A 60948-nucleotide genomic window follows, 5' to 3' on the forward strand; every position below is an offset into this window, starting at 1 on the left:
TAGTATTTTGTAGGGATTTTCTCTTCGTTGTTTTTGGTAGATAAGTATTTCTCCATCCAAGCAAACCTGTCCTGGAGCTACTTTAAGAATAGACAACACAGGACGACGAAGTTCAGCAGCGAAAGGAAACACAAATAGAAAACCATCACCTCTTCCCTTTAAAGTCGGTCATCTAAATTCACTTATTGAATTTCCACATGAACTTTGAAGGTAAAATTAAGAATTTATTATTGATGGAAACAGTATATATACTATTTAGTGTAAAAAGATACAAATGGAAGAAAAAAATATCTAAATGATTGCCCTTTGAACTCTTGTTAAAAAATGTAAATAATTGAGAGGAAAATAAAATAGGATTCATATTTACATGCTAAGTCGTTAAAAGTTTTTCTGGATTAACAAGAATCCAAACACCATACCCAGAATATTACAAAATGATTCCCGTTTATTTTGTGCTTTAGAATGTAAATATATCAGATCAAAAAACAAAACAAACCGACCAACAACAAAGAAACAAACAAAAGCAAAAACAAAACAAAACAAAAACACACACAGATCAAACAAACAAAGACAAATGTACTTACAACAACAAAAAATGACAATTTGAGCAAAACAACCCTTTTTTGAATGATCTGTTGTTTGTTTAAACATAAGGAGGCTGGGGAGTCAACGAATAAACCAGATAATAACTACATGTATCTTTTTAAATTTGATATCCTTAGCTGTCAACCATCATTTTGAAAAGAAAAAAGATCATACTTTTTAGTTTTAAATTTCATCACTTTTGTATATCGATGCTCTTTCCCTGAAGGAGATCAATAAAGTCTGAAAATGGCTACAATCACCCAGCCCTCATAAGCCCAAAAAGAAATTTTAACAGCTTAAATGAAAATCTTCTTTGCGTCAATGGCTTTAAGGAATGATTATGTTTTGAGTACTGTATAGCACAATTATATCGCCACACATTATTTTTGCGAGGTATATGTAGATATTCGGAATTTATAAGAGAGATTTATTTGTTGCGCAATGTGGTTTCTTTTGTAAATACTCACTTGTAATCACTTTCAACTTTCTTTTTCCCGTATTTTACGGCTCTATTTGAATTATGTAGAAAATAAAGTATTTTCATGAAAAGCAGTCCCGATACCTATTCTAGACTAAATTTGACACTGTTTTAAAGAAGAGGCCATGAACATACAAATTACCATTTTCTGAAGGACTGTAGGCAATCTTGATACATTTTCTGTCTGATATGGAAAAAAAACTCCCATATTAATATCATGATTGTTTTTCTTAATTTTCCATTAGAAATGACAGTTTAAGAGGCCGTGGGGGTCGCAGCCATTTTTAGACTATAATGATCTCCTTGAAGCTCTATATGAAGATAAACAAAAATTGTCAAATGTTAAAACTAAAATGTGTGAAATTTTTCTTTGCCAAATGATAGTTGACAGCTTAAGATATCATGTGTAAAAAAATAAGTTAAATATGATGGTTAATTTTGTTGACCCACAGCCTCCTTAATATAGATTTTTCATCTCGTGTACTTACAAATTATGCCCCGAAACACCTTATTTGACCAAGCTAAAGTTATAAAGCATCATTTAAGGAATTTATTTCTCAATTGTAAAGTTATAAAGCATCATTTAAGGAATTTATTTCTCAATTGTAAAGTTATAAAGCATCATTTAAGGAATTTATTTCTCAATTGTAAAGTTATAAAACATCATTTAAGGAATTTATTTCTCAATTGTAAAATTTTTCAGGAGCAGACAGACTCGCGTTATAAAGCGAAATTAAGATTCTCGCGAATAAAAAGTGATTTACAATATGTACTAATTTACTATAGAAGCCGAAAGTTACACATTTTATTAGATATATGAACTTGTACTAAAAAGACAGGTTTTAATTTCTCTGATATATTACACGTGTATAATTTTGTTATGATGTTAAAGAACAATGTCTTGCATATTAAGGAATCACCTTATTCATATGAATGAATAATTTCTTGGTAACTTTTTGAACAGTATTGAATTCAGAATTTGTTTAAGATATATTGATTTCAGCATATGATATATTATATATAAGCATATGTTTTTCATCTTATGTATTAATTAAATAGAGATTTCTCTATTATCCCTCGGCTTTCATATTCAAAAATAAGCCAGACACCGGAGGTGGAATCGCGTTTGATTTCTTTTTCATAAAATATTCAAAGATAGTCTAAACAATGGGGGACAGTAGTCGTCTGAAGTTTGAAATGTATCATATTGAAAAGATATTATCACTTCATGTCACGCCACTTTAAATAATACATTATATACTGTCTAAAACCACTTTTAATCAGAACAAATAAAAGATTGCTCAAAGTATTAAGTCAGACAAATTTATTCCAAAATAACTTATGAAAAGTTTAACTGGTGTGATATGCGTGTTTATTTCTATCTTTCATTTTAAATGTTAGAATGGAAAAGATCTTTTAACCAATTCTCCAGAATTGAGATTTTGTAGAAACTGTATCTGGTTTGTCATAATAAGTCTGTAAAAAGGTCCGTCCATTTCTCATGAAATAAGGCATTTTTCCGAATCGAAACATTCCTCTTTTAGAAGGAATGGGCTGCTCTTCTGAATTGTTGTCCAGGAGAGAATCCTTCAAACCACCAGTAATAAATCTGTCCGCATTAAAATTTGCCCTTTGTTCCTCGTCAATTAATTCGGGAATATAATCTTGTCCATGCAATGCATCCCCCATTTTATTGACAAAAACATCGTCCATACTTGGCGAATGTCTCACTTGAGATTTACCGATCCGGAAAAATGTACTATATGGTCTTTTTTGCGGGAGGAATTTCTCTGATGTATCATAATAACTCGGTCTTCGATCATCATATACTGGTATGGCAGATACGTTCATGACCAGGAGTACAATTCCTACACACCAGAATCGAAAAACTACCATCATTATTTATCTGAAAGGAAATCAATTTGCTTGCATTAAAGTCCTCAATTATTTTGCAACTGAAAGCAATAAATATCTTGATGAAAATGAATAGAAACTTCACAAACTGGAGAACCTATAGAGATTACTAAATCGCAAGGGATAGGAAAGAGCTGATTTGGTTAAAATTTGTCATATTCCACATGTCCATTGCAGATGTTTTCATAAATGATTTTATAACTATAGATTCCTTATTTTTCGCGAGTACTTATTATGACAAAATGCTTCTTTGACGTCAAATCGCAAAACACAAAAATTCGTGAGTGGACGGTTGATCGAGAGAATTTTCATTGATTTCAGCAACATAAAAATAAAGAAGCGAGTAGTTTTATTTCGCGAGCAGTGCCTCTCGCGAAATTACACGATAAATAATTTTTCTCACATATTCAGGAATCTGCAGTAATTGTTTTAAATCGAGCAATTTGTCGCCCAGAATTCTTATATGCCCCGACCAAAATTTTTCAATTGTAATTTTTAGGAAAAAAAGGATAAATTTGTATTTTATTTACTGTATACTTATATTTACTGTCATCCTATTATTAATGCAACGAAGGCCAAATGGATTTGTATTATTTAAAGTAGGTTTAATTTGTATTTATAGAAATTTAAACTAATTAATTCCTTAACTAGAAATAAAATTACTTGCCAATTGGCAAACAATTTCCCAATACTCCTGCACCCCAGAAAAGCTAAAGAACATTGAACAACTTGAATGAATTTTACAAATATAAATGTATCAAAAATCATATACTTTTTTCAAAAGTGATATTCATTGAATAACTTACTTTGTAATTGAAGTTATTGTCGTATCCAATATTATCTCGCACAGATTTTTATAAAACTTTTAAAGGCAGTATTCACTCCTTCAGTTTACTTAACGTTTGTTGCGTCACTGGCGTAACAATTTTTTTAAGTAACACGCAAAACTTAAAGAGTAGGAACCTCTCGGCACTACTGGTGATGCTGATTGCTAGATGATTATATTGTCTCGCGACAAATTTAATTGTTTGATATAAACATTAATATGACATTTATCTTGGAGAATGAAATATGATCCGAACGTAATCATATGATGTATACGCTGCTTCTATCAATCAAATTGGCCGCCGCTAATCCGTTTTATGAAAGTGTAGAGAGAGTTAAACATATTATAAGCTTTTGATGCCATTTCGGCATGAGTTTCTGAAAAGAAATATCCAAAACTGCAAAAAAATTGTGCTTTTGGAAGAATGATTAAAGATTGTTATAAAGAATTTTTAAAAAAAATTGGGGAGTATCAAAAATCTAATGTTACGAATCTTAATACATGTAGTCGGATAGTCTAATCTGTAGACGAAAAGACATTATATATAAACATTGATGGTTCATAACTATAAATTTGAAGGAATAAATTTGGACAATTCCCTGTTTATTTTTCATGCACATTGATGTGTGGTTCCTGACAAATTGTAATCGTTAGCATAAGGAGCACATGCAGAATAATATACAAGAAAAATGAAGTAAGTGTTTATCTAAAAGGTATTGCAACTTATTATTCGATTTTTTTTATCAAGCATATTAATATTATAATCTCAAAGTATACAAACACGAATTAAATGAATTTTGTGCTGAGCATAATAGATTATAAAACATACCTGACCACCAGCCAGTGTCGAGTCTTCTAAAATAATTAGTTCTTGGTGTGTGTTTTCTGTCGGTTGTAATAATTATGTTTAGCTATAGTTTATGAGTGAATCTGTGGCGCTGATTAGTTTCTTGTAGAGAAAAATGAATGAAAACAGCTCACTTGTTTAGTTGAATTTTAAAGTTGTTTACTCTCAAGAGTTCTTCACGCGGCAAGTCGATAGATCGAATGTTTCATATGAGGGAATAGAATATTCTAATTGCCACTGTTTTTAAAGTCTCCATTCAGTTTAATCATTAAAAATTGAAAAACTTTCATTGCATCTTACAAAACATGATCCAAAAAAGTAGTATTAAATATAACCTGTAAGAAATCAACGAGGTTTAAACACTATTGAATCTCTTCCCGCACTCAGAATGTTATTTGAGATGAAAAATTCTGTTTTTGAACAAACGCAGTATAAAAAAAATATTTTCTATCAATATAGTGGATTCCTCGAAAATCTATATTTACTCTGTACGCCAATTTTATTTTTGTATGATTTTAAAACACAATACAAGGGAATGGTACCCTTTCATTCTAAATTAATTCTGTGAAAGAGTAATTTTTTTAAACAGGACTGGTTTAATAACATTTTCATTTGTACAATAATGTCAATTTCTATGCTTTACTTAATATGCTTTTCATTGACTTTAACAGGAATGATTTAATAACATTTTCGTTTGTACAATAATGTCAATTTCTATAATTTACTTATTGCTTTTTCTTGATTTTAACAGGAATGGTTTAATAACATTGTCTTTTGTACAATAATGTCAATTTCTATGCTTTACTTATGCCTTTCCTTGATTTTAACAGGAATGTTTTAATAACATTTTCGTTTGTACAATTATGTTCATTTCTATGCTTTACTTGTTTGTGCTTTTCCTTGATCAATTCGCTTATATCAGTCTCTAGTCTAAGAAAACATTATTGCATGAGATTGTCCTATAGGTATTCATAGGGAAAACGCTAATAGCCCCTAATTTATTGCATATGCACAAATCCAGTATGGATTTGATCAATCACAATGCTAATCTATTTCCCTATAGCTTTTTTACTAGTTCCGCCTCTTTCCAGATGATGGATCGCTCAGTGTGTATCAGGGTCCAATATTTGTTAAGAGAACAGGTAAACATGACTGCTATTTCGATTACTTTTCATTTGTCTTTCATTGTTTACTGAAACCCTCATTGTGGATAATTACTCCCAATTTTTGTTCTTTGAAGAAAGAAGACAAATTACAACAGTTAATCTATTCATCAGAAGAATGTTTCTAGAGGTTTTAAAGCATCTCGAAAAGGTTAATATTTTAAATTGAAAATATGATGAAAGCCCAGGGGAAATCTTATGATCAATCTTTTGAAGCATAATCTGTTTTAACTATATGTACAAGATTACTTTCTGAGAGAGGGGGAGGGGAAACTAGAGTAGTAGAGTACATGAAATCGTGTTTGGGAATCAGCACAAAAAGTATTGCACATTCATTTCAAGAATGCTACTTAAATGCCTAAGCAAAAAATCGAACATCTTTCATCAAGAAACTTGTCATTTTATCACTGTATGGAAGATGCTGTTCGAAATTCTACTTGATTTTGATCACTAGCTATACTTTGGGTCATTCGAAATTTCTGTCTGCATATTTAGACCAAAAAAAAAAAAATCATTTATGTACGTTTTCTTACACATAATAAAACTGCTTTAACAAACATGAGACTTCTTCTTGTTACATTTAAAATTTACCATATTTCTGTGTCATTTTCCCCTCCTTAACACCGGCAACACGCGTTTTCATGCGTCTGATGGTTGTTTTTAGACCAAACATCCACTGAAATGGACCAATTTTTTGGATCATAGACTTAAGGATCATATCCTGTGTATTTTCAACTGTAGTTTTTGGTTTTCTCTATGAATGTTTTTTAAAGAAACAAAAATAGGATATACATTAATGTGATAAATAAACATTTGCTTACATTTTTAACACGGAGTACCCATTATTTTTTTTTACCATAAAGATGTGAATGAATTTTTTTTTCTTCAATCAATCCTTGTTTACTTGCGTTTACTTTCAATTACAAATTATGCATCAATACATTAGTGGGTGGGTTTGAATAGGGTGTGTGTTTGGAGGGTCAGTGCTATGACTAGCTGCGATGAAGATACTGCTGATTATCCATATTGTAAGCTGCTGGGTAAAATAACAACAGTCAAAGATGCAGATACTTTCTTTTTATCGATGTTTATGGATAATTATTTAAGGAACAAATTTTTAAATCTAAAGCTATCAACCATCATTTGAAAGTCATCATCAAAGAAAATTTTCGTACGTTTTTATTTTAAAATCAAAAGGATTCTACTTTAAAATTCTATTGTACAATCACTGCAAATTCTTAATTTTTGTATATCTTTGTAAGGAGCTCTTCTTCTAAAGGAGATCAATATAGTCTAAAAATGGCCACAACCACCCAGCCCTCAAAAAAATATATCAGAAAGTTGAAAATTTCTGCTTTTTACTCCTTTTTTATGATATATATTTTTTTTCAATTCGCAGTCAAAAGATATTAAACCTTCAGTTCAAACAGTGATAACTTATGACATTTTACTATGTACTTGTATTATTATATCATCTCTTATAATAAATTATTTATATTTTTCACAGTAAAAAATTGCTTCATGGCTTTTGTTTTTCCTTTTTCATATACAGGGGGAGACAGTTCGGCTCTGCTTTTTACTCGACTTCAAGGCTATGCATGAACTTTGTTAAATCAAAGATTGAATTTGAAATAGTGCTTAACTGTGATTTTTCTCTGTTGACCAATATCATATGAATATAGTGCCCTATTGATATGTTGAATAAAGGGTGTTGTTGTTGTGGAATTTGTTGACTGGGTTCATTTACTGAATACCTGGATTAAGTATTCATAATTTATAAAGTATTCTTTTATTTGATGTCTGTTTTGTTTTCTTAAATGACACTTAAAAAGAACTTTTGAAATAGTTTAAAGCTAAAAAGAGGCAAGATGTAATAAAGAAATCATCACTCACATCTACTTTTTTTCTTGTACAATTGTATATTTAAGAAATGCACATTTTTTAAATTATACTTCTTTGGAAGTTAGGTGAGTAGATTTGCATGTCTATCTCGTGAATTGTCGTGTCTGACGTCAGTGGACGGGGACAATTGAAATTGACATGGGAGGCTTCCTGTATTTCAAACGTATAGGACAGCATTTTTATATCTGTATGTACATTTTTTGAGATATAAATTAAATATATGGAATAGCTGTCTAATTTGTTGGGTATGCAAAGGACGTAAACGACAGTTGGAAACTTTGAGCTTTGCCCGTTATGCAAATTATTCCACGTTTCCAACTATGGTTGATGCCCAGGCATCCCAAACAAAATAGACGATGATTCCTTAAATCATCATAGCAAAAACACAAACTTCTTGAAAAGGCGAAGTAAGAGAAGTAAAGATCCTATTGTCAACCTGCACTATTTCAACATGTCACACCGTGCCCCCTACTTTTAACAAAATGATGGAGTACCACGGTAATACATAGTCATATTTAAAATAAATATACAGTGTATAGTGTAAAATATATCAGACAGAATTCCCTGTTGAGTACATGGGACATTAAAGGACAATAAAATTTGCAAAAATCTTACTTTTAATGGGATTGCGGAAATCTTTACAACAACGGTAGCGTGTCTCCCGTCTGAAAAGGCATGACTTTGTTCTATGTTTTTCATTATGAGTCATTGAAATATATCGAGTCGACATATGAATGAAAGGAACTCTGTTAACTGATAATACGTTCAAAATATACCGGGATATCTTGTATCTTACAGCAAGGGTTTGCTTTTTATGAATATTTTTTCCATATAAACTTTGATTTATAGAAGTATTTAAAAGAAATGATTGGCTAATAAAGGTGCACGATTAGTGCCATTGCATTTCCAACAGATGTAATATCCAAAGAGTAAATATTGTCAACCAGGAACTCCATCATCGTTTCAATAGCTTATTATACCCCCCGCTTGAAAAGTGGGGGTATATGGTAATCGGTATTTCCGTCCGTCCGTCCGTCCGTCTGTACGTCCGTCTGTCCGTGTTTACGAGAGTGCATTTATTGGGTATTTTTCATGCCAAGATTGTACTTATTGGGTACTTTTTGCTTATTGGGTATACCCAATAAGAAGTGTCGCTGAATATGCTTAAAACACCCTAATTGGGTATTTGCAGGTTAGTACCCAACAAAACTTGGACACGACGATTTGTCCAAAAAAGTGTCCAAAAAAGTTGCTTTCACGGACGCACCGTGTTTTGTGTTTCAGTTTTACATTCGGAACTCTAAATTCTCGAGAGTTCCGAAAATCAACTTCCGTTGATCCTGATCATAACAACGTTTGTTTTCATGGAAAAAAATATGGCGACTAAGAAACACTCAATGTCAATAAGATTGTCTGAATGACAAGAGAAAAGGTGAGTTTATTCTATTAATATTTATTTATTGCTGGGTTCTTGTTTAAGAAAAATTGATTTTAATGTAATTTTGAAAACAATTGTGCACAAAATTAAAATAGATATATCGGAACAATTAATCCTAAGTTGCGCTTGTATGTATTTTGAATTTTCTCTGTCTTTTTAACTCTCTTGAGGGCGAGAAGTATTTAGTAAATGATCGTATTTTGTTAGATAATCTTTAATAAATCGAAAGTGTTAATTATTTAATTTTATATCATAACCAACTAAGTATGTTCTGACAATGTATATTGGAAAGGGAAATGAAAATTTTAACAATTGTGTGTTCATAAATCAGCTGTAAATTATCGGTTCATGTAGACAGTATTACAATCGCAAAGTGAGCTAAGATGATGATAAATGGGATAATTGACAACAACTAAATAATTGTATGTAAGTTTATCTCATCTGATATGTAAGAGATTCATTGTATTACTGAAAAACGTTCAGTCAAAACAGTGCTTCTTTCTGTCTTTGATTTTGAGTGTCTGCTTTATTTTGATTTTTTTTTTAAATTATTGTTTTTGGCATTTGTTTTAATTAATTTAAAACAATACTGAAATTGATATAGGGCTGCTATAAGTATTTCACATGATGGGTGTGTAATTAGCATCGCGCTACACCCGGGGCTTCCATTTTTGAGGATGGGGCTAGTGGTTTTCTGCACTGAGGAATCCCCTTGTGCTATTAGGAATTTTAAAATACACATGTAATGCATGAAAAGCACAACCGGTATTTTCACTCCTTTTTGCTATTAAATTCCCTATATGGAAATATTCCAGACAGCATGCTCCTATTATCCATAAATCTCCACAACTGCATCCATTTTGCAGTACTACCAGACTGATTTACTTAAAAACATTTTTTTTTCCTAATTTGAATCCCCCCTTTACTTTGTTTAATATAGCAATATTTGCTTGTACATATATGACTCACAGATATCTCATTATTAAATTATATACATTTACTCAATCAGCTCAATGATAAGTGTCATGCAATTATGTTGCGCTTTTTTTATTTAAAGCCATATATGGCGTAACTGATCAAAAAATATATTTTTGAAAAATACGAAATTAAGTAAAGAAATATAGTTAATACATTTAAATTAAAGCTTTTCATACAATTCGGAGCACGGAGAACACCTTGTTTCATCTAATAATACGACTTTATCTTCTCTGTAATGTGTTATTTAAATCTTTTGTATTTCCTTCAAAGTCGGAGAAAATTTCTAGAATCTAAATTAAAATTTGATATCTTTATAACGCAATTGACTTAGGTTTTGTAATTTACGGAAAATTTCTATCTTTATCATGTTTATATAAATTAATGATACAAATAATAAGTTTTTATAATTTCAGTCTAATAATTTTGATTGTACATACGCCACATATGGCTTTAAATGATTCAAGGTGAACACAAAATGATTTTTGCTTCGTTTTAATTAGTTGAACTAGTGAATGACCAGAAAAGGAATATTTAAAATCTTTTTTTCATTTTTTTTAAATCATTAATTTATATATGATTAAATACTAGCGAAAATTAAATTAAACTTTAATTTTAAAAAAGAATCATCTGTAGTTAATACCTTGACTTTTTTCACGATGAACTTTTTTTCAATGTTACTTTTTAATGTTTGCCTCTATATTTGGGCTTGTCACTTTTTACTCGGGGATAGTAACTTTATTGCCACCAAGCTGTGGATTAGTACTTGGTTTCCTTTATTGCACAGCGATGACTATGATTTAATAGCACAAAAAGCTAATGAGTTTACGTAACTATGTGAATTTATATGATTAATGCTTACTTGTGATTTTAGGATAACTGGAGATAATGATTCCTTTTTTCCATTGATATTTAATTCATAAATATTTTCCTAAGTATTATGTTACAATAAATTGGTTTAGATTTTTTTATAAAAGTCATAAATAATTGCAATGGAAATTAAAACCATAATCATATTCATTGAGGATTTTCAATATGTAACAGGTCAAACAGGAACTTCAATTGTGAACATTGCAGAGGACACACTCGTCAGAAGATGACCCTTAGAAATAGGACAATTGTAAGTAATCAGTAAAATGATCAGGAATACTTCATGCCAACCATAAGATTTTTAGAGACATTTTCGCTTCTTAAATTAGAAGAAATAAAGGAAAAAACTTGTACATACTACATAATTATTAGGCAACCAACCTTTAACGGCAGGAAAGCTTTTGGTATGTGCAATACAGCTACATAAAACCTCCTTAGTATTCATGTTGAGTTTGAGAAAGTACCTTAGTATTTTTTCTAGTGTTTGCCAACATTTTCATGCACACTGTTTGCTTGTTTGTAATATCATTTTATTTTATATTCTTCAGATGCCCTTTACCTTTGCCAGTTTTGAATCATTTGTTTTTAGGGCATCTGAGGGTTGGTTCCAGAACTTAATTAATTGTAAAGTAAATACCGTGGTACTATTCGGTCATAGGTTATGTTAATACATGTATAACATTTTGTTCTGATAGAGGTGGCATACAGGAAAAGAAACAATACTAGATATCACTTCAAAGGAATAAAATAGCTTCATCTTGTAGGTGTATTTTATTTAAGGATCACTACTTCATATTTTTCATATTTTCAACTTCTATCCAGCTTAGTCAATTTTAATTAAAGGAGTTTTCCACTTAAGTATTTCTAATTAACATTTTGTACAATCATTATTTATAACTTCGAATATCACGAAATACAAGCCGATTTTCAACACCTACTGAACACACAAATTCCGGAACGTTTTCTTTCGAACAGAGTACGGTTCCTCTATTACATACAAATTAGCGGAGACATTTAAATTAGGTATTATATATAAAGGAAGAAACCGATGAATTGTAGCGTGAGATAAGAAATAATAAACAATATACGATGGGTTATAATAATCTTCAATACGTTTGAATTTTATTTTGCATCATTCGTATTCTTCTTAACTTGGGGTAGGTAGGAGTCTTTTTTAGTTCTTGTGGTATTTTTGTCGGGGTTTTGAAAATCCCCCTAATCGCAATAATTTTTAAAAATCTATCATTGTTGAATAAAATGTCAAGATATTTTACCCACTACAATAGTTTTCTTTTATATGATTGTTTGAAAAGCACAAGCGATTGCATAATAATTAACAGTAAATACAGACAGACATACACTACCATTCTTTTGTAAAAGGGGGGGGGGGCTGAGAAAAAGAAAACAAGAAACATGAATTTTATAAATTTGATAAAACGATTAATGTAGAATTAGGAGTTAAAAAGATACTCATTTTTTATTTAAAAAATTAAACTTCAAAATTAATGTGTGTTTATTCATATTGGAGCAGCGTAAAGGGTGGGGGTGGGGTGAAGAACTCAAGATTTATCCCTGAAAAGAATGGGTCACCTGTCCCCCAGATACTACCTGCCTGACATGTATATATATTTCTTAACTTCGCTGTAAATTCCGCAATGAATATTCCGATTTACTTATCGATTATAAATACATTCGAAGTTTTTTTTTCCGAGTTTATATAAAATTTTATATGCATGCAGCTAGCATCCAAATACGTGACAAGAGTATAAAGTTGCTTTGAATATTGAAGTGGTCAGTATGCGAGTTTATTTGTTTAGACATTGATTAAATGTGAAGAAATTATTACGTCCTTGGTATTTTCTGCTTGTAATATTTTGTTTCTTTTTCGCAAGAAATTGATCAAATGTGTATTTATGTACATCTACGCGTGTGCTTTAATTTTCGCAATGAACAGGAATATTGCGATTTAAAACGTGCATGAGAATTACAAAATGTCCCGGAAAATCGTCAAAGTTTAACATATTAGTGATATTCATCGAAGTCTTTAGAGACTTTTTTTTAATTTAAAAAAATGAAAACTGGTGTCTGCACTTTTCAAATACGAGCTACCAGATTGTGTCGCTTTCTATAGTAAACACGTTTTCCAAAGGTATTCACCTGTGGCGGAATGGAATCACGTGACATATTCTCTATTCTTAGCAGGTCAGCAAGAGGTTAATCCTATGTAAATGTACTCACTGAACAGATTGAAAATTATGATACTTTGAAGTAGAAGACATAGAGCGCATTGTTGTTCAACAAAGATATTTCACACAATCTGTATAAATATAATATACACATTATATTTTGATGTCGACTTTGAACAAATCTGCGCTCGATGTTTACGAAAGCTCTTAAGTGGGTACCTGTCACAAATTTCTTTTGATATTCATGAAAATCAAAGGACCCCACCTTTAAAACACAGCTTCGCGTGTTCTTTTTTTGCAATTATTTGAAATTTTTAAACATTGGAGCATATACTACAGACGTAAGAGAACAATGTAATTTACTTCTTAAGCTTTTTAATGAAAGTTTAAAATTTGACGAGAAACCGGGGACCACAGATAATGGCTTATTGAGACTTCTTCTTTTGTGCAAAGCATACCCCAGGAAGGGGGATGGAGTGTCAAGTGTGTCTCTGTCCCTGTCAGTATAATTTCAAAGCAGTTAGTAAGGTTTGGGTCAATTTTAAATCCTCTTTAGCAGAACCATTGGGCTAAAAACAATACTAATGTGAAAGCTTTATCACTAAGTGTAGAGATGTTTTTGAAGATTATGTACCCCTAATGTACTGATAGTGTTACATTAGAAGTCTTAAATTTGCAAGGAATAGGTGTAAAATCTTTTTAAAATCTCCTTCTTAACAACCAGAAACTAACATACTGTCTAATTAATATGCAACATCGTTTTGTGTGTTGAATGATGATTCCATTTTGATAAAATTATGGCGGATAGGGGGGTAGGATGAAAATGCAGTTAGACATAGAAGAAACAAAAAAGAGTTGACAGAATTTAGTTTTTCTTCCATTTTATTTATCAATACATATTTCTGAATAAGAAATATAATTCTACTTCTTGGTTGGGTTTGATCAACATAAAGGGCTATCTTACTGTAGTCAAGAAAAACTTGTTTTATACGGCAAAGAAATGCCTTTATCTAATTGCAGAATGAATAAAAAGGACAGAGGCAGATTTGAAGGAGATGCATGAAATGAGGAATATTTCAAAGATTGCCTGAGCATAACCACTGCTACTGGATAAACATATGGCAATATAAAAGAGCAGGGTCAATGGAGGTATCATACAGTATAGGCCATGAGAGACCCTGAAGAAGAAAGAATGGAAGTGATACAAAAATAAAACCATTTTGACATTTATTGAAACATAGGATCAAAGCCTTACATGTAAAATTTGGGCATGTAATGACTTTTCTCTTGCTCTAAGACTTATAACAGTGATGATTTGATATAACATCTTTATCCCGATTTGTCGAAAAGATTTGGACATAGTTCATAAATTATTTTAAAGTTTTGATACAAAGAATTCATTCATTGTACTTGTAACTGAGTTTTCTGGTGCAAAACTGTTTAATCGGCTTCAAAAATAAATTTGTGATTTCCAAACCAGATTAATGAGATACATGTAATATCTTTTAACATCGGTGACTTTTAAATCCATTCTTTTACATCTCAGAAGTATTTTCATTATTACAGGGAAAATATGCATTGTACATGTATCTGTAATAAACAGGATTATAGAAATTTTCCATATAATACAACACAATCTTAGCAACTGAAGGCAAATATTTTATCAAGGGTGTGATCTATTTATCAATATGGTTTTCAGCATCTTGCTCTACCTGTAATGACTTGCTCCAAGTTCCAATATTTAAATTTAAATTTTGCAAACATAGTTATAAAATTCTTTAAAAGCCAAATAGTTTAGGCACAAAATGCTTATATATTCCCTATCATTTGTAAAGTGTACACTGAATGAGATGTGGAATGTTAGAATTAAAGTATTAAATATGTTTTGGACTTATGTATGCTTATGCAGATAAATTTGAATTCAACTAGGGAAGGTAAATGTCATAATTATTGGGTTTGCAGTCTAATGCAAGAGTATACATATCCAAGACAAATTTGACAATTTTAATGAAGGGTATGAGTAACCCAAGAAGAATTGGACAAGTAAACATTACCTGTTGGGTTTTTTATTCTAATGTTGGGATGTAATATCCAATAGGAGTTGAACCAATGTCCAATACCTATTGGGTTTTCTTTCTGATGAAAAAAAAAATTTGAGTAACCCAAGAAGAATGTCCAATACCTTTTAATTTATATACTATTGAAGGGATGAAGATATCCAAGAAGAATTGGACAGGTGTCCATTACATGTTGGGTAGTATTCTTATGAGGAGATTCTCAAGAAACCCAAGAATTAGACAAGTGTCCATTGCCTGTTGGGTGGGATGTAGATATCCAAGAGGAGTTGGACGGATGTCCATTACCTGTTGGGTGTTATTCTGATGAAACAATACAAGAAACCCAAGAAGAATTGGACAAGTGTCCATTACCTGTTGGGTGAGATGTAGATATCCAAGAGGAGCTGGACATGTGTCCATTACTTGTTGGGTGGTATTCTTATGAAACAATTCAAGAAACCCAAGAAGAATTGGACAAGTGTCCAATACCTGTTGGGTGGGATGTAGATATCCAAGAGGAGTTGGACAGATGTCCATTACCTGTTGGGTGGTATTCTGATGAAACAATTCAAGAAACCCAAGAAGAATTGGACAAATGTCCATTACCTGTTGGGTGGTATGTAGATATCCAAGAGGAGTTGGACAGGTGTCCATTACCTGTTGGGTTGTATTTTGATGATGCAATTCAAGAAACCAAAGAATTAGACAAGTGTCCATTGCCTGTTGGGTGGGATGTAGATATCCAAGAAGAGTTGGACAGAAATCATTACCTGTTGGGTGGTATTCTTATGAAACAATTCAAGAAACCCAAGAAGAATTGGACAAATGTCCATTACCTGTTGGGTGGGATGTAGATATCCAAGAGGAGTTGGACAGGTGTCCATTACCTGTTGGGTTGTATTTTGATGAGGAGATTCATGAAACCCAAAAAGAATTGGACAAGTATCCATTGCCTGTTGGGTGGGATGTAGATATCCAAAAGGATTTGGACAGATGTTCATTACCTGTTGGGTGGTATTCTGATGAAGCAATTCAAGAAACCCAAGAAGAATTGGACAAGTGTCCATTACCTGTTGGGTGGGATGTAGATATCCAAGAGGAGTTGGACATGTGTCCATTACCTGTTGGGTTGTATTTTGATGAGGAGATTCACGAAACCCAAATAGAATTGGACAATGTACACATGTTCAATTGTTCTTGGGTAGTTTAATCCCTTCGTCAAAATACAACCCAACAGGTATTGAACACCTGTCCAATGCCTGTTGGATATCTTCATTCTGCCCAACATGTAATGGGCATTTGCTTATTATTGATTAGTCATGACTCAAAAAGGTTCCTCCTTAAATACTTATTTTTGTTATTCAAGAAAGGTTGAACAGAGTCTGAGATGTGTTGATTTGTGTTTGCACAATTCAGTTTTTTTTTTTTTTTTTTTGCACTTAGGTATTCATATATTTTAATATTAGATATTTTGAAATATATTGAAATATACAGGTGTATATCCTTATTGCTAAGAACAAATTAGTTAGGTGTTACAATAAAAGAGCTATATCACAGAAATTGACAAAAATATGGGTTCAAAACCAAAGGTTTTCAGTCTTGTCTGAATTTACCAGCAAATATTTAATATATAATAAATTTGGAATGAATAAAAAACAATAAGAAAAAACCCAATAAAATACGGACACAAGGATTAATATCCAATAAGATTTGAACAGTAACTACCCAAATAATGCTCTCTCGTGTGTACACTTTTTTTGTATCCAATAAGCAGTATCCAATAGGACTTGGACTTGATGTACCCAATATATAACCAAATGTGTGTCCGTCCGTCTGTCCGTCCGTCTGTTACGCTTTGGGGTACCCATCTCTTATCCGCAACTCCTCTCATACCACTGAATGAAATTTGATGAAACTTTCACAGAATCTTTATTACATATTGCCATTGTGCACCTCCTATTTTACTTTTTGATCCGACAGATATTTTGGGTTTCCCGGCCACAGGAAAAGATGGACTATTTCACCAGTTATAACCATATGGGAGGCGGGGGGTATCATTTAGTGAGCTCATCGCTCACAGTACCTCTAGTTTTTTCTGTATTTTTGTAGATGATCAGTGATAAAATATGAACAATAACAAGTTCCATTTTTGTTGAAGAATTTGTCTTTGATGTCAAAAGCCATTTATCTTAAAAATGGTTTGTTAAAAAATTGTGGAAAATCATATGTTTGAAGCCATTGGTATTTGAAAAGTTGCTTTTTTATACTAGTATTCAAAAAGCTCCATGGAGTCTACTTTTAGATTCAATATTTAATTTACACCACTTGTTAAACGTATTGTAGAACATAATGTTAGAATTTCTCATTTACAGTAGTTAATATTTCGAAATGTTATCGGTTTTATTTGGAATATTTTTCCACAAGTCTTTGATTGGAATTCTTTTTTTACAGAATCGATTGTGCAATCAATTCTCAGCCTTCTCTTAAAAAGGGACTGATTGACTAACGATAATCTGTCTTCTTTTTCAAGAATTGTTAGTTTATTTATAGCGCAGTGTTGCACAATATATCATTGAAATCATTGAAATGTTCCTTATACAAACAAAATTTGCAATTCATGTCAAACGTTTATACTGGGATCGGGTAAATATATCTTTAACATATTCATTCACCTGAGTTTTTGATACTTATTTTAAAATTATAAGCACTTATTTTTGAGACAGTATGGTAGATTGATAATTTCATATGATTTGCTCTCCACACAATGAATAAAAGATTATTGGTATCTTTTAATACTTGTAGCACAAAACTTATACAGATGAAAACCATGAAAATAGTCGACTGCGTGGTGCAGTGCTTTGAGCGTCTGCTCTAGAGTCGCGGATTAAGGAACTTTCGTCGCGGGTTCGAATTCACTGTGGGACTTGTAGATAAATCCTTTAGATGAGACAGAATAAACCGAGGGTCCGGTTTGCAATAGATCCTTTACTGCTCAATGGCCGTATTGCTGAGGAAAGGTCTAAAGGACAAGATAGGCTTAAACCCCCCTTTTGGCTCTTGATTTTGGGTGTACATGTCTTTCAGTATGATGCAACAATTTATCCATAAAAACCCGTTGTCACCTCTGCCACAAAAGAGTATGTGTTCTACGTTTTTGAACACATAGGGGTCACAGAGAGGTCAATAAGTAGGTCACTTTTCGAATTTTTATTTATTTTTATCAAATTTTCATCGATTTTACAGAACATTTTGCTTCGGAAAACATAAAGCACAAGCTTGCCTATCTACCAAAGTTAAATATTTTATGCCTAAGTATCACATGAAGTTTATGTGTAATGATTGATTGATTGTATACTGTTTAACGTCTCTCTCCAGAATATTTCACTGATATGGAGAAGTCACCATTGCCGGTGAAGGGCTGCAAATTTTAGACCTATGATCGGCACTTACGGCCTTTCACCAGGGAGGGATCTTTATCATGCCACACCTGCTGTGACACGGGGCCTCGTTTATACGGTCTCATCCGAAGGACCGCCCCATTTAGTCGCCTTTTACGACAAGCAAGGGGGTACTGAGGACCTATTCTAACCCGGATCCCCACGGGACTATGTGTAATGAAGGATATGGAGATAACGAACGGTATTAAAGTCCATAAAACAATACAAAATAAGAGCAGAGCAAACACGGACCTCTATACCTCTAAAACATTAGAGGTGGATCAGGTGCATGGAGCAGTGAGCATTCCTTGCTGACTGGTCACACCTGCCGTGTGCTCCTTGTCATGGTGGGGAAATAACGGAAAAATCCGTCGTCAATTCAGTGTTTAAACAATGGACTAAGAATTAGTATGAAAAACGTCAGTCATCATTTGACTCAATGATAAATTGTATTTGCTGACTAGGTCATTGTATCGACCAAAGAACTTACAAAATGATGACTTTAAACGAGACTGCTGATATTCTTGTTAGATTACCATTAACGTCTTTTTCAAGTAAAATATCCAAGTATGAAACAGATGTGTCAGACTCTAGTATCTTTTATCTCAAGCTCACCAGGATATATCGTATCGACATAGGAATGAAAATTTCCATTGTTAAATGACAATACGTCGTTGATATATCTAAATGTTGAGTTAAAGGCCACAGCAAGTGTTTTCTTCTTTTCACGCATAGGATTTTGGACAAATTCTGCTTCATATGAATACAAAAAGAGGTGTGCTAGTACACTGTAACAGAGCGCTGTAAAAATCTCAGATTGGCAAGCGTATGCTCTATGTTTTCTGAAGAGAAAAGTATCTCAAATATGATGAAATGAAATTCCACCAGAATTAAGGACATTCGGAAAAATATTCTTCTTCTGCATCCTACTGTTTTTCCATGTAAGCTTTGAATCCAAATTATTGATGGTTTTAAAGCAAGCATCATGTTAAGGTTCCGTACTACAAACTATCACAATTTTACCAGATTTCTGATTTTTACATTAAATAAGAGCCCAGTTTTGGCCCTACCTTGTCCTTTGAAGACCTCCATCGGCGAGTGGTACATCATAAGAACTTATTGATCAACTTATTTGTTAGTAACCTGTTTCGCGATTAAAAGTAATTCTACGTTTTTGTGCATTGGGCGACATAATCATCATCTGTGGATGATAATGTTATACTGCTAAATAAATTAGGGACTTTGACGATGAAAGATAGAAATTTTCTCTTATTTGTGTGAGTGAAGAAAAAAAAATTTAAACAAGTAAAATCAAAGAATTGTTGTCCCTCGCTATTAGTGTCTAAGTGTATGACATGCCATATAGCATACTGTGTCAAATATAAACGCCCTATTATATGTCATTCAATAGTAATCACCAAAATTAATTTTTTAAAAGTAGGTCAAACATGAAGTCAAATGTCAAGGCATAAAAAGCATGCTCGAAAATGTCTTGTCACATGTAATGCACATGTCAAATATGAAAGCCATAAGGAAAGATAATATTTTTGAAAAGTAGGTAAAAGTTCATGGTCTATGGGTAAATAATCAAAGTATATACAGAAAGGTCTTGTCACATGTAATGTACATTTGTAATATAAAAGCCTAACCTTTTTTCATTCAAAAGTTTTGTCCACTTTAAAGTAATATAATTTGTTTTTAAAGTAGGTCAAATTTCAAGGTAAAGGTCATTAGGTCACGAAGTCAAAAACCATGGTATATTTAGAAAAGTCTTGTCATCGGTATAGTGTACATGTGAAATATGAAAGTCTCATCTCTTTTCATTCAAAAGTTATAACCAAGGTTAAAGTTTTTGGGACAGACTGACATACGAATGAGATATGTCTCCTCAATTTTGCAAAAGCGGGGGACCAAAAATTTAAGTTAAGAGTCGTTTTAAGTGAACAATAGAAGAAAAGTGAATGATTATCCTTAATTGCAAACAAAGGAGAGTTCAAATAATCCCCATGAGGCAGATGTTGTAAGCAGTGCTAATTGTTCCAATCAGACGAAATTCTTCAATAATTTAGATGACATATCAAACATTGACTTTTCCCACGATATTAACTCCTGATGAGAATGTCAATTTAACATTAATCTAATTAATCATCGTTTGATGCAGGTTTTAAGTCTTGTTAAAAGCAAACATTAGGTTAGTAGGCGTCATTAGAGAACAAATATCTGATGACTGTATCATTGTCTTTTTACCATTACTTTTCTTAAGGACTTTCCATGAAATAGTTACTAAGGTAATATGTTCATTGGTCATACTAAGCAATCGGAATTCTATTAATTTTATTTGTGTATAAAAGATACTTATAATTTTCAGGTTTCATGTAAATCCCCAAAAAATATTGTAATTCAAGGTCACAAATATATCTCAGATTTAAATCGAAGATATGTACACACATGATAATCTCTCATGGTTTATATACTATCAAAAATTAATTGTAAAGAATAATGTTTGAGCACTTTAAAATAAATTGCATCACAGATTGTTGTTTATCTGAAGAAAATTCAAGATGATAAGTTGAAAAAATGTGAAAAAAAAATTAAAAGTACAGCTAAGACATTAATTGTAACACGGTGCACACATACGCACGCTCTCTAAAATTTACTTCCTTTATATAAATCTGCAAAGTCAATGGCTGCACTAGAATATTTTTTTAAAATTTTTTGTGATATCTTAAAATTATACATTTCAATAATTAAATGAAGAGTCGCAACCTGAAAAAAAAGCTGTGTTAATACACTAATGGTAAACGACCATTGTTACACAATGCACGTCTTACTCTTTCATTTTGTCTTTAGACTGAGAGCCACCAGTTCTTCTGAATTTGACAGGTTTGATGATATCCAGATAACACAACAAAATATTTTCGCTTCTCCATGTACTTCTTATTGGGTTTATCTTAATTAGATCCACTTTTGGGAATGGAAATACCGGAATATATTGTTTAATAGGAATTCTATTGAACTCTCAAGCATAGGGTTTATTTCTATAACTATTGATACAGTAAGTGTTTTTGTTTATGTTAGACATTTGGGTATTTTTAATTAAAATATATTTGAAATTGCTAACCGAATATGTTTTCAACATAGGAATTGAATTGATGGGACAAATTACAATTATTTATATTTTTGAAAACATAATTTTTACATATATAAGCAATTAAAGTATACAATTAAAATAGGTGGTCGATATTTAACCTGGCTATTGAATTCTTTTTAATATTTTCAAAAAGTTGTTCCAAATTAACGAAAGATCAAAGAGTTGTTACTCCAACTTTACAACATTCAGAGTTCAATTAGCTTTATTGTGAATCGAATAAGTATTTTTGTTGAAAACGTTCACAGCGATTCCAATACCTACAACACAATACAATAATCAATTCAAAAAAACCATAATAAAAAGCAAAGAACCAGGTTCTCAAAAAATGCATATATGCTTTTATTTGAGAGCATTTACTTTATAATTAACAATTTCAAAAAGCAATTTTTATCAAAATATAACCGTCTGTACAAACATTGGTAAAATAAAATTCTATCACACATTATTGATTGCATCAGCAATGATGCAGAAAGAATTTCACTAGGTTATCACTTATCATCATTATTGCAACATGCCGAGATTTATTGACTGTATCATCACAATGTGTAATTTATAAATAATAATGTTAAATTAACTTTTAATATAAAGAAAAATATGACTACAAAGAGATGCTGGTTTTTCTTAATAATGACTTTTTCCATAAAATAGAAATACAGTAAAGCTTGTCAAATCCGGATTTCAATGGTTACCAAAAAAAAAAAACAAAAAAGAAAAAAAAAAACTGGATAAGAAAATATTCCAGATAAAAAACAAAAACATGTTAATTAATGAAATTTACTGAAAGGGGGTTCAATTTTAGATCTTATTACACAAGATTTCGGAATACGAAACATCCTGATTAGATAAGTTTCACTGTATTCTACAAATATAGAAATAATGACAAGAAAAGGTCTCATTTTTATGCAGAAATTAAGCCTATTTTAAATCCATTATATGTTTGACTTCTTGCATGTCTACAAAGCAGATCAAGCAATCAACTGGCATCACAAATTTTGAAAATTGTTTGACAAAAATAACCAAAATTAAACGTTTTGTCGAATTTGTTAAAATACATCATTAACTTATTTATCCTATATAGTGAATTGTTGACTCAAATTAAAAAAGTAATCAATTTTGTTCACATTAACCTAAACATTCTTTCTTTATTGTAACTTGAAGAAATGCTTATAATTCTCAAGATCTTAGCCAAAATGCTAATAGATTAAAATGATCTTGTTCCCTTTTTACTTTAAAAATTCTGCATTTTTTTCTTTTTTCATAAATCTTTTTTCGTTGTTATAAAATACTTCACAGAATGTCGTCACTATTTGCTGACAGCTGTTCTCTTTCCAAGTCATCGTTCCTCACGCTCCTTTTCCCGATCCTCATAAAGGAGCTCTGTTGAATCCTTCCATTTCTATAAAATGGATCACTAACCAGAGACTGTAGAAAATGTTGACGACCGATTCTCATGAAGGCTGAGGCAGGCACCTTGCCTATCCTAATGTATCCTCGCTTGTTTTCTTGTGGAAACATTTGTTCGTATGCTGAAACATCGTCACCGGAACTTCTCTTTGTAATTCTACCGTGGGCTCGTTTCCCAATTCTAAAGAATCGCCCCGCTCTCTTTTCTTTGTTCTGTTGATCAGGGTTTTGGGTTGAAGACATTGAAGAGATCTGGCTTTCTGAGCTTTCCTCCTCGTTTTTATCGGGATGACTCTTTCCTATACGAAAAAATCTGCCTGCTCTTTTTGAATCCTCGGAACAACTTTTTCCAATTCGAAAAAATCCACTTGCTCTCTTGTCGTTTGCTTGTCCCTGAACACTTTTTCCAATGCGGAAAAACCCACTCGCTTTCTTGTTCATACCTGTTGGATGATCTTTCCCGATCCGGAAAAATCCACTTGCTTTCTTTTCGCCGTCCGTAGGAACAGCTTTACCAATTCGAAAAAATCCTTTGCTTTTACCAATTCTGAAAAATCCCTGTGCTCTTTTGTCATTTACTTTACTTCTACCAATTCTAAAAAATCCAGAAGCTCGTTTTTCATCAATATCGTTTGAGCTTTTTCCTATTCGAAAAAAGCCTCTGGCTCGTTTATCCATGACCTCATCAGGTGTCCTACCAATACGAAAAAATCCGCTTGCTTTTTTGTCTTTTGTATTCTGGTTCTGAGATAACCTTCCAATTCGAAAAAACCCGCTTGCTTTTTTGTGCTTTGTGTCCTGATCTAAAGATTTTCCTATTCTAAAGAAATTTCTTTTTTCTCCGAAATTCCCATTACTTTTTCCGATTCTAAAGAACCCCGAAGCTCTTTTTTCCTCCTCAGTTGGATTGTTGTCATCTTTCGGTGATTCTATTTCAACGGGAACATAAAATCGTGCCCCTGACTCACTCTTTGCAAAGGGGATTAAGCTAATATCTATAGGAACGTATTCACCAACTTCTACTTCATTATCGTCTTCCAATTTATAGTCTTCCTTCGGTTTTTCATCACTCTTTTCCTCTGTTGAGGTACTCTTACCTATACGGAAAAAACCACTGCTTCTTTTATCTGAGGCCTTTATTGAATATGTTGGGTTTTCTCCTTGAATTTTTGTGGCACTTTCAACAGTTTTGACTGGATGAAGAATGGTCTTTTGGTCAATGTCGGCCTTTATGTTGTGAAGATAAAATAATCCTATAATAATTATTTGACCTGGCCGTAGCATGTTTATATCCTGAAACTGAAATAAAACAGAATTGAAAGAGTAGGTTCGCCCATTAAGTATTCTCAAGGACATTATTAAGAGAAATTAATTATTTTATGACATTTAAATAAATTTATTTTTATAATATTTTTTTGGTTTCTTAACTACTAGTGTCAACTCGAGAATATTTTCAACGTGTGTAATTGGACGATAGACAGACTGCCAAAAAGAAATACAGAAATCTGAGTTTTAAGAGACACTATTGTATTCTATCAGATGAGGCCAAAGTAACCAGATATTTGATAAAAAATTGTACAGATTCACTAGTGATAGAATATCCAGATATATATCATTTGAAGGATGACTGAATGTGTAATGTTTTATGTTCGGTATCATTTCAGATTGAGGGACGACTGCGGAGATTCCGAAGCATCCACACATTACGGAGTATTGTTTATGGATTGGTGCTGTTCAGACGGTAATCGGGCGTAGAAGCCGTGTGTTATTATGTGCTACCTTTCCGGTATAACATGTCGCCCCGGAAGCGTTTGTCTAATACCCGATCTTCCAATAATTGTAGACGAGAGTGGGAATAGTAACACGAAGTATGGAAAAAGATCTTACTTTCACCAGGCTAGAATGATATCGGAACACTCTCTTGGGTAGATTAAAGGGTTGGATTCCACAAATTCATCCGGGTTATTTTAATTGTTTATAAGGTGAAAAATTCAGGTATTAAGTGGATCAATAGAACATTAATCTGTGGTGATGATATCTCTGTTCAGTGAGGCTATAGAACGCAGAGGTATTAAAATACAAAAACTATACCATTGATGGTTTTACATATTACGCTGTATCAATGACAACGAAGGAATTCTAAAAATACCGTTTTTCTAGGGATATAATTTGCCTATTTTAATTCTGGTAATTTAGGGTTAATAACTATAAATAACACCCCCCTCAAAAAAGACCCTTTCGTCATTGCGCGATACTGACAAAAAAAAAACTAATTTCTGTTAAATACTTGTTGAAATTATTGAAAGAAAACATCTCTTTAAAAAAATACAATGCGTGTACATGATACGAAATACTTCTTTTGGAATATGAAGCAAATGTATTGAATTTACCAACTGCATAAAATCATTACAATTTGTAACTGATCAATTCCTTTGAAACTTGCTTTGCATTTTATTTCTCATAAACTGTTTTTCATTTTTTTTTTTTTTTAAATCTTTCTTTGTGCTTAAACAATGTCAAGTTGCATATTATTCAATAAATATCTGCAAAACAAGCACCTTTGTTTCTTATAATTTATCTATCAAAAAGTGGCAATTGCTTTTTAAAATCATACTTCAAAGGCAAAGTTCTTGCAATAACATTGCTTTAAGTCCAATTAAAACTTAGACAAAATGTTTAAAACTGGCACTCCAAGGTAAAGATTGGTTTTTAAGTATGTCAACAATTACATACTGTTAAATGCACAAAAAATGCATGCATGTCCTCGGTGTTACACTACAAAGATCTTACACAAACATTTTTTTTTGGAAACCTTTATTACCAATATTAAAGCCAGCTTGAACTATTTCATGGTTGATTCTAAAATGGATAATCGTCAAACGAATTCTCTATTTGATTTAACAATATATCATTTGTTTCAGCGTTGATACAGCAATTGTAATTGCAATCCTTTGACATCCATTAGATTTTCCTACGTATTTAATAAAAATCAAAGAGAATCAACCAAATAAAAACTTTATTTGAATCATTATAGAGAATTTATTTGAATTATGAGAGACAAAAAATATCATCTCTGGTGTATAAATTTTGTTTTAGTTAAATTTTATTCAAAGACAATATATATATATATATATATATATATATATACTTAAAAAATAATATCAATACCTATTTGTCTTTGAATTTCTCGAGAACTTGTATGCTTGATTGAAAGAAAATTACAATGTATTTCAAGAAAAACTGTAAATAACATCAGGAGATTTAAATATACTTACATATTTTAAAGTCTTTAAATTTGTCCTAAGATGTAGTCTCTTTTTGTTGGTCTATCGTGCCTTCCCCGTTTCTCGGATTCAAATGAAAATTTAAGGATATATGTTCCGGTGATAAATCGTGTTGATCACGGCCCTTTGACGTCGGCAGGTATCAGCCTCGAATTAATGCGCCGTGATCGGATTTGGTCCAGCAACTGAACCACAAGCAAAACGCTACAGAGCATTGATGACATCGATCTATTCAATTAAAGGTGTTGCTCACATAGACACTAGGCTTCTTGGGGTTTAATTTGTTATTAATTAAGGAAGGGGTGTTTATGGTACTTACCAAACTCTCTCCAACTGAAGATGACTTCATGTTTGTAAACTGTATTCACTTAGTACATAGTTGATCAAAAAGTAATACACTAAGTCCTGCTTTCAATCTTTAATAATCGAATATTATATATATAAAAAAAATAATATCTAGTTATCCTATATATTTTGATTTTGAACTTTATAAATTTATTTAGTTATATTAAGTACTGACCTGAAAATATTAAGAAGCAAGAATGTTACCGACATCGTTATATGACGTTAATTTTCAGTTTATCCGAAGATCTTTTAAACGTTTTTTTTTTTAATTATGCTTCCAACTTGCTTAAGAGCAACCTATTTGAATTGAAGATTTCTGGATAAAATGAAAAAGGACTTCCAAAGAAAATTGTCATAAAGACGTCATTTTATTCTTGCCATGCGGCAAGACAAAATGTCTCTTTGTGTTTATTTTCATAATTTAAAAATAATTGCATATATCTGACACAAAGTTTGAGGCAGAAATCAAAATGCATAGATATATTTATAGATACATGTAATAGGTTTTGATTTTCTAAAAAATTGTATCAGTTGTGACATACAGGCCCGTTGGAAGCGTTTTCAGTTTGAGGGCACGGGCATAAAATAGAAATGTTTACTGTTGTTTACTTTATATCGGCACAATTATTTAGAAGTTTGTTTGTTTGTATGTATATTGTTTAACATTCCTTTCGAGAATTTTTTATTCATACGGAGACGCCACTAATTGCCGGTGGAGATCTGTAAATTTTGTCCTATTCTCGGCACTCAGGACCATTGAGCAGGGAGGAACATTTTTTTCAAGCCAGCATCTACTGCGTTACGGGACCTCGGTTTATACGGTTTCATCCGAAGGACCGGTCTCCACGTCCAACAGTGGGATTTGAACCCGCGACGTTAGTATCAACTCCTTACTTTGTGAATCTAGAGCAGATGCTCTAACCACTGCGCCGCGTCTAACCACTGCGCCACGCGGGCAAACATTAGGAAATCAGATAGTCACAACCACCATATTTTCCTAAATACGGTTCAAAAGCAAAAAAGAAATCTGAAAAAAAAATTAACTTGAGTTTATTATTGCGAAAGGTCAAGTTTTGCAAGTGGTGGCGTTTCCATATGAGTGAACAATTCTCGAGACAGACGTTTAACAACAAACCAAAAAAAAAAATGATGCGATTGGATGACCAAACATATATGCTGGGCCTTGCATACTGGGATGTTTTGTAAAGAAAAACTATTAAAAGTTTTGCATTTATTACATGGTCAGTTTTTTTTTTATTGTACAGTGAGATACCACCGATACAGAATAAATGAATGTTATTTTATTTATTCAAAACCAAGAAATTGAGGGAAAAGAGTTTTCGAATGTATGTATATATTGCTTTAAAAATAAAACACTTTGAGAAAATCCCTTTGGAACATTGATATGTAGGATTGCTGTTGAAAATGAATTTTCGTGTATTTTCACATAGGAAATTTTATCATGAAAGGGTTTTGACAGCTCAAAACAGCATCAAACGATTAGGAATGGTATCGTTGTTCTCAAAGAGGACAAATTAATGCTTCTAAACATTTTTTTCAAGATTAAAGGAAATGTGATACGTTTAGAACGGATAACTTATGGTATCTTAAAAAATTAACGCAGTGAATTAGACGATTGTCATCGAAACAGAGACGTAAGAGAATGTGATTTCGTATGGTCATGGAATAGGTCATCTCTCTGAGAAATAAAGATGTTTCTTAGCATGAGATCTAGCAGTAATTCTTCGTATCTGCCTAGCGATTAACACCTTATCATAGAAAATTCCACCGACAAATCTCAGACGCAAACTGCGGAAATGAACATGAATTTGATACAATGGGTTGGCTAGCCATGTCATTATGCCATAAAATTGGCTTTAATCACACACACATATATGCCTTCCAGTGAAAATACAAAATATGTCGAATGGAAAGTCCTACGGGTTTCGGAACTCGTGAACTCTCAGTTTGAGAACAAAAATCATTGTAAAATTACTTTTAAATTCTTACTCTAATGATAAGTTTATATGTTGATAGCACAGCATGATTGAAATTACGTTAAAATCGATAATTTGATTTCCAAGACCTAAAATGCTATATATATATATATATATGCAAGCGCTTTCTTCAAAGGACTGACAACAAAATCAAATATGATTTGTAACGGTTGCTAATTTACTGACAATACCGGAAAGGTTGACACGCAAGAGGAAGATAAATGAACCTACCATACATGCAAAAAGATTTTATATTTTAATTTGTCAACAGTTTTCAGAGAAGTTCTTTATGAACCATGCGTCGATTCTTTCCTTCTTGACGAAGAAAATTAGGTGAAATGCCCTTGTCTATTATTTAGTATTATTATAATTTGTATCGTTTGGTGTATTCTTGTATGTTAATTTTTATTTCTAAAATATGTCAGATATTTTTAGGGGAAAATCATGGAGTGTAACTTAAAACAATAAAATGCTTTCTTTGTTTGTTATTACTGGAATTAACGAAAGCAGCTGTTGCAGAAAAAATACATAACCCGCGTAAGCAGGTTATGTAAATTTTTTCTACAATAGCTGCGACCGTTAATTCCAGTAATAACAAACAAAGAAAGACATTTTATTGTTTATATTTATATCTGTTTAAATAATCATTTAAAGAAGGATAAAAAAGTTTAATTTTTGCATTAATGATGCGAACGTCTTAGTTTATACATTTCATTGATGGAACAGCCACTGATCAAGAAATCTGTACAGGCGACAAGCCTAATGTAGTTCATACAGTGATTAACGCAGTGGGTTTTCTTAAGAAATAAAGGAGAAAATATTCAGTGGATGTAAATATATGCTTTTTAATGAAGTATTTCAATCATCGTATTCCAAAAATGATTATGAAATCAGAATTCAATAAAATGCTAAAAATGACATTAAAAAATTACTTAAAATTTACAAAATAATCATATATTAATTGACACAGTAAATATTAGTAACATTCTCATCTCAAAAGGTTCTAGTAAGTCTTGTATTTCGTCATATTTCAAGTTCAAGGCCACAACTTTTATTTCTTAATAGCAAATATGTACTCATTGACAGCTGCTTTTTTCAATAAAAATGGAACTCGTAAATTTATTCACCTTGTAACTGGTCATTTGCAAAATTATTTTGTTCAAAAAATTCTGATTGTGCACACAAGTACATGTACTCCGAAGATGATATTAAAAAGATGCTTGAATTTCTGATTGACAATATCTGTGTGGCTTTTTAAGACCAGGTTTTCTAACAGTCTGTACCAATTGCGCCCCGTTATTAGCAGACCTATATTTGTATTCATATGAAGCAGAATTTGTCCAAAATCTTGTAGGTGAAAGAAGAATACACTTGCCGTAGCCTTCAACTCGACATTTATATATTGATGACGTATTGTCAATTAAGAGTGGTCATTTTCATTTTTATGTCAATACGATATATACCGTTGAGGTTAAAATAAAAGGTACCACAGAGTCTGACATATCTGTTTCATACGTAGATACTTCACTTGAAAAGACTTTAATGGCCATGATAATCTAACAAACAAGTTTTATGAAAAAACGAGATGACTTTAATTTTTCAATCGTTAACTTCCCTTTCTTATGCAGCAATATATACCTTCATCACCTGCATACGGGGTTTATATCTCTCAACTGATTCGATACGCAACGGCATGCTCTACGTATAATTTTTTTTCAAAACAAGGTAAGTTGTTGACAAACTATAGTTGCTGGAACAAGAATTTCGGCAGTCTCGTTTAAAGTTATCATTTGTAAGTTTTATGGTCGATACAATGACCTTGTCAGCAAATACAATTAATCATTAAATCAAATGCTGACTGGCGTTTTTCATACTAATAATTAGACCATTATATATACACCGAATTGTCGACGGACTTTACGCTATTTCCAGATCATGACAAGGAGCACACGGGTGGGGTGGGGTGGGGGTGGGGGTTGTGACCGTTCGATGGCAGAAGATGCTCACTCCTCCATGGCATCTGATCCCATTTTTGGTGTGTTGGAGGTCTGTGTTTGCTCTGTTCCTATTATTTTATATTGTTTAATGGACCTTTGAGCTTGAATATTGTTCATTATATCCATATATTTCATTCATTGACTATTGCTTATTGCTTTAAAACAGTTTACTAACCATACTTAACACACGTTACAATACAAAGTTCTAATAAATGTTCTACCCCCTTTCTTCACGCCCCACCAAAATATTGTAAGCTTCCTCAGCACCTTGTCAAATGCCAATCAGCTTACAGTGTTTCCATCCCGTGTAAATTCAATCAATTAAATTTTATCAGGACTACTCATGACATTCGTCCACATATAAAAAAAAAGGGGGGGCTTCCTCAGCCCGTCGCATGTATTTAATCACCCTTGATAATTTACTTCACATCCTTGTAAGTTCCATTTCTCGTTTCAAATATTTCATTTAATAAAGACTTCAATGAAACAAGACAGTCAGTACATCTATATGAGTCTAAGTCCTAGCTTAACATCTCTGGCCTGATAAAATACAGTGGATTGCGGTGTCCGTGTGGTGGAGAAATTATACGCTACTTTGTATTAAAGTTTACATTATTTTTATACCTATAAGTCGCTAGTAATTTACAGCTATACAGTCAGTGATGTTGATGACGTAATATGATCTGATCGTTATGATCGTTGTTGTGTAACTGGCGTTCACTGCTCGTATATATAACCTTCTATAATGGTCACGTGATCACAACAACCAATGAATAATTGTCCTTTCTGGAGCCTCTCAGAACTACTTTACATACATTTTGTGTAATACAAAGAAAATAACATCGCTAAAAATGTTCTTTCTACATGTAAGGTGGGAGCTATAAATTCTATTCGATATACATAATAAAATAAGTTCAACAAACAATCTGTAATAAAACGGACACACACAATCCACGGCGAAGTAATACCGAACAATAATGCATACACATAAGTCTTACGCTACACATTCAAGTTCCAAAACATTTTGTCAAATAGAACATAATTAAATGACAATACTGCAATAAAATAACAATTAAGTATCAATTATGAATATTTAAGGACACGGACAGTGTTATTTCGATCTTATCAATTGTAAAACAACAATGTTTATGTCAAATGACTATTTTCTTCGTAAGAAAGATGGCAGGCGCCCAATTTACAACACGTGATAATGCTGAAATAAGTAAGTAAATTACAGTCGTAATATGGTAGATAATGATGAAAAACTGACATATAACATCTTAGTATCACTGTCCCTTACTCTCTGTTCAACAATATCTCGCTAGATCGTCTAGTAATACAAAAACAGCATTTGTTTACATATCAGTATTAAAGTGCAATGTGTATTGCATCAATAATTCAAGTAAACAATAAGATAATGAAATAACATGAACAATAAAACATTTCTAATAAATTTGCAACTGGATGCTACTTTACTTCATAAAAAAACACCCCACCATCAGCCTGTGATTAATATGCAAAATTCTAAAGTCCAACCCCCATGCATATAACACTTCCCCCCACTTAAAAAGTCAAATTCTCCTGAATTTACTGTCTTAATTAAAATGTTCTGCTGGCTTCTTGCTTCCATCATCAATGAAATCTTTAATCTTCCTGCATTCTGCCACTTCCTTCGGTAATTCTCACACATCTGCCTGCTCGTCTAATGCCATTTAAGCTACTTCTTTCTCCATCTCTTTGTCTCTTCTCTCTGCTACTTCTGTCTCCATCTCTTCGTCTCGTCTCTCTGCTACTTCTTTCTCCATCTCTTCATCTCGTCTCTCTGCTACTTCTTTCTCCATCTCTTCTTCTTGTCTCTTTTCTACTTCTGTCTCCATCTCCTCCTCTGGTGGTCTCATGTTGCTGTACAGATATACAAACAGTTATGTTTATAATCCACCATCCACCCCAAGTATACAGGATACAGCTCCCTAGTATAAGATAAGCTAGTACAAGATTGGAAATTCTTGTTAGAATTGAATGTATGTAGTTGATAAAGGTAAGTTCCTACGGGAATCAGTCAGTCAATTAGTCAGGTCTAATATTCTTCATTGTTTTTGTAGATTCCTCCCAGGATCAGGAAGTCACATCAATTATCCATTTATAATTTTATTCCAGCAGTTGATTGAAACCAACAAAAGTATCAGTCCGGCTCAGCCCTAGACAATTGTTTTCCACACACAGTCCGGTCCAGCCCTAGTCAACTGTTTTCCCATCAGTCCAGTCTAGCCCTAGACAACTGATGTCCACCTACAGTCCGGCCCAGCCCTAGACAACTGTTTTTCTAATGTGCAAGTAATGGCCAGTTACTATCTACACATTCTTCTAGTGTGGTATACCACCTAGGGCAACATCCACCTTAGACACGTGTCAATATAATAAAACAAAAAAATCTGGTATCATCACACTACTGTCTGACATCATTTAGTTTTGTGGTATGAACTTCGTGAACCAGGGTGGTAAGTTGATGCCTCAATATGGCATCAATGTACCAAGATGGTAAGCCTTAGCAGGTTGTTTCAAAGATCTCTTTACTAAATAAGTCAATTCATCTAGTTGTCTTGTTACAAGGTCCTTTTCTTTTTGAAGTTAATACAGCACACCCATCCTTTGGTAATTTATCTTTGTGATGTAATTAAGAAGAAAGTCTTGTCCAAGGATCCTATCTTGTGAAATTTTGCAAATTACAAATTTGTGTGGCAATGCTTCTTTCCCAAAAGATACATCCAGTACAATGGTTCCGATGTTCTCTATTAAATTCCCATTTACATCCTGAATGTCAGAGATTGCAGGCTGTATATTAGAGCTAGTTTCCTTTGAGAGTTTAGTAAAATTTTGAACGAAATAATCGATGCAGTAGATCCACTATCCCTGAAAATCTATTGTTTTGTCAAATGTGTTTCCTTTGTAAATCCATTGTCCCATGAGAGAGTTATTCCCCTGTGTGACAGTCAGTCCTAGTATGTTCATTTCTAACAGAAAGACATCCTGCTTGTGCCGACTCCTGACTTACTGATATCTGTTGTTATCTCTTATGTTTCCACTCCCATGTCTTTTATTCAGGTTAGAGGTCGTGGTCATTTGTTGTCCTCTTGTTGTCCGTCGTTCTGGGCAGTCCTTCATGAGATGATATGGTGAACTGCAGATGAAGCAAGTCCAAGAGTTATTGCCCTTCCGTGGTTCCATTCTCTGTGCACTTTCCAGTTTCTCTAATCTATCGATTAGTAACTTGATTGTATGTTCCAAGTCATTTGTTTTTTGCTCTCCAATTGGCTGTTTGACGACTTGTTCTAGATCTTGATCCACATATCTAACATTTATTTTCTTTTTATCCCCATCCCCCATTATTTACTCGTATCTCTCAATGACGTCTACCGCTTCTGAAACAGTGCTACACTCCTTGTCAATACAACGGCATTTCATTTCAACGGGCATAATTTTGTAAAGGTGGTTCAGGGCCAGTGATTCCTGAGCATCAATATCCAAGTTGCTATAAGTTTTTTGTGATAATTGTATATCGTCTGCTACCTCTGCAATACTTTCTCCAGGCATCCGCCTACGCATTTCCAGTTTTGAAAGCCACCTATTTTTGTGTTTTGAGCTACCAAATCTCTGGTTCATACGCTGAACAAGAATTTTAAACGTGCGTCTTTCCTCAGGAGCTAGGCTCTTGTAGAAAATCCTGGCTTGTCCACGTAAGCTAGCGGCTAAGAAAAGAAGTTTTGTCCTGTCGTCCCAGTGGCTTAGTTCAGCGCAGTCTTGAAAGTGAGAAAAGTATTCCTCCCAACTTTCTTTTCCATTGTAGGGTTCGGGTTTGATCATAAGTGTAGAAATGCGATTGTGATCACTATCGTGCGTCGTCAGCTAACTGATCATCAGATCGCCGACGGAAATTATGTCCTACTTCGTCGTCGTCGTCACTGTCATGTCTTTCCAAAGGATTTTCATTTGCCATTAAATATTCGTCATCAGTGTTCCTCCCACAGACATCTGTTTCGTCCCCTTGGCCCAACTGAACATTTTCCCTATGTTCATTTATAAATACTTCAGGATCCGGCGAAGTAGCATCCTCCATTTTTAACTATAAAAACAGTAACAAGAACATATATACATCGCTATTTTCAAAATAGATTTTTTATTCTCCACCACACGACAGTCCGCAATCCACTCTACTTCAGTACTTGACAGGTATTAAAGTACGGGTTCGTATCCTAGATGTCCTTGTATATGGCAGGACATCCCACTTCTGACACAAAAAATTGTAAGCTTCCTCAGCACCCTGTCAAATGCCAATCAGCTTACAGTGTTTCCATCCCGTGTAAATTCAATCAATTAAATTTTATCAGGATACTCATGACATTCGTCCACATATAAAAAAAGGGGGGGGGGCATCCTCAGCCCGTCGCATGTATTTAAACACCCTTGATAATTTACTTCACATCCTTGTAAATCATAACCAAGTTCCATTTCTCGTTTCAAATATTTCATTTAATAAAGACTTCAATGAAACAAGACAGTCAGTACATCTATATGAGTCTAAGTCCTAGCTTAATATCTCTGGCCTAATAAAATACAGTGGATTGCGGTGTACGTGTGGTGGAGAAATTATACGCTACTTTGTATTAAAGTTTACATTATTTTTATACCTAAGTCGCTAGTAATTTACAGCTATACAGTCAGTGATGTTAAGGACGTAATATGATCTGATCGTTATGATCGTTGTTGTGTAACTGGCGTTCGCTGCTCGTATATATAACCTTCTATAATGGTCACGTGATCACAACAACCAGTGAATAATTGTCCTTTCTGGAGCCTCTCAGAACTACTTTTACATACATTTTGTGTAATACAAAGAAAATAACATCGCTAAAAATGTCCTTTCTACATGTAAGGTGGGAGCCATAAAGCTTCACCAAATCAACAGCATCAAGATCTTTCAACACTTACTATAATTCCCCATTAAAATTCGAAATATTAAAATTCACGCCCAGCGATTTATTACAACCGTTGAGATGCATGAAGCATGATAGCACAACAAATAGCTATGAAAGATAAAACTCTCGTTTCCTGAGGAATTACTCAACAGAGCCGCATAGCTTTAGCTAGAATTTGAATTGCCTTTTACTGGCAAGTTGTATCAGTTCTTCCCAACATTTCACGATCCTTTCTCTTTTAAAAGTGTCCTATTGAAGATCTTGTTTCCTTTATATATCTGTTGTCTATGTCTTACCTTTTCCTACTTGTGGCATTGTCCATCTTAGGCCACACCATCCTCTAGTCTTTCTTGTGTCTTTTAGCTTTCCTGTGGTCAAGGGAGATTCAGAGGTGTAGGAAATGGTCATGGACAGTTATCCCTATCATCGGCGATTGAAGAGACCAGACTTGATGCTGGTCTACAGACAGGATCAGGACGCAAGTGTTTGGAGGATACAGCAGTTGACAAAGCCTAACGCATAGTCAAATGGTAAAACATTATCAGCGACACTTGGAAGTTGAAAAAAGAATTGGTATGTCACATTTTGAACAATGGACCAAGACTGTTAAACCCGAGAGGAGGAACGTGGTTCGGGGAGGAGTAAGGAGAGATGAAAGGTGGAGAGGATAAAAATGCCTTAAGATCAGGGGCACCAAAACTCATCAATCATGGGCCTTCGGCTTGGATCAGACTGGAGCTTTTACAACCTATGCAATTTTACTTGTCGGACCTATGGAAGATGAACTACTGAGTAATTCAGAATACTAGTAGGCTTTTCATTGTGATTGGTATATGAGCTCTATTCACCAAATAATCTATAATTGTGGGAGTCACAGAAGATCCTGCATGGATGATGTGCGGAGAAGCTACATGTACGTCGAACTGATGCAAGTCCGATACGGGTAGAGGAATGATTAATTCTTTAAAACACTACTCGTATCTGGAGAGTTGTAGAAGGCTAGGAGAGAATAATCAAGTACGTAGTTAAGCATCGTCAACTTTCTTCAGAGAGGGTGCAAACCTAAGAACAAAAGAGGATGGAATACGTTGGTCCATCATAAAGTAGGAGACTTGGAAATTAAACTGGGAAATAAATTTGAATATGAATGGGGAGCTTTTTATTCTACAAATGAAAGCTACAACATTGAGACATAAGACAAAATGGCGTGTTGCAAACAGGCTAAGCCGCTGGTAGCCACTGAGTTGACAAAGCTTTTTGAGAAGACTGTGAGGAGGCACAACATAGGAAAGAATTAAGCAGATCTGCTCCGGGGCCAAAAAACTTCTAAGATGAGCTCAATGTTGATCTCAGTTTCACTTTTACAAATGGAATACTTAAGGAATCACTGTCTAGTTAGTATAATATGCCAGGGCATCAACGATAGTGGGAAGCATGGGATAATTTGCATAAATATGCCTAATATGCATGCAAATCTCGTGCGCATGTGTCTCTGTGTCTGACGCTAAGGGGGCAAAACATGCAAGTAAAGCCCGTGCGGCTGCATTGTGTTAGACTTCAGTGACCAAGGACTTATGAAATTGGCATGAGAGTCCTCGTGTACTTTAAATCTATGTCTCACATTTTAAAATCTAAATCTACAGTTTCATTTCACAATGAAATGGAAATGCAAGGAATCACTGTCTAGTTAGTATAGTATGCCAAGGACATCAACGATAGTGGGAGACATGGGATAATTTATGCGTAGCGGGCCTCCTTAGCGTCAGACACAGAGACATATGCGCACGAGATTTGCATGCATATTAGGCCTTCTTAGCTCTTGACCTATCGACCTGCCTAATTTACATTCCGGTAGAATTATCAAGAAATCAACTCCGGCAACTTTCAAAAAGTTATCAGAGAGAAAAAAAAAGTAGGAATGGAAATATATGTGTATAATAGAAAAATGAGACTGAGATATATAAATTGAGCTCATCTAAGATTTATGGTCTTTGTGGCAGACTAGGAAGAATATGTGGAAGGATATATTGTTTTAGTGGAGGTCAAATGGGCGGAGGGGGGGGGGGGTGTTCCAGCTTACTTTAACCCAGGTTAAGTTCTTTGTTACACCGGTCCACACCTTAACCTGGGTCTAGGCGGCCTCTGTTTTGGAGGATGGCCAAACTCAATATGGCTGTCTGACTTATTCGCATATAATGTGATTTTTTATTTATAATTGAACTTATCCTTTGATTTCATAGAATTACAAACATTAATTACAAACACCTTGGAAGAGAGAAGAGACGAAACTGCATTAAAATTTTACAAATACGGATTATATGTAAACGATTTTTTTTTATATTCTTTGTTTAGATCTTTTGTATAATTTATTTTCGAAGTAAACACTTTTTCTGCGCTGCTTCATTGCTGTATTTTCTTAATATCATTTTTTTAAAAATCTGTCATATGGAATTACTTCTGTGATTCAGTTTATAGATTTAGACCAGTTTTGTTGTTGAGCTGTGTAGGGAAGATCATGGAAGAGTTGTAAGTATTATTTTAATGATATTGAATTAATTTCTTTTTTAATATCAGACTGTTTTACCACTCATGATGAGGTACACATCAAATAATAATGTGATTAAACAATTACACGTGAGAATACTTTTAGAGGAATTGATGGAAAAAACTTTTGTATGAGATTTTGTAATCTTCAGTAAACATTTAATCGTGTGTTTTGGATAAATTAAAGCTATCTATTTTTTTTACTTATAGCATATAGGACACAGAGCGGGTTCCAGTAAATGTTTATCTATTATTCTATAGCCTCCTTCTTGACTCTTCAATAAGATATTCAGAGCAGAAGGAGAAACTTCAGTAGTACTGTTCACAGTGTATTCGAGAAGTGGTGTTAATCAGATATGGATAAAATCCAAAGGAAGTTGCCAAAATCGAGAACATTAAAATTTACGACTATTCAACTCTGCATACAACCATTCTCCATGTTAAATTAAAGTTTAGGCTTTTTGATACCATTGACAGCTGCCTTTTCAATAAAATGGATCTTTAATTTTACCTTCCTTTTCATTGATCACTTGCAAAAATTATTTTGTTAAAAAAACATTCTTCGTATACGAACAAGTACTCTAAAGATGATATTAAAATGATGCTTGAAATTCTATTGACAAAACATATACATGGCGAGACTGCTGATATTCTTGTTTTATCAACTTGTTTGTCAATAACTCACCTCGTCTTAGAAAGTATTCATACATTCAGACCTGTACGCATACAGTACATGAATGCGTACATATACTTGACTAGCGGTAAGAATAGAGCATCCTTTCATAGAAAGACACTAAGTATCATACATGAATGTTTACGGACGGGATAATCCCATTTTTGAAAAAATATGGTCTGCAACTTTTTTTCTTTGTTGATGTGGAGGGGGCACACTTGGTTTGTCTCCGTGTAAAAATAGGTCTATGCTGATTACTAATGAAAAAGGTATAAAAAGATAAGTAAAAAAACCTACTTATAACATCCAAAAGATACAATAAATGATCAGATTTTATATGAACAGAAAGCACTGGTTGACGTTATAAATCCGGATATAATTCTTCCCATCTTATCACTCTGTTTTTAGTTATTAATTAGCACGTTCTACTTTCAATTTCATGTGTACCAACTTATCGGCATGGATAAACGGTATCCTGAGGTACCTATTTTTTCATATCATAAGCTACTTTGCCTTTGACAATATTATGATCATATTCCTGATTAATGTACTATTCTTGCTATGAATGAATCGAGATAGAAGCACGTTATGTTAAAGTAGAAGTTGCAAACCAAAGTTTGCCAAAGCTTATACACAGACGAAATCTGATATATTAAATAACTTAATTTGCTTCATAAGTACTAGTACAATGCCTTATTAAAACGATGTAACGGATAGATTTTTCTAATTGCTAGATTTAACAGACTGTTTATATCTCCTGTGTCAGAAACATAATTATTTCGTTGAACATGTCGAATGCATTGCTATTTTTTCAGGAACATCCGCGGAATCTTATCCCAGCTCTCCTGCGGCAGTTTTATGATTTAGGCTGGGTAACTGGAACAGGAGGAGGGATCAGCATCAAATATGGGTCAGTTAGTACGGGTATTTTGATTTTTTTTAACCATAGTACAAAAATAACACAAGGCATCTAAACTCCAAGACTTGCAGAGAGCAAATTTTAAAAACCAAAAACATTCTGGGATGGGGTTCTCCGTGTCATTTAGAGTTAGTACCTTGTGCTCTAATTTTATGCTGTAGGTTAAGAAATTCATTACAGAAACAAGTACCAATGGTCTGTAGTTTTCATGAGATATTGGTCAAACTGAGCAGTTACATTGTACCATATAAAGATAGTGACCCCTGCCAGTTAGATAAAATGTTTTGTACCTAAAATAATATTGTCATAGTTTTACTGATAGAATTCTTTCTGATTCATTATAGGTATGAAGCAAATAACTGGGCAAATATTTCTAAATCTATGCTATAGAACAATCCATATAGTTCCAAATTGGCACAGCATGAAAAATTTAAAGCAAGGAAGAAATTTTGAGAATTTTAAATGTGCTGATCAAGGTTTGTTATGATTATTTGGTTGTTATTTTCAGTGCTTCTTCTTTAGAATGCTTCGAAATTGTGTCTCGGCAATTTTCAAGTGCCTCATTGTGCATGATGTGCTACATTGCAACTATTGAGGATGTATTATTATTGTGGTGACATCATCCCTAAACATAATTCAATTATCTTATCTACCTGTCAGTATAATTAAAATATAGATAAAGGTTAAAACCTTTTCTGAGCCTCAAGGTTCCAAAGACTGAAACTTATACACAGTTCTCTATAGCTTAGTGTATGAAGATCATTGATTTCAATTAGTTACCTGTCCAGTGCAGAAATACCCCCAGCGTAGCATGTACTGGTACTCCATCCCTTATATTTTAAAGTTGGTAGGTAGATAAGGTTTTTTTCTTGCTATCCCATAAATTGTTTATTATCATGAAAAACCTACAGACTTTTTTTTTGAGGTTTTCATTATTTTACATTGGACAAGGCAGATCTAGTATTTATCATGTTTATACATGTATTGCTTAAAAAAAACATTCATTGAAAAACTTATTTAAGAAATTATGTATGTTTGAAATGAAACCATGTCTATTTTCCCGGAAACTAAACAAAAAAAAATTCAAAATTCAAATTACTAAAAAAAAATGATTGGGTAAGGGTGATTTTGATTGGTCGGCCATAATATATCAAACAAATCATTTTTAGCTCACCTGAGCTGAAGGCTCAAGTGAGCTTTTCTGATCACTTTTTGTCCGTCGTCCGTCCGTCTGTCTGTCTAGCTGTCCGTCCGTCTGTAAACTTTTCACATTTTCGACTTCTTCTCAAGAACCACTGGGCCAATTTTGACCAAACTTGGTACAAAGCATTCTTGGGTAAAGGGGAATTTAAATTGTAAAAATGAAGGGCCATGTCCCCTCACAAGGGGAGATAATCAAGAAAAGACAAATTAAATAGGGTTGGGTCATTAAAAAATCTTCTTCTCAAGAACCACTGGGCCAGAAAAGCTGAAACTTATGTGGAAGCATCCTGGGGTAGTGAAGATTTTAAATTGTTCAAATCATGACCCCCGGGGGTTGGGCGGGGCCACAATGGGGAATCAAAGTTTTACATAGAAATATAAAGAAAAAATCTTTGAAAATCTTCTCAAGAACCACTGGGCCTGAAAAGCTGAAACTTATGTGGAAGCATACTGGGGTAGTGTAGATTCTAAATTGTTCAAATTATGACCCCCTGGGGTTGGGCGGGGCCACAAGAGGGAATCAAAGTTTTACATAGAAATATAAAGGAAAAATCTTTGAAAATCTTCTCAAGAACCACTGGGCCTGAAAAGCTGAAACTTACGTGGAAGCATACTGGGGTAGTGTAGATTCTAAATTGTTCAAGTTATGACCCCCGGGGGTTGGGCGGGGCCACAATGGGGAATCAAAGTTTTACATAGAAATATAAAGGAAAAATCTTTGAAAATCTTCTCAAGAACCACTGGGCCTGAAAAGCTGAAACTTATGTGGAAGCATCCTGGGGTAGTGTAGATTCTAAATTGTTCAAATCATGACCCCCTGGGGTTGGGCGGGGCCACAATGGGGAATCAAAGTTTTACATAGAAATATATAGAAAAAATCTTTGAAAATCTTCTTTTCAAGAACCACTGGGTCAGAAAAGCTGAAACTTATGTGGAAGCATCCTGGGGTAGTGTAGATTTCAAGTTGTTTAAATTATGATCATTTGGGTAGGGTGGGGTCACAATATGTATTACAAGGGGGAAATCTGGTAAAGAACGGAATGGGCAAAGCTTCTCAGGTGAGCGATGTGGCCCATGGGCCTCTTGTTTATTGTTGGCCTGAGTTACTTGCCAAACATTTAATACTACTGAGCTATGTTCTTCACAAGATTTTTAAATACAAAACATAATTTGAAATTTTTACAATGAAAGAATTTCATTTGTCTTACATGTTATTTTTTGAAATTGATTGTTTGTCATTGAATTCTGAGGAAGTATACTTTAGTTAAGTAATGAAAGATTAATCTTTTACTATTATAATTGTAGAGAAGAGATTTACATAGCTCCTTCAGGTGTCCAGAAAGAGAGAACACAGGTATTTGATGCTTTATATGGTAACTGTTTTATAAAGTCAATTAAAACATTACTATTTTAATTTTTTTTAACAATCATAACATTGAAATGGGTTTTAATTCAAAATGATGTACTAGGGCAAATGTATAAAAAATCAAATACCATACATGTATAATGCCATTATTAGTGATGTTCTCTTCAGTGCTAAAAATATTAAATGTTGTTATGATTGCTTGAAAATGTTATTTTTTTCAGAAAAATGGCTAAATTTTATTAGTCTCTAAAATATTAATCCTTAGTACTTTGATACTATTATACATGTTGCAGAGTTGATTTTTTTATTACTTAAATACTTTCGACATTTCCCTTGATTTACAGCCAGATGACATGTTTGTACAAACGATTGATGATGAAGACATAAGTGCCCCTCCTCCGGCTAAAAAGTTAAAGAAGAGTCAGTGTACACCATTGTTCATGTGCTCCTACAAAATGAGAGGTAGACATTGAAATACATACCTGATATACAGAATGTCACATTAGAAAAATTAATGCGAATAAAGATATCAAAGCAAAAAATACTTTGAGTAAGACTGAAGGCAATTTCCCCCTAAACATTTAAAGTGCAGTATCTAAAGTTTTTTTTTTATGATGTTTAGATGCAGGAGCAGTAATTCACACACATTCCAAAGCAGCTGTCATGGCAACACTTTTGTACCCTGGCACAGAATTCAGAATTACCCACCAAGAAATGATAAAAGGCATCAAAAAGTGCAAATCAGGTTTCAGCAAATCTATTTTCAGCCTTTCTTATAACTTTTTCATCTTTTGTTGAATAAAGAATTAATCCACTGAACACTTAAATAATAGGATGCCACTTAAAATAATGGTATATTTTCTTATAAAAAATTCATGTTTTTAGATCAATACTACAGGTTTGATGAAGAATTGGTTGTTCCCATCATAGAAAATACACCTTTGGAAAAAGATTTAAAGGTACTAGTTCTCATTCAGTACACAGCAAGATCTTCATAATGTGAACAGAAATAAATTTACCTTTCTATTGTCTTATTTGAGTTTAATGTACCATACAAGTGGAAATTTTAGCAAGAAGCAAATTTAGCAACTGCAAAAATTGGTAATACAGGTATATATTTTAGCAAGAAGTAATTTTTAATTGTCAAGAGAGCTCTTGAAGAGAAAAAGCTATAACAACCAATATTGAATGAATTGTTAGCAATATTCAATTGAAGCATCAATCTCAAACTCTTGCTAATAATGCCAAGATTAAATCCTCTTTAAAAAATCTTCTTATGTACAGTAATTGAAAGATAACTTTTTTGGGGGGTCACAAAATCTGTAATAAAGATTGATAATGTAATAGTAGATTGATTGTTCAGAATAGAATGTTGCGATGTACTAAAGAATGTGCACCAGGTAATTGACCGAAAGGTTGCCTATGATCTGGGGATGTATCATGACCAAGAACCAAGGTCTTTTAAAAAAGCAAGGTCTTGATCATAATCATGATAATGATGGGCAGTATGTGAGAAAATTGTCTTTAAACTATAAAATTTACTCTTTTAGATAAGTATATACATAGAGGATATTCAATGTTTTATAGTTGAATATGGAATTTATTTCACGAGTGGGACAGGATTTTTTTTTTTTATTTTCACGAGTGCCAAGCACAAGTGAAAATATTTAAAGAAATCCTGTCTCACGAGTAAAATAAATTGCATAATATTCAACTACAAAACATTGAATTTTCTGTTTATTAGATTTTCTTTGATTTTCCCTTTTCCTCTGTCTTTTTCTAATGCAGTCATAGGCTACATGACGTCATAGTTGAGCGGTTGAGACATCATAGCTAAGTGTTGTGAGATTGAAAATGTAAACAAGGATTTCAACAACATATTGGGGGGATCTTTGGCAGTTTAATTCAATGTCAGAATTGTTTATTTATTTTCTAACAGACCAGGGAGTATTTTTTATGACATTCTTTGTTATTGGAAGGAAAATCAAGTTTTACCGTGCTTCTGATATTTGTCACACTGTGACAGAATATCATTTTTATTCAATGAATAAATTACAGTATTTCATTTTTAAAAATGTAATAAATGTATCTATTAATACTAAATACTAAGACTCAGAGATTTTAGTGAAAATAACTATCTACTAGCAATTAATTTAAATGATAATGTAGGCTATAATTTTTGTTTATAAAACCCTGAATGATTTTTAAAAAATATTTCTATAAATCATTTGAAAGATGTTCTGTATCTGGTTTCAAGTTATTTGAAAAAAATTGTTTATCATTTTAACTTTTATGTAATGAGTAGTGTGTTGTTATTTATTTTTTCATCATGTTTACTTTGAGGATCGAAGGTAAAGTTAAGAAGATTCATAAAGATTATCTAAAATAACTTGCAAGCCAATAACTAATTATCCCATATCCTTTATAATGACCATTATCACCAGTGATTTATAATAATGAAATCCTTTCTGTTGTTATATAAAATAATGTAAAACCACAGAACATTATTTAATGCAGCTTACCGGTATGTCATTCCCATCTGTCAAAATATTTCATAATAGAAAATAAAATGGCTGTATGGGTGGGTTCAATTGGGTGCAGGTATCTGAGAAAACAGTTGTATTAAATAATAGTTGGAAATTTATTTTCAAGCCACCTCAGCTGCTTACTCTCATATGCAAAATGTTCGTGATTAGTCCAGAAGAAAAATAAAGCCAATTTTGTACTTGTTTTAGATTTTTATATTAAATCAAAGTTTTCTGTCCAATGTTTTAAAGAAATAATGAATGGATAAGATTTGGGCCAGAGAAAGGGGTTAGATATGGAAATAAGCAGGAACCTTATTTTTAGGTTAGATAGCCCCAGCTTTCCCCTCCCCTTTATTTTTTTTTCAGCAGAGAATAAAAAAAAGTAGAATTTCAATCCAATGCTTTCTCAGTTTTGTTAAATTGTACCCACCTATTTCATTGTCTATCATCAAATATTTGAATTGTAATAGATGGAAATGACATAAGGTGCATTTAAAGTTATATAATTACAGTAATACTCATTTAGTACAAACACGGATATTGTGAATTGACGGATTTAGCAAAGTTTTGTTAGATCCCCAACTATATAACTTTTACAAATTCCTTTTACAGATGCATTTGTATTATGAATTACAAATATAGCGAAGTAATTTCACGGGTCCCTGATTTGTTATAACCAAATTTTACTGTATTTTTTTTCTTTCGGAATTATTTTATATCTGATTTTAGGAAAGAATGTCATGTGCTATGAAAGATTACCCAGAATCCAGTGCTGTTCTTGTTCGTCGTCATGGTGTTTATGTGTGGGGAGAGTCATGGGAGAAAGCCAAAACAATGTATATTGTTACATAGGAATGATATTTAAACATAATTAATTTACATGAAAGAAATTTTAAACAGGATAAGAAAAAGAAAATCAGTGAATTTTAATATCCTTTTTAGACCTTAGATTTAACATTCTAAGGATATGTGATAAATTTAATGTATGTATGATACTAATGCTTCTAGAGATTGATGTTCAAATTACATGTAATATGCAGAAGTTTCATAGTTTTATGAAATACTTAGTTTCTTTTCGGCTGTGAATGTTATGGCTAAATGTACAATCTGACATATGATATATTTGTTTTCAGGTGTGAGTGTTATGACTACCTGTTTGACATTGCTGTACAGATGAAGTCTGCCGGGCTGGACCCCACGGAAGTCCCTGTCCCCCCTAAAGGAGCTTATTTACAATAGCTGACTAGGAATACTAGACTTCTTTATTAGTTTTATCTACAGTGGACCCTCATTTATCCGGACGCTTTGGTTCCCAGTCAATTTGTCCGGATATGTGAAGCATCCGGATATCTGAATCACCAGTTAAACAAGACAGGATAACATTTTAAAATTTCGTTCCGATGAAAAATCGTCCGGATACTGAAGCATCCGGATATCTGAAGGTCCACTGTATTTACAAAAATGTTATAGCTGACTTGGTTTCTTTTATTACTTAAGTCCAAGACCATGAGAGGTTAGTAATACTGTGAAATCATTAATTTTCATGGGGTTTAATTTCCTTTGTTTTTGAGGTATGGAGAGACCCACGAATTTATGACCACCAGAAGGTATAAAATTTTGTATGCATTACTACTAAACATTTTCCAACCACAAAATCAAAACCCTACAAACCAGTATTCTTTCCTCAAACCTCGATAATTTCACCCCACAAAAATATGTGATTTTACAGTATGTGTTGACTAAGCATCTCATCAGGATTATATCAGATTCTGCTTTGTCTTGGAAAATTAAGTTCAAATACATAGTGGTTGAACAGCAGCATTTCAAACATAAATATTTTGTCAGAATACCATGCATATATGGAAATTAGTTGAAAGTCCCGACCACATTTTGTTTATGTAAGATTTAGTTAGAGATAAGATTTGACTGTAAAAAGCAAATAATCTTACCATTTGTTTTATACCATTTTGTCAGTTTTCATAGAATTTTGTTGACATTGCATAATTACATTCTCCAAAAAAGTGTAATGTTCCTGAAGTAAAATTTGCTGATTTTTGTAAAAAATGATTCAAAACGAAGTAAAGGTACAGTATATGTACATGTATGTAATGCTTTAAGAATAGATTTTGATTGATATGGATCAGACCTATTGTAGGCCTTTCAACTGCCGCTAGGGGTCAGTTTTATGAACGATAACTCATTGTTGAAACGTGTTGAGAGTAGGCTCAGGGTATCTAACTGTTTACTCGCAAGGTAGTTTTTAGCATTTCCCAAGTGTTTCTTTGCTCTCAGTAGAATCCAGTGGTTTTAAAACGTAGCACCATGCAATGTTAAACTTATTTACTGTATAGTTGCGGACACCATTTCACTTCATATAATTAAAAGTTTTAATTAAAATAAAAAGTGAAATCTACCCTCCTTCTTAGTTCTAACCTAATTAAATTTTTATACTCGGTCGTTCCCCTTCGTGCTTAGTAACACAAGTAAGATGATCAATTGCTGCATTTACTTGTAAAAATATATTATATTTATATAGGAAGCGAAAACACGCGAAAACAAAAAACACGGCATGAAATTTTCTTTTTCTTCTTCATAATAATCGTCAAAGAGAGTTAAAAATATTGAATATAGTCTGTTCCCGATCTATTTGACCCTGTTATTTCAGGTAGAGTGAAGGCATTCTCTTTCTCATGGTCAACACTTTTGTGTACAAAACAATGTAAGGAACCCTTTTGTGTACATAACAATACCAATGCTGAAGCAGCCTATATGTCATTCCTATAAACGATAACTCATAAATGGGCACTAAGTTGGTCATTTTTCACACCTGAGTTACCTATCCTTAAAACACAACATCGGAAAAGTAAATTATAAATAATTAAACTTTTTTATGATGTAATTAAATGTATGCATAAGTTATTATCTTTTTTGATAATTTCATGTACCTATAAATCTATCTATGCAATGTTTTTTACCATATGTGCAACTTGAAAAATTAGTTGAAAGGCCTACCTATTGAATTCAAGCGTTTTAACTTCAAAAAAGAAATGTTACAAGCCAATGTATGCCCCCTCAATCTTTCAGGTGGAAACCAATTCCTTTACATCTTATCAGGGACTTTTTGGACTTTTAATCATTTATGTTTGATTATAATCAATGATGTTAATTGATTTTGGTCATTATTTGTTGAATATTTTAAATTTGTTTTTAAAAAAAGGAATGTTTCTGCTTTTGAGTTATTTATTTTGTTCACTGTTAATTAATAGCATACATTACTGAAATTAAGATATGTATTAAATGTGGAAAGCTTTTATCTTAATCCCATGGTTGTTTTGAAGAGTATTAAGTGGGAACAAGCTTAAATTAAGTAAATACCAATTCTTCCCAATCACACATACTTTTTGTCTCTGACAGCTAATTTTCCTTTGGTCATGTATAGTTTTAACACTTTTCAAATTGCAAAGAATATAATATATACGTACAAAATCCTTTGGACATGAACATGGTCTAATATTCTCACCAAAAATATCCAAATTGACCAGGAAAACTGAGGTCAATATTGATATTTTTCTGATTAATATTAAACCATCACTATAAGAGTCCATATTAAGATAATTGTTTTATGATGCAGTCTGGATTTGAATAAAGGCGGCATTGAAGGTTGCCTGACGACTCTATTTTATAATTAGCCATGTATTTATCATGTTTATGTCCCGGAAAGATTAATAATATCCAGATATTAACGGACCGACAGACAGATGGACCAGTATAACAACAATATACCTGAACAGTCTGTAGGTAGAACAGGCGCGGATCCAGAAATTTTTCAAAGGGGGGGGGGTTGAAGGCGAAAACAGTTTAAACGTACGTTGTACACATACATATAGTTAAATAACTCAATAGAATATCGATACAGGGTGGAGTATGGTTTTTGAAAGTGGGACGTTTATCAATCTGGGAAAAAGTACTTGTATACATTACCAGAAAGTTTTTGAAAAAGAAAGGAAAATAAATCTCCGAACCCGAAAATCCTATTTTGTAAAGGGATGGGGTTTTATTTTGTTTTTACAACCGAATTTCTTTATATATTACAACATTAGCCTTTCACCTTACATTTTCTATAGTAAAAACACAACAAAAAATTGGAACTTTCTTATTTTTCTTTCTTTTTTGCAAATCCAAAGGGGGGGGGGGGGGTTGCAATGATCCGCCACTGTAGAAAGTGTGAGTACTTAACCTGTTTACGGAATGCGTAAAAAGAGAAATAACTCTTACATATACAAAAATCGTTGACATACATGTAGGAATTTCTGTGAACAAAAAGGAATATTTTTTTTTAGAATATGGAAACAAGAGTAATTGTAACACCATACAAAATAAATTGAACTAGGCAAACTTCATTTTTATCTAAAACAAGATGTGTTTTTTGAAAGATTGATTCCCCCGTATGGCAGCTTATGGCAAATTCAAAGTTAAAATTTCTCAAACACAAGTCAAATTCCAAGGTCAAGAGATAAAACATATTGTTACCCAAATAAACTTATTGGTCTCAATGAATACTAGTATCTATGAAATATGAAAGGTCAAGCACTGACTAATCGTTTTAAAGTTTTGGCCTAGGTTCGAGGTTTTTTTTTAAGTAGGTAAAACTCCAAGGTCAAGGTAAAATGATAAAAATGAATGGTAAAAAAATTGGGTCTTTATTAAGGGAAGGTCTTGTCACAAGATATAAAATCCTTTGCATCAACTGCTCAAGAGCTGTAGCCAAAGATTAGTAATTTATTTCAGAAGTGGGTCAAACTCAAAAGTCAAGGTTAATATTGTTAGTATCTAACGGAAGGTCTTGTCACAAGGAAAATACCTTTGAAATATAAAGCACTAAAATCAACTATTCAAAAGTTGTAACTAGGGATGGAGTTTTTATGAAAGTTGCAATTGGTCAAACTCCAAAGATCAAAGGGAAAAAAATCACACCTTAAAAAAGCCAAATCTCCAACCAATAGGAACTTAAAAGCTATGGACAAAGTTCTTCTATACTAGATTCGATTACGGGGGCATAAACATCTGAACAAGTACAAAACAATGTTGATGAATCAAATAAACTATAGTTTCTATTTTACAACATATATTGATTGCTAAAAAATTTTCACTAATGAGACTTGACAAACTTCATTTCAAAACGTCACTGGTTCGAATTCTCTCTTTCCATCTGAAAATAGAAAGATTTAAGTAGAAATTAATTAAAGAAACTGGGTAGATAAGCCGAAATATAAGCCTAGACATAACGTACGACAATTAAAAAATCAATTTAAAATATATTTCCATACATAGGATGCTATAACTACATTTTTTTTTCAATAGAGAGGATCATAGCTACATTTTTCAGAAGAAATAATGAAAGACAATGGAAAGATATTTCTTTTTCTACTTGCAAAAGTTTTGTAAGAAGAAGCACTTAAAATTACGTTCCCTTACTTAAATTTTCACCGGAGTCTTAACAAAACTGTCGACATGCACATTCTTAAAGTCCGAATACTCTTGCTAAATGTGCGTAGAATATGTATTGAGGAAAGTGCTCGAAGCATGCTTTGACGCTATGATTTTTTTTTTTAATTTTTATTTTGCCATAGGCCTGTAATTAATTTGAAATGTTGCTAGAGCTAGGATTGAAACATTTCTTTCACGGAAAATTATCATTTAAATGCAACACTGAACCCTGTAAATCACTTGAAATTGCTGAAAACCGGGACAGACTACAGAGAGATAAATTGATTTTTAGCTCACCTGAGCCGTCTGTCTGTCCGTCCGTCTGTAAACTTTTCACATTTCCGACTTCTTCTCAAGAACCACTGGGCCAATTTTGACCAAACTTGAAACAAAGCATCCTTGGGTGAAGGGGAATTTAAATTCTTAAAATGAAGGGCCAGATCCCCTCACAAGGGGAGATAATCAAGAAAAGACAAAAATAGGGTGGGGTCATTAGAAAATCTTCTTCTCAATAACCACTGGGCCAGAAAAGCTGAAACTTATCTATAAGCATCCTTGGGTAGTGTAGATTCTAAATTGTTCAAATCATGACCCCCGGGCGTAGGGCGGGGCCACAATGGGGAATCAAAGTTTTACATAGAAATATATAGGAATAATCTTTTAAAATCTTCTTCTCAAGAACCACTGGGCCGGAAAAGATGAAACTTATCTATAAGCATCCTTGGGTAGTGTAGATTCTAAATTGTTCAAATCATGACCCCCGGGGGTAGGGCGGGGCCACAATGGGGAATCAAAGTTTTACATAGAAATATATATAGGAAAAAATCTTAAAATCTTCTTCTCAAGAACTACCTGGCCAGAAAAGCTGAAACTTATCTATAAGCATCCTTGGGTAGTGTAGATTCTAAATTGTTCAAATCATGACCCCCGGGCGTAGGGCGGGGCCACAATGGGGAATCAAAGTTTTACATAGAAATATATATAGGAAAAAATCTTAAAATCTTCTTCTCAAGAACTACCTGGCCAGAAAAGCTGAAACTTATGTGGAAGCATCCTGGGTTAGTGTAGATTCTAAATTGTACAATTCATGACCCCCGGGGGTAGGGCGGTCCCACAATGGGGAATCAAAGTTTTACATAGAAATACATAGGAAAAATGCATGTTTGGAAATTTTTTTCTGAAGAACCACTGGGCCAGAAAAGCTGAAACTTATGTGGAAGCATCCTGGGGTAGTATAGATTCTAAATTGTTCAAACATGGCCCCCGGGGGGTAGGGCGGGGTCACATGGGGAATTAAAGTTTTACATAACTTCTCATGTGAGCGATGTGGCCCATGGCCCTCTTGTTTAAAAAAAATTATATTGAATTTGACTACGGAATGCTCCGTCAATCTGATCAGCTCACGACGAGTGTGACTTGTCGACAGGGGATGCTTGCTCCTCCTAGGCACCCGATCCCACCTCTTGAATTCCCAAGGATCCTTATAAATTATGCCCTCTTCATCGATTTGTTTTGTTTATAGAATTCTCAAATGGGCTTTTGAGAATCAATCCACATATGATATTCAATACTTCTATAATATTCCGCACAACAGTTCGTCTATAAGAACATGTAGAAGTTTATATTTTCATAGAGTATAAAAGATTAGTGTTTATTAGAGCATTTGCTTTACCCTGCACTGTATCTCTCCCGGATTGTATTCATCACCTGCATACGGCGTTTATATATCTCAGTTGCTTCGATACGAAAAAGCATGCTCTACGTATGAACAATTTCTAAAACGAGGTAAACTATTGACAAACAAATTGATGAAACAAGAATATCATCATTTCGTAAGTTCTATGGTCAATACAATGAGTCAATGACCTTGTCAGCAAATACAATTTATCATTGAGTCAAATGCTGACTGACGTTTTTTCATACTAATTGTTAGTTCATTAATATTATTTGTACAATGAATTGACGACCGATTTTCCCGTGTTTTACCGATCATGACAAGGAGCACACGGTGCGCCGGTGTGACTGGTCGGCAGGGGATGCACACTCCTCTTTGGCACCTGATCCAACCTTTGATGTTTTGGAGGTCCATGTTTGCTCTGCTACTATTTTGTATTGTTTTCTGGACTTTTGATCTTGAATTCATTATCTCCATATGTTTCATTTATGAAGTAAAGGAAATCCGTATCCAATATAGCCTAAGTAGGGTAGATCGAACTCACTTAGGTTGGCAAAAATGATTAAGTTTTTAAGATAGAAGTAGGCATAAGATGATCGGTACAAGAGATTTTGTTATGCATGATATAAATGAAAAAAAAATAAATAAAATCCTTTTTGCGCTTCAAAGTTAATTTTTGTATTCGAGAGAAAACACTATTACGGATTTATCCGGCATTGGTTTTAAATGTTACGTAATAAGAACCCGGAAGTCGCCAAGTCGTCTGCATCCTCTGTCTTCAGCTAAACTTTCATTATGCCACGAGGAGGTAAAAAATATAGAAGTGGGAAACTACAAGAAGAAACGTCAGCTAAACATAAACTTGAATTAGATAACGACGAACCTGATTCAGATAACAGTCCTAGCAGCAGTCCCGCAAGAGGTAATACCACGTGAACTTGAAGTTACCGGGGTATTCTGTGTAGGGTAGATATAAAGCCTTCAGATAACAGGTTTTCAAGGAGTTTTCAATAATGGAATGAAAACATGTGGATTAACGTTGAATATTTATAATTCTTTCTTTTGTATTTTACATTGAATGGGTCACTGTGGGATTCCTATTGAGGGGGAAATTTTGATTACTTCAAGTAACCCCAAAGGGACCCGGTTTAATTTGTGTAAAATTCTTAACGAAAAAAAAGCCTTGAGAATTTTTTCCATTTATATAGATTTGGTAATTTTAAGGTAGACTGCAGAAGGCATATAAAAGACCTCAGAAATGTAAGATCAAAGGCGGGTCCAGGGCCGGCGCGCCGGGCGTGCGCCCCCCCCCCCCTCCGTTTGAACTTTTTGAACTTTATATGTCCAATATCCTTAAATCAAGGAAAAACATCTCTTATTTGTAAGAACTTGTCAGCCCTTGCTTTAGACCCATTGGGGGCTTCAGTACAGCTGCCTGACCCTCTGTCTTCTACTGCCCCCCCACCCCCCGTTCTGAAATTTCTGGATCTGCCGATGAAGATGAAATTAATTTCAACTGGTATTTATAAATAGGATCTGTTCAAGTTTCCTATATTGAAACTTATGTGGGGTATTCGAACTGTATCAAGGGCCTTTTGAGACACATTTTATACAATCGATGATTAATCTGATGGGCATGATAGAGTGGCTTAATTTATTTGCTAAAGGCAAACAAAGCCAGGGGAGGGATGGGTAAAATGTATTGTTATGGCTGCATTATAAAGAACAAATTAATTTTCATGATATTGTCTCATTATATTTGTAGAAGAAACCCCACTAATACCAAGACAAGGGAAGAAGAGAGAAAATGAAAACAGTGATGAATTCTCGTAATACATTTTTTTTATTCTTGATGTGTATATTTTTATTTATTTACTTTAGAAGAAGAAACTCAAGTAAGTGAAATACTACTTATCAATTTGATAATACTATTTCTTTTAATTACAGATCAGAAATGCAGAAGATGTTAGAATGTTTTGGAGGTAATTTAAAAATACTGTATTACTACTGGTATTTAATACGTGTGCTTTAAAAATTACAACAATCATTATCCCTTCTAATAGAGACTACATGTACCTGTCATATGTAAGAAAAAAATTTTTTTAGTCTTTACCTGCTTGATTGAATATATTGTGAAAACAGTTGATTTGCCTTGCTCTTCAAATAAATATTAGAAAAGAACTTGAGCTGTATTGATTGTATCTTAAATAATGTATTTCTCCTGCTATAGCTGACATATCAAAGACATTGGTGAACAAGAGGAAGCGCCTAGAACAGTATACTCAGAATTCACTGAAATCTAGCACCAAGAAAGTGGAAGACATCTGGAAGATGCAGCAGGCAGAAAGGTATGACAAAGGAAAGAACCTAATTATAATGTAAATGCTAACCTTGAGTGCTAAAAAGAGAGGAAATGCATATTGCATGGTAAGAAGCTATAAAATACAGAGTACTATACTGTCTATACATATCCTTCCTCACATCACATAGAAGATGAGGAAACAGAAGCAAACACTAAATGTCATATACATAAAGTCTGGATTCCTATAATGCCTAAGGTTGGATGATTTTTATGGTTCTACCATTTCCAAAAATGGAATCCAAAAATATTTAATATCCTATCATTATAACTGTTATATGCAAAATGTTCTGTATTATACATGTACATTATAGTATAATATAATTTTTTAAAATTAAATTCTGCCCCTTGCGATCATCTTATCAAATATTTGCAGGCAAAAGTTGCAGGATGAGTATTTAAGACAAGTTGGTACAGTATTTCAGCAATGGGAGTCGGACATTGAGAAAACTAAAGAACAGGAGGAAAAACTGAATGTAAAGGATCTTCTTTAAATTACATTATTTTTATGACTAATTAAGAAGAAAATGTACTTGTGAATATATCACTCATGCAATTATGAATTCTTCCAATTTTTAGCTCTACTGGTCAGAGACCAGAAGAGCTTCTGCGATAGTAATGCGTCTGGCGTCCATCCGTCTGTCCGTCTGTCTGTAAACAATTTTTCAAAATGCTACTCCTCCTACAGTTTTGGTCTGATTTCAATATAACTTGGCATACAAGTAGACTACACTTAGATACATAATTCTGTTTATCGATTTTTGATTTTGACGAATGGTGTTGCCGTGGTTACTAAAAATAGAAATTTCTCTGAAATTCTTTCAAAATGCTACTCCTCCTACAGTTTTGATCTGATTTCAATATAACTTGGCACACAAGTAGACTACACTAAGATACTTAATTCTATGTATCGGTTTTCAACCCTGCGATGAACGGTGTTGCCGTGGTTAGAAAAAAATAGTAATTCTGTGAAATTCTTTTAAAATGCTACTCCTCCTACAGTTTTGGTTTGATTTCAGTATAACTTGGCACACAAGTAGACTACACTTAGATACATAATTCTCTTTATCGATTTTTGATTTTGACGAACGGTGTTGCGGTGGTTACTAAAAATAGAAATTTCTCTGAAATTCTTTCAAAATGCTACTCCTCCTACAGTTTTGATCTGATTTCAATATAACTTGGCACACAAGTAGACTACACTAAGATACTTAATTCTATATATCGGTTTTCGATTTCGATATCGGTTTTCGATTTCGATGAACGGTGTTGCCGTGGTTACTAAAAATAGAAATTCTGTGAAATTCTTTTAAAATGCTACTCCTCCTACAGTTTTGGTTTGATTTCAGTATAACTTGGCACACAAGTAGACTACACTAAGATACATAATTCTGTATATCGGTTTTTGATTTTGATGAACGCTGTTGCTGGTTACTAAAAATAGAAATTTCTGTGAAATTCTTTCAAAATGCTACTCCTCCTACAGTTTTGGTCTGATTTCAATATAACTTGGCACACAAGTAGACTACACTAAGATACATAATTCTGTATATTGGTTTTTGATTTTGATGAACGGTGTTGCCGTGGTTACTAAAAATAGAAATTTCTGTGAAATTCTTTCAAAATGCTACGTCTCCTACAGTTCTGGTCTGATATCAATATAACTTGGTACACAAGTAGACTACACTAAGGTTTATAATTCTATTTATCGATTTTTGATTTTTATGAATATTGTTGCAGTAGTTACTAAAAATAGAAATTTCTGTGAAATACTCTCAAATGCTACTCCATATACACTTTTAGTCTGATTATAATATAATGTGGCATGCAAGTAGACTACACTAAGAACACAAAAAGACTTATAATCAAGGATCATTATTCTATTTATAGCTGTTGTAAAGTTTCAATTCCCAACTCTCTAAGTACTTTTTTCTTCCTTTGCTGTAAGTGCAAACCAGAAGAGCTTCAGTCTCGACAGAGACTTCTGGTTAGTACTTTACAATCATACTCCAAGAATTTTTAGCTCTTCTGAGCCAAAGGCTCAAAGATGCTATGCGGTGTGCGTAAACTTTTTAGAATATGGGCCATAACTCAAGAACCCCTTGGCCAATCAGTACCAAATTTGTCACAGGGTATCCTTGGACCAAGGGCTACCATTTATACTAAAATAAGGGTTGGGACCCTTAAACAAGGGGAGATAATCAGGAAAACAAAACCAAAAGTACTGGTTGTTAAAAAATCTTCTCCATAACCACCAGGCAGATTTTCACCAAACTTACATACAAGGATCAGGATATGTCGAAGATTAAAATTTGCACAGGGAATTACCCTGAGGCAAAGGGCGTGGTCTCAAGGTCACTTCAAAGTTGACCTAAATTTACAATTAATAAAAATCGTGCATATTTTGCTTACTATAAGGACTAGGATCATCAAATCTTGTAAGTTGATGCAACTTAGGACTTCACATCATGATAACTCAAAAGTAGGTCACCTACTTTTTAAATTTTGCGGCCATTTGTTTTCAAATTGATTTGAAGGCATATTTTGGACACTTTAAGGCCTATGATCATCAAACTTTGTCAGTTGATACATCTTGGGTCCTCAAACAATGTCAACTTAAAAGTAGGTCACTGTGACCTACTTTTTTGAACTTTATGACTTATCCTTTCAAAAACATTAAATCCCATTATTTCAGACACTGGGAGGTTTAGAATCATCAAATCTTGTACTTTGATGCATCTTGGGACCTTAAAACATATTTATGAAAAAGTAGGTCACTGTGACCTACTTTTTGAATTTTGCCGACATTTGTTTTCAAATTGTTTAAAACGCATATTTTGATTACCTTCAGACCTACGATCATCAAACTTGGTCAGTAGATGCATCTTAATTGGGTCCTTGAAAAATGTGCCAAAAAGAGAGTCAAATGACCTACTTTGACATTTTATGGCTATATTTAAGTATCTTAGGTATTTATTGGCTTAGAATCATCAAACTTTGTGAGTCCATGCATCTTGGGTTTTCGGAGAGTGACGACCAAAAAGTCAGTCTTCACGAAAACTCACTGGTCCGAAGACCGAGGCCAGTGAATTTTGATGTCGGGTCAGTGAAAATCAAAATTCAAGAAGTCTGATAGGCTTGTTGATTCTAAAATCATACACAGTCAATATATACTAAAAGACTTACTTGCATAAATTTCATTAATATAAAAAATAAAAATAACAAGCACGTGTTGTTGAATCGTATTATGATAACCCTTTTCGAACATGGATGTATTACGTAACAACCGGAACTAGCTAGTAACTATTAACTAGTACGTAAAATGTGCAAAATTCCAACGAACAACTTACCGAAATGCAACAAGGGACGAAAAATTATTTCGAAAGTTGAATATAAACATGTATAAATTTACAGTTATGAAAATGTATTTATTTTATTATTTAATTAAGGGGCCAGTAAAAATTTTGGTGGGCCCGTAAAGTTTGAAAGTTCACTGGTCCGACTGGCCAGTTAGTTTGAAAAGTTTTCGTGAAGACTGAAAAGTAGGTCATGGTGACCTACTTTTGACATTTTGTGACTATAATTAAGTATCTCTGGTATTTATTGACCTAAAATCATCAAACTTTGTCAGTTGATGCATCTTTGATTTTGATGAACGGTGTTGCCAAAAAGTAGGTCACAATGACCTATTTTTGACATTTTATGGCTATGTTTAAGTATCTCAGGCACTTATTGGCTAAGAATCATCAAACTTTGTCCGTTGAGGCATCTTGGGTTTTCGGAAATTGTCGACCAAAAAATAGGTAACAGTGACCTACTTTTGAATATCTCAGGTACGTATAAGCTTAGAATCATCAAACTTTGTCAGTTTAGGCACCTTGAGTTTTCGGAGATCATTGACCAAAAAGTAGGTCACCATGACCTACTTTTGACATTTTATGGCTATATTTAATTATATCTGGTACTTATTGACACACAATTGTCAAACTTTGTCAGTTGAGGCATCTTGGGGTTTCAGAGAATGTTGACCAAAAAAGTAGGTCATGGTGACCTACTTTTGAATATCTCAGGTACTTATTTAATCAGAATCATCAGTCTTTGTCAATTAATGTATCTTGAGTCCTCAGAAAATTTCAATCAGAAGGTAGGTCACTGTGACCTACTTATGTATTTTATAATTATGTTATAATATCTTCAGTCTTAACTGGCTAAATATTATATTAATAATATTAAACTTTGTAAGTTGCTGCATTTTGGGTCTTATGTTTCTAATAGAGTTGGAGGCTTCTAATAGAAGTGATAGATTGTACAATTTATCAGAAGAGCGATTCAAGGCCCTTGGGCCTCTTGTTTTGTTTTATATTTAATGTAAGAATTCTGTATTTTATATCAGTAAAGCGATTATCAATACAAATGAGTCCTTATCATTTTATACATTAAAGTGAGAAAGACTTGCACACTGAGTTGTACATGTCTATTTAAATGTTTGGTAAATATCATTTGCATCACCCTCTCTCAAATTTATTTTCATAAATGAAACAAAATTACAATATATGGTGTATATAATAGTTTTTGGGAGATTCTGTAAATTTATTTTAGAATAAATGCACATTGTCATTTTATTTCCTCCACAGCAAATGTTTAAGCAACAGCAGAAAATGTTTCAACAGGCAAGAGTTGTACAAAGTCAGAGGCTAAAAACTATAAAACAGCTGCATGAACAGTTCACTAAGGTCAGTTTATATGATTGTTCACCCTTGAATCATTATGTTAAGACAAAATAGTACATGTACTGGAGTTATAATCTGATAAATACAATGTCTGTTTGTAATGACAACAGGGAATTGAGGAGCTGGAGAGATGTCACCATAATCAGCAATCATCTGTACAGTCGGAACTGAAGAAAGAAATGTCTCTTCTACAAAAAAAAATACTCATGGACACTGTAAGTCTATAACTGTACATCATAATGTACATTAAATTTATACTAAAAATTCCAAACAAAATAGTTTTATATGAAAAGCAATTCAGTTATGTGTATTGTACGGATTGTACATGTTGCATTAAAGTACTGTAAAGTTACTTATTTGCGTGAGAGAAATATTCGCAAAATTTGTGATCTTCTTTAACTCATGAATATTTATTGTCACAAACAATTTATTTTGCTGTGTATTTGTGAAGAATGTTTTCCACTGAAGTTGTGAAAATTAAACGGATTGATTCCAAACTGATGAATTTCAAACAAAAGAAAGTTTGAATATCTGGTATTGTCTGACAGCTAGTTTATAATATGCTTTAAAATCTTTTTTCAGCAACAGCAAGAAATGGCAAATGTGAGGAAATCCCTGCAAACAATGCTATTCTAGAATGTTTTAATGGTGGTAAAATCTATGATGAGGTTGAATCATGATCGGTTGATGTTTTATTTCTATTTCTTTGTTACTTGTAGACACTATACTTGTTATGTAAATTATGAATTTTAAGTTTGAAATAAAATAAATATTAAAATGGAACACTTTTTTGTTCAGTTCATAAATGTTGAACTTGTTGAAATTTTGAATGTTGAAAAGTTCAGTTTAAACTTGTTGAAGTATTATCAAAGATTAAAAAAGTGACATTAACTATATAGTTTCATTTGAGAAAAAAGGTCATTCCTGTTAAATATGAATTGCATTATTAGCTTGCCAGAGCCAAAACAATTGACTAAATTTTGTCTGGTGCATTTACATAAACATAAACTATTTTTTTAAATTTTCCTTTTCTCCAGAACCAATTGGCCATTTCAAACTAGCAACAAGTTCTTGGACCTTGACAATCCATTTTTATATACAAATAGATTTGCTATTCTCTTTTTTAAGGGAGATAACTATGATAAATAGTATATAATGTGAATAATAACTATGAAAAATAGTATACAATGTGAATATTTGAAACCTTTTCAGAAAACATGGACTAATGAATGAAATTCAATTTTCCCACTAAGGTATACATTCAATCTTAAATCATGGTCCTCAAGGCTAGGGTAGGGCCCAAGGGTTCATGAGGAGAGTAGCATATCAGAAACCCTTGGCTAGTGAAGTTGTCACAGGTGACACACATGTCAAATATGCACCCCCAACTTTTCTCTTGCAAAAATTAGGCAGTTTCACCAATGTTGACTTTTCTAAAAGTAGGTCAAACGTCAAGGTAACAGAGTATAACATTTAAAAATAGAGAACATTTTGAAGGGTTTGTCATAGAAAAGCTTAATAGATAAGACTCGTAATGACAGCTTTCACAAAATGTGTGTGAGGAGAAAGGGAAGAAGGGGGGGGGGGCAAGGCCTGACCACAGTAGGTCATTCAAAATGATTTCATAGTCAGCAA

General features: G+C 33.2%; 4 protein-coding genes and 1 long non-coding RNA gene across 9 annotated transcripts in view; 3 read left to right on the forward strand and 2 right to left on the reverse strand.

The window, feature by feature from the left end:
- LOC134241091 (meiosis 1 arrest protein-like) overlaps positions 1-25487 on the forward strand; it is a 39584-nt gene extending 14097 nt beyond the window's left edge. The window contains exons 12-15 of one of the 5 annotated variants that reach the window (XR_009986588.1): positions 41-210; positions 5742-5792; positions 5891-5964; positions 7366-7650. Coding sequence is in view for 2 of the 5 variants with exons in the window: in XM_062723177.1 (XP_062579161.1) it covers positions 41-208 (168 nt within the window). In the remaining 3 variants the exon portion in view is untranslated. Of the gene's footprint in view, positions 1-40; positions 211-5741; positions 5793-5890; positions 6268-7365; positions 7651-24897 lie in introns of those variants that run through there. The other 4 variants (XR_009986589.1, XR_009986587.1, XM_062723177.1 and 1 more) reach the window with 4 other exon arrangements.
- LOC134241107 (uncharacterized) lies at positions 2317-4100 on the reverse strand. The gene is made up of 2 exons (XR_009986592.1): positions 3784-4100; positions 2317-2969 (listed from the first exon to the last, which is right to left on the reverse strand). It is a non-coding gene; the product is annotated as an uncharacterized LOC134241107 (long non-coding RNA).
- LOC134241092 (FMRF-amide neuropeptides-like) lies at positions 22145-26684 on the reverse strand. The gene is made up of 2 exons (XM_062723179.1): positions 26509-26684; positions 22145-24532 (listed from the first exon to the last, which is right to left on the reverse strand). The coding sequence occupies exon 2, from the start codon at positions 24515-24517 to the stop codon at positions 23117-23119; it is 1401 nt and encodes a 466-aa protein (XP_062579163.1). The 5' UTR covers positions 24518-24532; positions 26509-26684; the 3' UTR covers positions 22145-23116.
- Positions 26685-39459: 12775 nt separating this feature from the next.
- LOC134241101 (methylthioribulose-1-phosphate dehydratase-like) lies at positions 39460-46999 on the forward strand. Its single transcript, XM_062723189.1, has 9 exons — positions 39460-39526; positions 39862-39956; positions 42474-42522; positions 42879-42996; positions 43157-43279; positions 43420-43493; positions 45792-45898; positions 46196-46330; positions 46505-46999. The coding sequence occupies exons 1-8, from the start codon at positions 39506-39508 to the stop codon at positions 46299-46301; spliced, it is 693 nt and encodes a 230-aa protein (XP_062579173.1). The 5' UTR covers positions 39460-39505; the 3' UTR covers positions 46302-46330; positions 46505-46999.
- A 5950-nt stretch (positions 47000-52949) lies between these two features.
- LOC134241108 (synaptonemal complex protein 3-like) lies at positions 52950-60096 on the forward strand. The gene is made up of 8 exons (XM_062723195.1): positions 52950-53146; positions 53990-54053; positions 54172-54206; positions 54455-54572; positions 54960-55059; positions 59218-59316; positions 59424-59528; positions 59896-60096. The coding sequence occupies exons 1-8, from the start codon at positions 53020-53022 to the stop codon at positions 59947-59949; spliced, it is 702 nt and encodes a 233-aa protein (XP_062579179.1). The 5' UTR covers positions 52950-53019; the 3' UTR covers positions 59950-60096.
- Positions 60097-60948: the final 852 nt, after the last annotated feature.

This window comes from Saccostrea cucullata, unplaced genomic scaffold, assembly GCF_032062105.1.
Source record: "Saccostrea cucullata isolate Sc308-1 unplaced genomic scaffold, CSIRO_AGI_Scuc_v1 ctg854, whole genome shotgun sequence".
Lineage (NCBI taxonomy): Eukaryota > Metazoa > Mollusca > Bivalvia > Ostreida > Ostreidae > Saccostrea > Saccostrea cuccullata.

Bases quoted from the DNA above. Each gene is read 5' to 3' on its own strand.
- LOC134241092 (XM_062723179.1), bottom strand. From the start codon at position 24,517: ATGCTACGGCCAGGTCAAATAATTATTATAGGATTATTTTATCTTCAC.
- LOC134241101 (XM_062723189.1), top strand. From the start codon at position 39,506: ATGGATAAACGGTATCCTGAG. The intron at 39,957-42,473 runs GTCAGTTAGTAC...TTATAATTGTAG, and splicing joins GGGATCAGCATCAAATATGG to AGAAGAGATTTACATAGCTC. The intron at 45,899-46,195 runs GTATATTGTTAC...ATTTGTTTTCAG, and splicing joins TGGGAGAAAGCCAAAACAAT to GTGTGAGTGTTATGACTACC.
- LOC134241108 (XM_062723195.1), top strand. From the start codon at position 53,020: ATGCCACGAGGAGGTAAAAAATATAGAAGTGGGAAACTACAAGAAGAA. The intron at 53,147-53,989 runs GTAATACCACGT...TTATATTTGTAG, and splicing joins TAGCAGCAGTCCCGCAAGAG to AAGAAACCCCACTAATACCA. The intron at 59,529-59,895 runs GTAAGTCTATAA...ATCTTTTTTCAG, and splicing joins AAAAAATACTCATGGACACT to CAACAGCAAGAAATGGCAAA.